At 39.8% G+C, this 72,089-nt stretch overlaps 1 protein-coding gene and 1 pseudogene across 6 annotated transcripts; one reads left to right on the forward strand and one right to left on the reverse strand.

Moving 5' to 3' along the window:
* Nucleotides 1-4,498: 4,498 nt before the first annotated feature.
* Nucleotides 4,499-38,384, reverse strand: LOC114323750 (sister chromatid cohesion protein PDS5 homolog C). Of its 6 annotated transcripts, none has more exons than XR_014348234.1 (17): nucleotides 37,879-38,337; nucleotides 37,228-37,311; nucleotides 35,336-35,539; nucleotides 35,071-35,252; nucleotides 34,241-34,367; nucleotides 33,929-34,147; nucleotides 25,658-25,705; nucleotides 25,451-25,498; nucleotides 24,335-25,282; nucleotides 24,127-24,237; nucleotides 22,646-22,719; nucleotides 11,220-11,592; nucleotides 10,254-10,305; nucleotides 10,023-10,109; nucleotides 9,897-9,940; nucleotides 5,375-5,443; nucleotides 4,499-5,280 (listed from the first exon to the last, which is right to left on the reverse strand). XR_014348234.1 is itself a non-coding variant. In XM_082901372.1 (17 exons), the coding sequence occupies exons 1-17, from the start codon at nucleotides 37,978-37,980 to the stop codon at nucleotides 4,746-4,748; spliced, it is 2,880 nt and encodes a 959-aa protein (XP_082757498.1). In that variant the 5' UTR covers nucleotides 37,981-38,337; the 3' UTR covers nucleotides 4,499-4,745. The 6 variants fall into 6 exon arrangements, 5 of the variants coding, with proteins under 5 accessions (XP_082757498.1, XP_082757496.1, XP_028127212.1 ...); XM_082901372.1 differs by lacking the exon at nucleotides 11,220-11,592 and having other exon boundaries at nucleotides 35,071-35,164; nucleotides 35,219-35,252; XM_082901370.1 differs by lacking the exon at nucleotides 11,220-11,592.
* On the forward strand, nucleotides 15,418-16,102 carry LOC145805929 (putative ribosome biogenesis protein RLP24 pseudogene; annotated as a pseudogene).
* Nucleotides 38,385-72,089: the final 33,705 nt, after the last annotated feature.

Consider the following 72,089-nt stretch of genomic DNA (forward strand, 5'->3'; position numbering starts at 1 on the left):
TTACACAACTCTTGATATTAAACAATACACAACATGATTGTTACACTGGGCTCTTTAAAGCCACTATGTCAACTACAATGGGCAGTTGATAAATAATAAAAAAAAAAATGAGTGATACTTTGCACCAATGGGATGGCTAAAGAAATTCAGAAATATGAGTGATAAGTTTATTGTGGAGAGGAGAAATTGGCAGAATACAGTTTTATATATATAAAAAATACATACTATTTACGTAATACAATTTTAACTATATTATTAGTGCATTCATTCACTCAAAATTAATAAATACTTGATATTCTAAATTAAATTTCATTTTCATCACTTTTTATCATCTAACCCGTTTTAACACAATTTTAACTATTTCATTGAATAACTAATGGGTCATCCTTCTACTTTTATAACCACAATAATAACAATTGTAAAATCTTATAAACTTTGTTATCCATGACCCAAAGTTTTTTTTTTTTTTTTTTTTTTTTTTTTGTGAATAGTGATTGCCTTTTTCCAAAAGGGCCAACTACCACCCCTCATCCCAAATGTTATTGAAGTCAAAATCTTTTGACCTTAATTGTAGACCATCTATGAATAAAGAATAATGTTACACTCGTATACACTAATAAGTTTTAATTAAAAAAAAAAACTTATCATAGCATTAAAATAAATCTTATTTCCATTTCAAAATTTTATTATTACATAATTATAAATTCAAAGTTTTTATAATATATATAACTTGAGCCATAGGCATACTTTCCAATAAAAAAATCTTCCATAATGTCATGCATATGCAAGCATTCCATTTCATTTAATAAAAAAGTGAAAAAGAAAATTAGAAAAATTATACTCCTAATCTTCATAATTTATTTTTTGTGTCAATTTAGTTTCACTTGTATCAATTTTTTCTTTAATTTTTATATATTTTTTTACTCCAAGAAAAAATATTCCATAATAATGTCATGCATATGCAAGCATTCCATTTCATTTAATAAAAAAGTGAAAAAGAAAATTACAAAAATTATACTCCTAATCTTCATAATTTATTTTTTGTGTCAATTTAGTTTCACTTGTATCAATTTTTTCTTTAATTTTTATATATTTTTTTACTCCAAGAAAAAATATTCCATAATAATGTCATGCATATGCAAGCATTCCATTTCATTTAATAAAAAAGTGAAAAAGGAAATTATAAAAATTATACTCCTAATCTTTATAATTTATTTTTGTGTCAATTTAGTTTCACTTGTATCAATTTTTTCTTAAAATTTTATATTTTTTTATTTCATTCATATTATTATTATAAAACTTAATGAATTATAATTATAATTATAATAATAAAGATAAAATACAATATATAATTTAAACATTCCAAAGTAGGAGAGAAAAGTCTGAATAAATATAATAGATGATGACTAAGAATTGAGACTCACACGTAGGTGGAAAAATTCAAACTATTAATTTCCTAGAGAGGTATATATATGTTCTGGCCAATTGGATTAGACTTTTAATATTTCGTATTGTGTAATTTATAAAATCCGTTAATAAACTAGATAGAGATCAAAGACAATAATTCATTTAAAAGGAAATGAATTTCTCTAATTAGACGTCAACCCTACAATTCTTTTCAAGAGAGTGAATGCACTAAGTTGTCATTTGCTTTCGGTCTACTTTTTAAATAGACGTTATCAATTGCATTAAATGACATGATATGAACAATTCAAGGATAGCATTAATGCAATTAAAATTTTAATAATTAAATTGACACAATACACAAACTAAACTACCGATAGAGTTTACCAAAAAATTCAATTAATTAATACTTCATTCAAAAAAAAAAAAAAAAATTCTCTCCTCTTTACTCATTACTCATTACTCATTACTCATTAAATCAAAAATCAAATACACCTTTATGGTAGTTGAGACTTTAAAAAAGTGAAAGATGAAAGTTCTAGTTATATGCTATATCTAAAACCCAAATGCTTTGATTAAAGAACAAAGTAGCAACGCACTAGTGCTGCAATTTTTGACCAAGCAAAGTACACTACAGGACACATTTTGAGATAAAATAGCAATCATCCAAAGGGAATTGGACTTTTCAGTTTCAACAACTATCAAAACCTAGGTCCTTTGTCCTCCCTTGAGTTCCTTCACACCTGCTGCATTACCCATTTTACCATGGGTTATGACCCAAATGATTTATCAAATTTTTTATTAAATCTTTCACATGGGTGTGAGACCCACATATATGTAGATTTATGTAGATTTCACACTCATGTGAGAGGTTTGATAGAAAATTTGATAAATTATTTGGAATCCATAGCATTTTCCTTTTACCATTTTAACCTTGCCCCTCTAGGGCTTTGTCTAGCGTGCTGCCCTGCTATAGGGGTATAAGTGATTGAATTGAGGTTGAGGAAAAAATTATGCAAGAGGCATGTAAATTTGCATAAATTCTTACAAAAATACGTAGGTTATTTTGTAAAATCGCATAATCTAAATACAAATTTGCGTAAATTAATTTATAAAAATTTGAGAAATCACAACTTGACATAAATTCTTACAAATATATATAAATTACCTCATAAAATCACGCAAGTTAAACACAAATTCACATAAGTTAATGCATAAAAACTTGAAAAATCACAATTTGACATGAATTCTCACTAACATACGCAAGTCACCTTACAAAATCACATAACTTCACAAAAATTCATATAAATTAATCCATAAAAATATGTCATAAGCTCTCACAAAAACATGCAACTTAAATCACAAAAATACATTAAGTAAATGACATCTCATATGCCTTGCACACTCAAGAATTATCCAAATGAAAATTGTGTTATTCTTTAAGAAAAATGCCTATGTCACCAATGATTTGGACATGATGGCATCACTTCAACACTCTTAAGAGTGCCTTCAATGGTTCATCAAATTTTTCATCAAATCTGAGTATTAAAAAAAAAAAACGATTTCCTCTATTTAATATCGCCTGCTCCAACGAAGAAATTTCACTTTTCATCAAACTATCGGTCGACCGGGCAGTCAACCAGTCAATGCAAAAAAAATGAAAAAATTGGTTTTCAAACAATTGGGAATGTTGTGTTGTGTTGGAATTGTTCTGAAACAATTCAAAAAATTTCACTCACTCTATTTCCCTCTTTATAATTCCTTTATAGACAAACCATTTTTATCATACTAGCATCAACCCCTTCCTCCTCTCTCTTCACTGCATCAAACTTGAGTGAAAATTTATAGAAGTATGAAGAAAGATTCAATTTTTGTTTATCGATTTCCGATTTAATGAAATTTCTGCTTCTGGGTTTTTGATTATATATCATTACGGAGACTTATATGTGTTTGTTTGGTTGATTTTTTATTTCTTCTTCAGCTTTGCTATTGAGGTATACTGTTGATCTTTCTCTCTTCTCCTATATTTTTTTTTATTGAGAAAACAAAGAGGTGCCCGACTGAGAGGTCGACCTCCCAGTGTAAAATTTTCACAAAATTTTACTTGAGATGGTCATCCGAGAGGACGTCCGACTGGTCATCCGGTGGATCTACACTCAACGGCTACGCAAAACAATAATTTGCTGAAAAATGCAACAGAACTTCAATTTGGTGAAAATTTGAGACTGATATCAATTTGATAAAATTATTGGAGCCAAAAAAGATATACTTTTTCACCAAATTCAAATTTAGTGATACATTTGCTTAATCGTTAGAGATGGTCTAATATGAATCTTAAAAATAAATAAAAAATAAAAAAACTCTTAATAGAGATTGGAGATTGGGTTGGCGGTTTAACTTCCCCTACCCTACTTTGTAATACCAAGATATTAATATAATAAAATTTTAATTTTAAAATTTTCAAGCAACAACAAACAAAGAGGAGACTAGCTTCATGGAAATTGGAAAAGGACCAAACTCGGAGCCAAATAATTATGTTGCCACAATCACTAAAATTACAAAATATTTGCTACTATGCCAGAGTCGATAAAAACACAAAACATGAACATAGAATCCACACTGAAGGTAGTAGCCTAAATAAATAAGGTTAAATGTAGCACACACATAACCCTAGGAGTCATCTATGGTGGGGATGAAACAGTTTCTACTGAAGTTTCAGGTTGTCGCAAGCTTCAACTTAATAGAAAGAAAGTACAACAGTAGACCTGACCAGACCTAGGGTTCATTATTCAGGTTCCAAACAGCCCCCCAAATGGTTTGGACTAGGGCTCAGACTCTACAGAGAGACAAACCAAACTCCATACTATGCTTTCAGCTGCCCCACAAGCACGGACACATGTAGAAATCTACAGCAACAAAATAAAGTCTGTTCAACCAAAAAATTAAAAAATGCATTTAGAAGGCAGGCTGCACAGTAAGAATAGGAGCCATTTTCAACCATTTTCCCCAAATCTGACTACGTAGGAATTATCCACACTTGACCCCTTTTTTTTATAAGCAGAAGCTAACCTCCTGAAAACACTTTCTGATGTAGTTTACCGAAAAAATAACAGGAATTTCATTTAAAATAAGTAAGAGCATGAGTATATAAACACTAGTTTAAACCCTACCACTACTACCATAAAACTAAACAACCAAACCAAGAGGAGACTATTTATAACAACTCCTAGCCATGATTTTCAAAATACCTCAAAGCAGACAAAATCTAACAAATGCATGGCTTACTCTACTGCAACCAGCAAACAAAACACCGCCGATGAAAGCAGCTAATGCGCAAACCATCAGCTTTTTGCTCCTCCTCTTCTCCGCTTCTTTCCACTCTTCGCACCAGTTTCTTGCCCCTTCAACGTATCCGGTGACTTCCCCTTTGCGCTTTTTGGTGTTTTCACTGTCTCAGTCGACTTTTCTTTTCCCTCGGTTTCTTTTACCTTTGCTGAACCAGCTTTTGCCTTGCCAGAACCATTAGCATTAGATTTGTTCCCACTTTTGGAGGCTTTACCCTTAGATTTTGTGGCAGTTTTCGGAGTGTCTTTGGTGGTTGTTTTTGGGGTGTCTTTGGTGGCAGCTCTTGGGCTATCCAGCTTGAACTTGATGCTGGACTTTGGTGTGCTAGCATTGACGTCTTTGGATTTGCCAGTTGTTTTGGAGGCATCAACAACAGATTTGCCACTGCTTTTCTGAGAATTATCCTTGGATTTAGCACCGGACTTGGAGGTGTTGTCCTTCAATTTTCCATCGACTTTAGTGTCATCCTTTGATTTACGACCAGATTTTGTAGCAGCTCCTTTCGATTTGCTGGAGGAAGCTTCTCCACCTCTGGCAACCAGTTGCAAATACAATGTCAACATTTTTTTTTTCAGGAATTAACACAAATAATACAGCAAGAAATGACTCTAGGAAAGTTACAAACCGTGAACCCTCCCTCTTTCCTTGCTTAGCTGATGGTTCAGGGTTTGTTTTCGCTTTCTTCTTTTTGTGCCTGGTAGAAGAAAACAAGTTAGTAAGCCAGTGAAATATAGGGCTATATACAGGGCTGACAACCTAATTTCATAAGTACCCACAAGAAAAGTTAAAACAGAGAAGCGAGAAAACAATAAGCAAGAAAGAAATCACTAGAACTACGAAAAAACTTCAAGACAAGTATTAAAATTTATCCAATAATAAGGATAAAAAATTTATATATGATGCAACGACAACAATGCATTCAGGAAAGTCAAAACTCTCACCAAACCACTTCAAGAAATGAAAGCAGGTAAAAATTCAAATGAAACATAAAAAGCATAAAAGAAAAGGACCAAACTATCTTCATTGCATTGCAAGTGTTCCAAACTCAACAAAGTCTGAAATGCAAATATGCCTCTCTTACACAATGTAAACAAATCAAATGCATATAATAAATAAAAGAAAATGAAATCATATGCCACAGTTATCACCACCAATAGAAATTTGTGGTATCACATATCTGGCCAATCTAAAAGCTTTTGTAGATACTGTCCTACACCAGAGTCAGCAGCAGCAGCACCAGTACCAGAAATTTGTGTTTCACAAAGCTACGTCATAAAGTAAAGTAACCAGAACAGGTTTCATCCAAACAATTATACTACCATCTCTACAAATATTCATCCCATGCTAACCACCAACACCATACCTAGAAAGGAATACTTAAAGATAAAATAAAAAAGCAGACTAACTAGATAGGTTTCCTTCAAAAAATTTCACCTTCCTTATTTCCAGTCCTGCGACATGAGAGGACACAGAGCTTCTAGAAGCAAAACAAAACTATGGACAACCAAATTACAACCACCTGATATTCAGGGACAAAAGTGAGTATTACATGCAACTTACCTATTTTATCCTGTTTTAAAACAACGTTACCATTACCAACTATTTTATAAAATTAATGAGCAATGTGAAAACTAGTCAACATTTCTAAAACTATGGCAACTGCACAGCAAACCCTTAACTAAGTAGTTTTTGTTCAGCTACATCAATCTATTCTCTGTCATTTTTCATATCTAGGGTCCATTTCAATTACATCTGAAGAGCTTACATCACATAAACTTGTTATATTCAGTAACCCAAGAGCACTGAAAACATAAATTTCATGAAAAAGGTGAAAAATATAAAGAGTGTTAAGCCTCAAGGTACAAAGAAGTAACAATATGCAAATGAAATCTTAATACTTTGGTCTTACAATGCAAAAGGAAAACCAAAATGAAAATGGCCATCTACTGGTTCCCTAACCCATAAACAGAAGGAAAACATACAAATTTATGGTTTAAGTAACGCACCAGATCACTACATAGGCAAAAAATTGTAAACCTCCAAAGCTCATACAGATTCTTCTCATAGAGACGAAAATTTCACGGAATGTAAATAGAAGAAAGAACAATAGCTTGAGACATAAATTCTTCCCCTGATCTAACTAGAAGAAGATTTCTCAACAATATATTACAGCATAAAACAAACTACACATAACATCAGCCAACCATTTTTGTGGGGAAAAATAAAATACAATATTATTAATCGAAAAGCATCAAGATGATGCTATCAAATGCAGAGGAAAAAAATCAACACAAAAAATCCACCCTAAACATGAAGAGTATCTATAAAGTCCACAAACGAAAACAAATCCCGAGACACTTTCCAAAACCCAACTATACAAAATCATCAAAAGCCTATTCTTCATATGAGCCACAGGTTCATCCACCCCCTAAAAAATCGATCGATTTCGATTATGCTCCAGCCAATAACATCAGCCAATTAATATCAAAAGGAAAAAAATACTTCCAATTAATGCCCACAGATTTATCATGCAAGATGTGACTTCACTATATTTAAGCGACACAGACACAGATTGAATATTTTTCCTTTTTTGCCAGCAGAAAATCAACTTCGAAATTTTGTTCCAAAAAAGTTGTCGGACTATAACATTAGCTAGGTTCTCCATAACACTGAGGGTAAATTACACTCACCTCCCTTGAAGTTTGGGAAAAATACAATTAGCCCCTTAAGGGAGGTCAATGTAATTATATCAAAAGTATGGGACTAATTGTATTTTACCTAAACCTCAGGGGAGGTGAGTTTAATTCACCTTAACATTTAACATAGTTTTTCCAGTGGTACAAAGTTGGTTGCATGTCTTCCTTAATACACTATTCCAACATTTAAGGGCATTTGGAGAAGTTGTCTCCACATCTGGATTTTACAAACTTGAAATTCGCAAGTCATACCCAAGGAAGCATTATAAAAGTTTAAACCATTTATGAGCACATGAATTTACACTCTACAAATCAATCGAACAAATGCAATCTGGCGCTTTTATATTAATTTCTTTGTATTTTATTTGTATACAGTACAATAGAATAAACCATACAACACAAATACCCAACTAAATTCTCAAAAAACACATGAAGCAAAATTACGGCAGACAATCCTAGAACCATCTCCCCTTCTAGAATAAGGCCTCGTTTGGCAACATCACTTTTTAGTCAAAAAGTCACTAAAAAAACCAAAAAACCAACAACCTATACCAAAAAGTCAAAGATTCCCTTTTCTCTCTACTTTTTGTACATCTTTTCGTAAAAAACTAAAAAGTCATCCTAAACATACTAGTTTTTTTTACATCATAGTTTCGCCAAAAAGCCAAAAAGTTACTAAAAAAACTTGTTCCTAAACGAGGCCTAACTGATCTCACAATCAAGCAACATTGCACCTACAAGCATGTTGATGATAAAATCATGGTTGTGTCACCACTTAGAACAAATATATTCCAATTTTATCCATGTTTGTCACTTATTTTAGAATTCACACTAAAATTATAATTCATCTGTTGCCAACTGTCTTTCTTGGAACTATACACTGACAGTGAGTCCCTGCTAAATGAGCATTTTTTTATATTTCCTATTTTTCTTTCAGTGAACCATGTAGTAAATGCAAAAACAATAACAATATATTTAAAATTCAATTTAGCCAAAAAAAATCCTTTCCAGGTTTATTTCATCTATTTATATTAAATTACTGTCACAGTCACACAATAAAGATAGGGTTTCACAAATTTTAAGAGCAATGAAGGAATGTTACCTACCTAACCCATTATGAAATTCATATTATTACTTAAGTTCTTGGGGGACGACATGGTGGCAAGCAATCATTGAAAAAAATTAGAACCCAAACTTTCCGTCTTTGGTTATTATCAACTAACAAGCAACATAATTTGAAAGACCCTCAATGAACTAATTGCATTTATGGTATTGATGAAGTACGAAAATAAAGCAAAATATAATAGCCAATTCGCGATCAAATACAAACTTAATACCCACTGTCAAGCTCCAAAATAACTCCCAATGCACAACTTAGCCCCAACCAATATCGATGTAAATTGTCATAATACATGATCAAAAAATAAATTAGTTGCGATTAAAAACATGCAATACACGTCCCACCCAAAGTAAAGATCCAATTCCCCCCCCCCCCTTATTTTTTCCTTCAATGCTTATCAACAACACCTCTCAGTAAACTAAAAAGTCGCTACCCATTGTGGCAGCAAACTGAAAAATTGCTGAATAACAAGGCAGCAACCGCCTGCCTGCAACGCTGATGATGACCATTGTGGGCAACTTACTCAAGCAAATGACATTATCAATCACTCAGCTTTCAAGTCCTTGGTGATGAAAACCACTGACTATCAACTGTAGGTCATTGATTGAAGACTTACAATCTCTTCTCGATCACATCCCTACCAAATGCTCCTCTCTCCTCATTTTTAGCGAAACTAGTCTCCACTAATGCTCTTGTCCCAAGCCTCCAATAAGGTTTCCATACGTCATTAAAGAACAAAAATGAGAATCTCAAATTATTGTTTCCCTATATCATTACCAAGCATTGCCGATGAATAGAAATAAATCTTCATCATTTTATTTTCCATCTTCATGCCATCTCTCTCCGCCCCTATCAACTTCAAATATATCTTGTATTACAAAAACTCAATTATATATAGTCTTCTCCTTTTTGAAACCAGTTCATATCAGAATTCGTTATGTTAAGAACTAGTTATAAGAATTGGTTGTGAACCGCACAAACCCAAAAAACAAAAGGTTACCCAACGGGCCCTAAAGGTACATGTCTGAACCTGATTAATATCTATACCTGAATTATCAGTTAGCTCAAACAACACACTAAAAAATATCTTAAAGTCAGATTAATCATTTGGCAATTGGCATTGACATGAAATACAAAGGCTATTTTTCATCAGAAAATAGCATATGCGAAAAAATAAGAAAATGGAAAAGTTGCATCCAGATTTCTGACTTCACTAACATCCATCCAGCTATTAAATTTCAGTTATTTGGCTTTGGAATATCTCAAGTTCAAAGAATAATGTGACATCTTCTGAACTAAAAAATTTACAATCAACAAAAAGCAACACATACATGTCAGAGGAAGGATCAGGGCTTTGGCATTCAGCTGCTTGTTCCTGCCAACAAAATATATCATCCTTAATAAAGAACATAGGGAAAAAGTATAAGAACCAAAATATGAATCAGCCAATTACCCACCCCATCTGACTCAGAGTTACCACTAACTAACTCCCATGTTTCATCTCTAAGATTTAATATCTCTTCATCACCATCTGTATATGAGACCTGTTCAAGAATGGAAAGAATAACTAACTAGGAACAATCAGCCGCACATGCATAACACTGACATGTAAAGCATAGCATATGCAAGTGAAACCTACATAGTAATCATGCACAAAATTGGAACCTAGTATATACAAGCAAACTAACCTTATGTTTCTTTTTTACAGGATCAAAACTATCAATAACACCTTCATAAAACCTGCAAGTAACAAAGGAGTTATAAACAATGCAAGTTCATATGGAATTGTTAGAGATAACTACACCGAAATATAGTGATGCAGCCATAGGTTTTCAAAACATGAATTACAATAATTCAAATAGAGAACCTCGTAAATTAAGCCCAAACTCCCAAACGCAGCGGGTGTAATATCTCAAACAGATAACAAACCAGCAGTACAAAATAATACAGCCAAGCTCAGATATTTTGAGAGCAACCAATTAACAAAACTAAATTCAACTATCATTAAGTAACAATCAACAATTACAAATAATGGAGTTTGACTTCAAACAAAGGGAGAATAAGTGACTGGAAAGGGAAGAAACCAGCAATTGTAGAGGGGAGGGATAGATGTCAGCAACAGAAACAGGAGAGAAGAAAAGGGAGGGTCAGTAGCAACAATAAAAAAGGTGAAGGAGAATAAAAACAGGAAAAAAGACAGACAGCAGCGGAGGAGGATAAAAGTGAGACGAGAAACACCAGTAGCAGAGGAGGACAGAAGATCAAAAGACAACCGGATTAGCAGCAGAAAGATGGCTTTGAGTTTATTGGCATGATTGGTTCAAACCATGTCCACGCAACAAACTATGCAATGACCTGCGCTTTGCTCAAAAAATACAAATAACAACATGGGGCTACCGCAACTCAACCAAAATGCAATGCAATCCCAATATAATATAAGAGAAATTCTTCAACAGTGTCTGATAATTTGCAAAGAAAAAAACTGTATCGAAAAATGGAACATTACAGGGTTTTCAATACAAAATAAACATAACATGAACAAAGGTAACAAATGATACAAACAGATTCACGAGGTAAATCAATCCAAATTCACAGGGTACACCAACAAAAGGATTACACAACTCACAACTTTCTCGAAATCAGAGATAACTTACAAAATGATTCCATGGAAGCAACACAAAATGCCTTATTATGAGTTGGAGCTATCTAGCCTTTTTCATTCAGCAGCCACAGGGCAAGCACTGGCTGGACAATTAACCAATTCATTGGGTAGGCTTTCCTCTCATTCCTAATCTTAACCAGAGGAATTATGAAATGGTGGTTAAAAATAAGCATTTGGCACATAAGAATCAACTAGGATCCATAGGTTCAATTTGTTGGCGTGTTCCAGTCTGGGTTTTCTGACCAAACAAGACAAGCTTTCTGAACCCTTTTGTAGCTTTTGGAGAATTTTCATCACTATTCCATTTCTTCCGGGAGTGGATTGGTTCTGGGGCCATTTTATCATTTGGGGTGTTGTAGACATTTCTACAATAGAAAATTCACAATCTATTGAAACTAAGAAAATTTTGCAATTTCAAGTTAATAAACAATTAATGAATCTAGCAAAGAAAAAATTGAATGAACCAACATAGCATGCTATGTTAATTGTAATTTATATATATTTATCTGTCAAATGATTTTGTAGTTCCTTTCTTCTTCATAGAAGAAACAAATCAAGAACAAACTCAGCCACATGATGATATGCAGAGATCAGATAATTATATATAGTACTCCATGTTCTGTTTCAACCAAGTTTCTGAACCAACCAACATAGAAAAAATCGAAATGAGCAAATATTGGAAAAGGATGTCTGAGTGCAGAAAAAGCTACAGTCAATGTCAAATATTTATTTTAATAAAACACTGTCGTGTTCATCAAGCACACTAATTATTCCCACATAAAGTGCTACTACTATGGGAGAAATACAATGCTCCCGGTACAACCCCTTTGTTTGGTAATTACTGGACAAGGAATCACTTGGGTTGCAAGGTAGTCGAGACAAGTGTAAATCTCAAACAATTGCAAATTCGTGTTGTTAAGAGCATAGCATGAAATGTAAATGCTATTTCCCACTCCAGTGAACTGAGTAAGAGCATTTTCGAAATCAAGCTTGTTATATGATACATCAGAGTGCGCTACTATGTTGGCATTGCTTAGGATGCTGAGCAAGTCAATCCTATTTCTTTCTTGGATTACACTCAAAAAGTAATCCATTTTCGTCATTCTGGACAAACAACAAATCCCATGTTTGTCCCACTGATTCTGCCATAGCTGTGAATCTCTTTTGCCAATAATAATGTTCGGCCATGCCCTGGCCTTAATAATAATCAATCAAATCAAATCAAATTTGCAACACTTGGAGAAATGAAGCACAACAACAATTTTAATTTAATTTAGAAAGGATTTTATTTCCTCGGCTCCAATATAATAATCCTAACGTATTTTGCCACAATTCAACACTGAGAGTTCACGATTCTTGTAGCTGGCCAAAGGCCATGAAGGGTGAAGTTTGGTGCCAAATTCGGAAAACAACCACTGTATTTCTTGCAAAAGGTCGGTATCCAAGCTTGGACAAGTAGGAACTGATTGTAAGTTCTTTGGCAAGTAACTGGGTCGGGCATCCAGAGCAAGCCCAAAAGAAACACTAGGTTGATCAACTTCACTTTTCCACACTACGTACCCAACACAAGATTTTTGAGATTTCTTTATATTAATCCATTTATATTTATAATGGTGGTGCATGGTGGTAGTGGGTACGGGAATTAATTCGAAGTGGTTGGAAGTGCTTCTTTCATGTATTAGTACAACTCGTATCATTGTCATGCCCTTAGTTGCACGAAGCGGGAGCGGGGGCGGAAGCGGGGGCGGGAGCGGGAGCGGGGAAGCGTGAGCCGATAGAAGTTTCTTAAGTTGGGAGCGCCTCGGGGAGCGGTACTATATATATATATATATATATATTTTTTTTAATACACGTTAGAAATTTTTTTATAAATATTTTTATTTTAATACACATTAATTATTTTTTTATTTATTATATTTTTAAATAATGTGTTATTGTTAATTTTTTTTTTATTTTATATATATTTGTTTGTGTTTTTTTATTAATATGTATAATATATACTCATATATATATGTATATATATGATATATATAAAATAATAATGTGTTAATATTTTTATTTTTATTTTTAAATATATATATTAATATATATAATCATATAATATATTATATATATTATTTATATATTACTTAGAATAATATATATGATATATATTATATATGTTTTATATATTATATATGTTTTATCTTATTTATATATTAGTATATTACTTAGAATCAGATAACGGTGGCCAGAGAGAGAGTGAAAGATGAACTGCGAGAAGGCAAAAGACGAAGGAGACGATGACGATCGACAAGAAGGAGCAGATCTGCGAGATCGAGAGAGAGAGGCGAACTGCGAGAGACGATCTGCCAGAGAGACGATCTGCCAGAGACGATCTGCGAGAGCGAGAGAGAGAGACGATCTGCCAGAGAGAGAAGAAAAACGAAGCGAAGAAGCAGGACATACCCAGACGACTTTCAGGTTCTTCACCTTCTTTCTCCTCTTTCTCTCAGTTAGGGTTTTTGTTTATAGCCACCAACGATCCTATCTAGGACAGGATCGCGTTTCTCTCTCTACAGAAACGCGATTCTTACACGTTTCTTTCTAAGAAACGCGGAATCGCGTTTCTCACGGAGATTCGTCACCTGATTGCGCGATTCCTGCAACTAAGGTCATGCCTCCAATATGAAAAATCGTCTATGATAAAAGTCATCCATAAAATGTGTGTGTGTGTGAAAGAGAGAGAGAGCGAGAGAATTGAAGTGTAGAAATTAGAAGGAATTATAGCACAGTGGCACGCCAATAAAAAAATTACAAAATCATGTGGGGTGCAAGTGATTCTGTAATGGGTGCAAGTTAAAAGCTATAGAGATGCAAGTGTGACTTGCACCCCTCCATGTTTGTGAAAAATGAATTTCTTGTCCCACGGGAATGTAATTCCCCCTAAAAATTATAGTCTTAGGCCCCGTTTGTTTTGGGGTGTAATAGATGGGAGGGGATTTGGATGGAGGTTGGATTATTTAGTGTTGTGTTTGTTTGTAGAGTTGGGGAAGGGATTAGGATGAAGAAAAGGGATTAAGATGGAAGTTGGAAAGAGGATTGGGATGTGGAGGAGGTAGAAGTGATATTAGAAAAATAATGAGGGGATTAGAAATTTTTTTATTTTTTACATATTGAGAATTTTTTTATAAACATTAATGTTTAATTTTTTATATTTTTTTAATTGTTTTATTATTTTATATAAAAATAATTTAACAATTCCTACACTAACAACTATCATCAAAACAAATACAATTTTACTTAATTCCCTCACTATTAATTCTCTCACTATGAATCCCCTCCATTCTACCTCTGAAAACAAACGAGGCCATAAGGCATTTCGATAGACTTTGATAGTGACTATTCATAAAATTAACAAATCGATGTTATAGTTTGTTTTATAAAAGAAACCTTTCCTAAGGAGAAGTGACAATTAGAATGTTTCAAAATTCCAATATTTCCAATATGTTCATGCAATTATATGCTAACAGTGAGGTGTGTAATTCTCATACTCATGGAGGTCACAACCTAGGCACTATTCATTTTAGGAAAAGAATTTATATCTATACTTTGTTAGAATATATCATCACCTACCACCTCCACTCAACTCACCTACCACACACACTCACCTACTCCCCAATCGTCTCCTATATAATTAGTACCTCACCATCTTGTAAAAAATATCAATACATCAATCTTGTATCTATCAATCAATAAATCAATAATACATAAATTCTTACATGGTATCAGAGCAAGGTTAAAGATCTTGGTGTTCTTCGCCTTCCGGCGGGCGGCAACCTTGCCTTGACCGCCCGCCGGATCTCACCCAATTCAAACCTCCTCCCTGCTCCGTTGGTATCAACGAGTTTCTCTTTAGGTAACAATATCACAGGGAACAGTTTGATCTTCCCATCGTCAGCAACAACGACTGGATCTGCACCTTGAGTAATCACAGTAATCCTCTTGTGTGTTCCAGATGCCTTTGGCCATTTGGAAATTTTCCAAGCTATCTCCTCGACATTCTCTGTCTCCCAGCCATGAACTTTTGAAAAGGTTCTTGCCTCTGTCTCATTTCCAAAAACATAGTCCATATACGGGCAAAGCCTTAACTTACGCATCCAAAAACATAGTCCACTCGTCGAACCGCCTCCGCCACCGCACCGCCGCCTTGTCTCCGATCAGATCCGGCTCTCTCTCCCTCGTTCGCTTCGTGCTCTTCGCTCTCGGGCGTCTAGCGACGCAGCAACAAGAACAGCGCTTCAAAGCGGGAACAGAGGATTTTGTAACCCAAAGCCGCCATGAGATTGGAAAAATGCTGGTTCTGTTCCTCTACTGTATATCCTGGGCATGGTATTCAGTTTGTTAGGAATGACGCGCAGATTTTCCGATTTTGTCGATCTAAATGTCACAAGAACTTTAAGATGAAGAGGAATCCTCGTAAAGTTAAGTGGACCAAGGCTTATAGGAGACTGCATGGAAAGGATATGACACAGGATTCAACCTTTGAGTTTGAGAGGAAGCGAAATAGGCCGGAGCGATATGACAGAAACCAGACATCATGAAAATAGGTTTAAGGGAAAGAGATCCAAGGAACCGAAGGAGGCAGCAAAGGAGCTTAAGCAGAGCATCGACATGATCAGGGCTCCTGCAGCCCTCCAACCGGAACCTTCTCTTATTTTACCGAAGACAGTCATGGTTTCTTCTCAGCAATCAGAGGAAAATCGCATGGAGGAGTGATCTTTGCTTCGTCTTTATGTGGAGGCAAAAGCTTTTTTATTCCTGGTTTCTTTACATTTAGAACCCGGTAATTAAATAGCTATTGATAATTTTCAGATTCCTACACACACACCCATTGGCGGAGGGGGGAGACGGTTTCTCTCTCTAAAGACTCACCCACTCATCTTTTTCGAATCTCTCCCTCACTTTCTTTTTCTTTTCTATTATTTTACTCCTTCTTTGAACAGCAAAGCTTCCCACGTGATTTCATCTCTTCTTTTCAAAAACATCCTCAAGTGCCCCATTTTCTTTTCTTTGTTTTTATATTCTTTTCAAAAACATCCTCAAGTGCCCCACTTTCTTTTCTTTGTTTTTATATTTATTTTCCTCCATTGTTTTTTTTTTTTTTTTTTTTGAACAGCAACCGCCCCCTTTATTTTTTTCATCAAATTTTATTTTTTATTCTAAACCTTCATTGATACTCTCAGACATCATATTGTTCCCCACTTTTTTTTTTATATATCTATATATATATTTTTTTATTAAACAAGCAAAAAAAAAAAAAAAAAACAAAAAAACAAAAAAACAAAAAAACAAAAAAACAAAAAAAAAAAAACAAATCAAACCATTTACAACTTTGCCAAACACCCGTATTTTATTCCTCTCCGGGATCCACTCCGATCATATTTTTACACACACAAAAAAAAAAAAAAAAAAAAAAAAAAACAACAACAACAACCAAAGCTTTGTTTTCTTTTCTGCAGCGGCCACACATCGACCTCACTTCTTCTCTACTCTGCCGCCAGTCTTTTCTTTTTGCCTCCGTCCTGGGCGGCCCTTACCGGCGTTGCCTCCGTGTTTCCCACTCCACTGGGCATGATCACTACTCCCTGCTCCTCCACTGCAGCATATGGCGGCCCTCCAAATCGGAACATTACGGTGGCCTTCCGCTTCAGCTCCTTGTTTTCTGCCCTTAGCACGCTAATCTCTGCTCGCGCATCCTTATACATGCGTTGGAGCAGAGCCAGCTGGGAGTTTAAATGCTGCACCTCATTTGACCTACTCTGCAGCCGGTTCGACAAATTTGTGACCGCCGTCATGGTTTCCACGCATGACTTCAGAGTATACTGATTAGCCTCAATATCAGTTTGCATCGCCATTTTTTGCTCCACCGACCGCATCGGAAAGTTCAATGGAGCAAAACCAGAGGTGTTTGGTTGCGGTTCACTGGCCACCGCACCAGTTATTTCTCTTGTGGGCTCGTTCAGTTCTGGAAAGAGCGTGAGCAGGTTCTGGGTAACTGGACGGGAAGAAGAGGCCATGTTTTTGAGTTGCTAAGTGTTTCAGAGAAGGGTTGGTTTCCGGGTGTTTCAAGATTTGCAGAGACAAGCTCTCCGAGCGTTCAGAGGTTTCAGACTCGTATGCACAGCCTTCGCCTCAACCTTGTTTTAAATAGCCAGGGCCAGCCACGCGCATCGCGCGCCTCTTGCCACTAGCCGACAAACGGGCACGCAAGCCAAGGCGCCCACGTGCCTCGCCATCATGTCCGGCACACCTTTTGATGAATTGGGCACGCCTTTTGATGGCACGCCTTTTTTACAAAATTGAGCGCACCTTTTGAGGATGCGATTTTTTAATGGGTCCGACAAGACTCTGTAAACTGTCCCGACATTGATTCCGGTTAGCTCCTTTATGGGTCCGACAAGACTCTGTAAACTGTCCCGACATTTAATTCCGGTTAGCTCCTTTATGGGTCCGACAAGACTCTGTAAACTGTCCCGACATAGATTCCGGTTAGTTTCTACAAGGGTCCGACAAGACTCTGTAAACTGTCCCGACATAGATTCCGGTTAGTTTCTACAAGGGTCCGACAAGACTCTGTAAACTGTCCCGACATAGATTCCGGTTAGTTTCTACATTGTCTTCACCAACGGTCCGACATGACCCCATAAACTGTCTTCTACAACGGTCCGACATGACCCCATAAACTGTCTTCTACATCGGTCTGACACCACCATACAGTGTTCTCTACAACGTTATGACACCACCATTCAGTGTCTTCACCAATGGTCTGACACGACCATACAGTGTCTCCTATCCTTTTTTATTTTTATGTATTTTCTTGTTTTTGTTCCTCTCTTCAAACTCAAGTTGGTTAGTTTCTATCCTCCTTGAGTTTGCGGGGGGCTGTTAGAATATATCATCACCTACCACCTCCACTCAACTCACCTACCACACACACTCACCTACTCCCCAATCGTCTCCTATATAATTAGTACCTCACCATCTTGTAAAAAATATCAATACATCAATCTTGTATCTATCAATCAATAAATCAATAATACATAAATTCTTACATACTTATCATCCACAAATTTAAACTTTCTATTTATTATTTTTTATTTCCTTTGCCTTCTCTTTCTTTTCCATTTTCCTCTTCAAACCACATAAAGAAAGAGTTATTAAATGCACTTCGAGATCAGTCCACACCAATCACCAATTGAAATCTCTCATATTGTCTTTCCAAATATTGCACAAACAAAAGTTATACATCAATCACATTCAAGACTTTAAAATAGCAAGCAATGACCACCACTTCTCCAGATGAAGAGGTAAGTTTGCAAACAGTGTGTTTTAAAGATCCTGACTGACACCATATTTCAAATGCAAAGAACATCTTCAACCGAAAGAGGGTAGCAGTAAGGCTTCATAAAGAATGTTGGAGATGACTTTATTCTCACAATTCAATGTGTTGGACCCCTCTACTCTACTGACCTCCTCCTAATTCTCTTTAAGGTGATGACTTCATTCTCACAATTCAATGTGTTGGACCCCTTTACTCTACTGACCTCCTTCTAATTCTGTAAAGATTAACCTTAAATTCTTTCATTTCAAATTTCTTACTTGTCTAAATGAAACCAAAGTTAATGAGAAGCAGTTGGGGTAGCTTACGATATTAAATGCTATATATCATCATAAAATTTGCCAATCCCATATCGATTGAAAATTAGGGTTTTTTTTTTTTTTTTTTGTGTGCGTGTGGAAATGCTCAAGTTATTCTCCTATATATATATATATATATATTTTGAATCCTCAAAAAAGTACAACAAACAGTGAGGGCTATGAAGCACGGACACGGACACGCGACACGACACGGACACGACACGGACACGCCGACACGCAAATTTTCAAAAAATGGGGGACACGACACGCTGGGGACACGTTCAATATATATAATTAATTTTATTTATTATATGTCATAAAATTATTAAAAAATAATTAAAATAACACTGAAATAACATAATTAATAAACACACATTATTATTAAAATTAAAAAAATTAATAAAATATATATATATATATATATTAACAAAACTAAGAAATATTAACAAAACTAATTAATAAATATATATATATATATATATTCTGAAATAAATACATATTATAAAAAAAGACTTATTAACAAAACTAATTAATAAATATATATATATATATTCTGAAATAATAGAAAAAAAAAAAAAGAAGAAGACCGAAGTTGTTAATAAATATATATATATATATATATATATTCTGAAATAATAGAAAAAAAAATAGAAGACCGAAGTCGAAGACGGAGGAGAAGACCAGAAGAAGACTCAGAGAGAGAGAGAGAGAGGAGACCTCGACAGACAGAGAGAGAGAGAAACATCGACTGGCGAAGACCAGAAGAAGAAGGAAGAAGACCGAAGCTGAGGAAGGAAGAAGAAGGTGTACCTTACGACGACGAGCGACGGCTGAGGAGCGACGACGAGCGACGACCGATGACGAGCGACGGACGAGCGACTGACGAGCGACCAGGTTGTCTTTCTCCTCTGTTATCTGTCTTCTCTCTTTCTCTTTTTGTTCTCTACTAACCTCTTAGATCGATTTAGGGCTTTTGATTTAGGGCAAACAGAATTTTTTTTGCTTTTTTACAGATTGACCCCAAAAATATTTTATAAATTCTGAAATTGACCCTAAAAATGTTTTGTAAATTCTGAAATTGGCCCCGTGCGTGTCCGAAAGTGTCCATAACGTGTCCTGGACGTGTCCGGCTTCAGAAAAAAAAAAAAAAAAAAAAAAAAAAAAAAAAAAAAAATTGGACACTCTCTAGTGCGTGTCGGACACGTGTCCGCCGCGTGTCCGACGCGTGTCCGTGTCCGACACGTGTCCGACACTGGTACGGAGCCCTCGGAGAGGTGTCCGTGCTTCATAGAGTGAGGGTTATTATACGGAGATGTGGACTAATGTCATTGATTTTTATTCTATGAATGAATTAAGTTGGAATAGAAGTAATATTTTGTATGTCCTTAATTAAAACTAGACTTTATTTCTTGGTTTTGAATTTTCACAGTGTAAAGTCAGATTACTTATGCAGTGTTTGAATTTTAAATTTGTGGACGATAAGTATAGATATAAATTCTTTTCCTAAAATGAAAAGTGCCTAGGTTGTGACCTACATGAATATGAGAATTACATGCCTCACTGTTAGCATATAATTACATGAACATATTGGAAATATGAGAATTTTGAAACTTTCTAATTGTTACTTCTCACGAAATATATCTTTTATAAACAAACTATAGCATTAATTTGTTAATTTTACGAATAGTCACTATCAAAGTCTATCGAAATGCCTTAGTACTCTATAATTTCTAGGGGGAATTACATTCTAGTGGGATAGAAAAAATTTTATCACACAAATATGGAGGGATGCAAGTCACACTTGCAAGAATTACTTGCACCCCCCACATGTTTTTGAAATTTTTTTCTCTGTGCCCCAATATACTATAATTCCTCTCTCTCTCTCTCTCACTCACATTTTATGGATAACTTTCATCATAGATGATTCTTCATATTGGAGGCATGACAGTGATATGAGTGGTACTAATACATGAAAGAAGCACTCCCAACCACTTCGAATTAATTCCCGTACCCACCACCTGCACCACCATTATAAATATGAATGGATTTATATAAAGAAATCTCAAAAATCTTGTGTTGGGTACGTAATGTGGAAAAATGAAGTTGATCAACCTATTGTTTCTTTTGGGCTTGCTCTGGATGCCCGACCTAGTTACTTGCCAAAGAACTTACAATCAGTTCCAACTTGTCCAAGCTTGGATACTGACCTTTTGCAAGAAATACAGTGGTTGTTTTCCAAATTTGGCGCCAAACTTCACCACCCTTCATGGCCTTTGGCCAGCTACAAGAACCAAGAACTCAATGTTGCATTGTGGCACAAGGCGTCAGGATAATAATATTGGAACATCCAAATCGGAAGAAGAAAAGAAAGAAGAGAAGCAGACACAAAGAAGAAGAAGCTAACAAAGAGGAGAAGAAAATATAGGAAAAGAAACTGCAGATATGCAAAAACCTCAAGGGGTTGGCCTAGTGGCACAACTTGGGACCTGGGGATGTGCTCCTTCCAGGTCTCAATTTCACTACTCACTAGTTACAATAAGCTCTTCGAGGCCAATCCATATAGGGCGCTCACTCTGGCTTTAAATGGAGCCCCCACAAGTGGGCGGTGGGATTGGTCCACCGGGATTAGTCGAGGTGCACTTAAGCTGGCCCGGATACACAGTTATAAAAAAAAAGGGGATAGAGATGCAGAGATGAGACGGGAAAATAGAGGGAAAGGAGAGAACCAGCCATCAGGGATTTTTTTCTCTTCAATCAACTGTCCCTGAAATAATAAAAGGGTTTTGTTCATATAGGGAGTATACACCCTAATTCCACTAGCTTAGGTGTTGTCACCAATCCAGAGAGTGATAGTCTAAAACATAATCCCATTAAATTTACTCCAACCCAAATATAATAAATAACTGAATAAAAGAAAATAAATCTTAAACTACCCCAAAACTTCATCAAGGTAGAATAAGAAATTACAATGATATTATCACATACTTTGTTTAGCGACTAATGCAACACTAGAAATTACACCAACAATATCCAAATATATGGTCTATAGCATACCACTTTGAACCATGGCGCAAACACTTTCTTCTTTGTGTTTTAATGTTAAAGCGGGAATAATGTATTCTGACCAATGACCATATTATTCTCATTAAGTCGTAAAGATATGCAATAATTACTCGGGAAAATATTCGACCCCCAGGAAGCCCAGTCAAGCATCGCAAGGATCACAGTAAAGGTGTATAAGGCGTAACACATACAACCTTTAATGATCCTGAAGGCCATACTCTCTCAGAAGGAAAACCATATAGCATGTGAAAAGTAAAATAAACAATGCTTAGGATCATATATGATTTTACAGATATATATACAAAACAACCAACTTTTCTTATACAATGAAGCTCAGATAATTATATGGATAGATATGTAAAACAAGCTTTTAGGTGATCGTGCAGTTATATATATATATATATGAAACAGATAACTCCACAATACCTACTAGATCAACATATCATTAAGCTGAACTGGGATTCAAATGTTGTTATGGGGGTTTACTGTAATTCCCCCTTAAAAAAATAAAAAATAAAAACGCAACCACTAAAAGGAAGGCAAAAATTACAACATAAAAGACAAGGTATCATGCGAGAGAAAAAATAAAGGAAGATTCATTAGTTAAAATGTAAGGACTTCAGCTAGTACTTATCAGTGACCAATATAACTATACAACCTAATGGAAGCACTTACATGTCATCATCTGGCCACCAAACCTTAACCTTTTTACCAATTAGGTTACTGTCATACTCTATAGCATCAGATGCCTGAAATGAAACAATAGACAACTTATCAGAATCGGTTCAAAAAGTACAAATGATAACAGAAATTGATTCAAGAAGTACACAAGAGTTAAACACCATAAAAACAACTAGAGCAAGTAATACTGATATCACACAAACCCAATTGTAGCATACGTCAGTCCACCAAAAATGAAACACAAACTCAAGCCCAAGCAAGTTCAGCAATAGCTCAATTTGACCTCTCTTTTTAAGCTTAGAATAAGATTCAGTTTTACAATGCAAGGCTGAGCTTTGTCCTGTTCAATCAGTTCAAGTGTGTTACGTGATCTTCCATCTCATGTCCATTGCCTCTTTCTCTCCCTCTATCCCCTTTATTGGTTCTCTCAAAGATTTTAAAGGGCTAAGCACTACATATCCCCAAAAATACTTTACTTTTCCTTCCCTAAATTAAAACTACGCATCAACTCCAACAAACAAAAACCTTACCTTTTCAAAGAAAGAAGAAAAATAAAGAACAGATAAAAATAGACGGGGCAAGAGCAAAGAGATGTTGATCTCATGCCCCAACATCATATCTTCACAGAGTCATTACCAATTATCATGATGACAATGTAGTTATGCAAAAACATTGCAACAAAAAATTAAAAAATAAATAAATGAAAGGTGATGGACTTCTGAAGAAGCTTTGTACAAGAATGGAGGACAGGTTAAAATACTTTTGATGAAAATAATGCCATGGTTATTTAAAAATTACAAGGCATTAACATAATTGTTGTTCTTTTTTTCCCCCATTGGGAGAGGGAGGTATAGGTGGTTTTACGAACAGCACGTTCCTACCCATTTAGAGTCATCAAGGCTAATCCCCATAGAGGCACATCACCCATGACCAAAAAACACAATCACTTTCTAAACTGCTAAATAGGATCCGGTCCAACTCCACCACACACAACAAACCACAGGCACCCACGCACCGACGAACTTACATGTGGGCAGCATATGAAAAGGAAAGGCCAAACACATCCCACATCAGGACCACACAGTGATTAATTGCACCATTGCACAAACAAAAAGAATTTTCATTGTTAAAGTGTAAAGGCAAACAGAGTCCAAGTAATCAGCCCTTCAGATTTTCTTACTACATTTTTTTTATTTTATTTTATTTTATTTTTTGAAGTTATGTCACTCTTTTACAGACGAAAGGAAGAAGAGACCAAAGTACCACAAAGAGAATAGTGAAAATCCTGATGATGTTGCATTCTTGCATATGAAATGACAAAACAGAATAAAATAAAATGCAATCTATGGGTGGGTGCACCACATGGTAGGCACTTTCCTAGAGCATGCATTAGATTTTATTATAATATAAACCAAAAATCAAAATATGCCGACTGATAGAAAATGAACCATGCCAATGGGGTTGAGAATACTTACTCTCTCTTTCCCAGGCGTACGCTTTCTCTTGGAATTCGTCTTGGGGGTTTCCTCTAAGTGGACTTCATCTTTATCTAATCTTGAGGCACGTTTTGGTGAAGAAACTGCTTCCTACAAAATGCATAAGAATATTTTTTTTAGATACTTGGTCAATGAAGACTCAAGGCATAAATAGAACAGCACAATGCCAAAGCACATCAAAAAGTACTTTGTCATCATCTTCCGTGGATGATTTTGTTAAATCCTTCACCAAAGTAGCTTTTCCACGTCCACGTCCTCGTACTCGTCCTCGCCCACGCCTTTTCCTATCTTCCTTCTTCTTTGATGAGGGCCCATCCACTATCTCATCTTTTGCATGTACCTTCCTAACACAATCTTTCAATGGTTTTGCCTCTGAATCACTTGTCCCACCTTCACTCTCGGAATTGTCCGTCAGAGCCAGAGTCTTCTCCTCAGTACTCCCAGCAGGAGCCTTTTTTCCAGAGTGTCTCTGGGTCTTCACTTCCAAATCACTTGTACCGGCAGATGCTTTCTTAGAAGCAACATTGGCAGATAGTGGACCTTCTTCAACCAAGTCTTTCTTCTTTGGTCGTCCAACCTTCTTTGGACTACCCTCATCAGGAACACTCCCACTCGGAGATGGGGAAGCCACATTCACTGGCTCACTCTCTATTGCTTTTGGTGAGGAAACCTGAACGTTCTCTTTGTCATTTTCTGACAGCACAGCCACCTCAACAGACAGCTCCTCAGAAGGTGAACTACGGACTTCCTTGCTACGACTTTTTCGACGGTCTGCCGTTCTTTCAGCCTCTTTATCGCTATCAACTCGAGAGGAGTCAGAAGGTTCTGTTGAATTGATTAAAGAGTTAGGTTTCTGTCCTCTTTCCTTGGATGTTTGTTCAGGCTTAGACTCTGATTTTACAATCTTCCCACTCTCTGAATCATCGGGTTCAGCACTGCTTGTTACATTAGTATCAACTGACTGATCAGCTTGGTGACCATGCTCTAGCTTCTTTAAAGGCTCTGGATCTGCCAATCTATCCTCATTCCCAGTTTCTGGAACACCATTACTCATAACTGACTTTGGAGATCCGTCCACAGCAGGATGATCACCTTCAGGACAAGTCTCTGTCACACTTTCTTTTGTCATTTGATCCTAGATTGATGACCTCCAAGCGATTAGTTGCAAGATTAGTTGCAAGATTAAGGTTTTTTTTAACAAAGTTGCAAGATAAGGTTGGTCCACAAAACTTTATAAATTAACTCACAACTAGATATACAAATCAAAAAATACATAAAAATAATATAGACTATCAGGACATGCCTGGGCTGCCCCATCAGGAGATGCCACAGCCAACTTGTTCTCATCAGCCTGATGCAATTAGTACAAGAAGTGGCAATATCACATGTGCAATTAGTACAAGAACTGGCAATATCACATGTAAAAGCAGAACAAATAACAACTAGAAGTTAAGATGGATAAAACCTACAAGTATAAATTACAGAAAACAGATATAACTTGATGACATACCTGAGCTGCCCCCTCTGAAGATGCCCTAGCCAACTTGCTTTCCTCAATCTGAAGAAAACATTACAGCACAATGAATACCAAATCATGATTACATCTATGCTCACATATAAAAAAATAAAACCTTTTTGGCTGAGGCAATGACAATTTCAGTAAACATTATTAGCATCAAATGAAGACATTCACTATAGGTAGACAATATTATTTTAAAACGAGCACTACTTAAAATGAAAGAGATCTGAAATTCGTAGTGGATCTCCCTGAGGTTGCTGGACAGTAACCAAACCAAACCAAGCCTTAAGTCCCATCAAATGGGGTTGTCTACATGAATCCTTCTTCTCCACGCGGCCCTATCAAAGGCCATTTCGTTAGTCAAATTAAGTAGATCCATATCTCTATTTACAACGTTAGCCAACGTTAATCTAGGCCTACCCCGCCCCCTAACACTCCTCTCTACCATTACAGTATCACATCTCTTCACTACTGCCTCTGTTGGTCTCCGTTGAATGTGACCAAACCATCTCAATCAATTATCTCTCAACTTATCTTCTATCGGTGCTACTCCTATCCATTCCCGAATACACTTATTCCTAATTATGTCCTGTCTTGTCTAATCTTGCCACACATCCACCTTAGCATCCTCATCTCAGCCACGCACATCTTATCTATATGTTGTTTCTTGGTTGCCCAACACTCTGTCACATACAACATCGCTAGTCTAATAGCCATTCTATAGAACTTACCTTTTAGTCTAGTAGTTATTCGTTTATCGCACAATACCCCAAACGCACTTCTCCACTTACACCATCCCGCCTTAATCCTATGAGCCACATCCGCATCAATCTCCTCCGTTGTTGTGATAATCGACCCTAAATAATGAAAATGTTCATTCTTAGGCAATTCTTGGTTCTCAATCTTCACTTCTCCTCTGCTTTCATTGTTACTGTTACTAAATTTACACTCCATGTACTATCTTATTTCTGCTTATCCGGAAACCTTTAAATTCAGGAGTTTTTTCTCCAAATCTCCAACTTTGTATTAACTCCTTCTCTAGTCTCATCCACTAGCACGATATCTTCTGCAAAAAGCATACACCATGGCACATCATCCTAAATATTTCTCGTCAACTCATCCATAACTAAAGCAAAAAGATAAGGGTTTAAGATAGATCCTTGGTGTAACCCAACAGTGATAGGAAATTCATTTGTCTCTCCAGTAGGCGATCTAATAGTGGTCACCACCCCTTCATACATGTCCCTAATCACATCAATGTAACCTTTTGTTACCCCTTTCTTCTCTAACACCCACCATATTATATCTCGGGACACTCTATCATATGCTTTCTCAAGGTCGATAAACACCATATGAATGTCTCTTTTCTTTTCTCTATACTTTTCTATTACTCTCCTCAAAAGATGAATCGCTTCCATTGTTGACCTGCCGGGCATAAACCCAAATTAATTCTCTGACACCTCTGTTATATCTCGCAATCCGCGTTCCATCACCCTCCCCACACTTTCATTACATGGCACATTAGCTTGATTCCTCTATAATTGTTGCAATTCTGGATATCTCTTTTATTCTTATATATTGGCACTAAAATACTCTTCCTCCACTCATCTGGCATGTTCCTAATCAACAAAATTTTGCTAAACATCCTAGTCAACCAAGCAACCCCTTTTTACCCAAGCACTTCCAAGCTTCAATAGGGATATCATCGAGTCCTAAAGCCTTATTTGATTTCATCTTCTTAAGTGCAATCTCCACTGCAAAGTTCATAATCCTGCGATAAAACCTATAGTATTGGTTTATCGTATTACTAGCCATTTCTTCCCCTATTGCCGTACCTCCATATTCCTCATTTAATAGTTTTTCAAAATAGTTCTTCCATCTTTCCTTAATCTCTTCATCTTTCACCAATACCTTAGAATCCTCACTCTTGATGCACTTAACTTGATTAAAATCTCTTGTTTTCCTCTCCCGTATCTTAGCAAGTTTGTATATCCGCTTCTCTCCTTCTTTACTATCTAGTCTAGTGTATAGGTCATCATAAACTTTCAACTTAGCCTCCCTCACTACTTTTTTGACTTCCTTATTAGCCAATGTTAGAAAAACTGATGTATTATTGATTGATGTTCATCTATTGAATGTTACAATGATTCCTATATATAGAAGAGTAGGTGGTAGTAGGTGGTAGGTGGAGTAGGTGAAGTGGAGGTGGTAGTGGTGTAGTGGGTTAGGTTTAGTGGAGTAGGTTTAAGTGGAGTAGGTTTAGTGGGTTAGGTTTAGTGGAGTAGGTTTAAGTGGGTGAAGTAGGTGATAGGTTTTAACAGCCCCCCGCAAACTCAAGGGGGATAGGAACTAGCCAACTTGAGTTTGGAGAGAGTAACAAAACAAGAAAATAGACGAATACATAAAAGAAAAGAGGATAGGAGACACTGTATGGTCGTGTCAGACCGATGGTGAAGACACTGTATGGTGGTGTCATAACGTTGTAGAGGACACTGGATGGTTGTGTCAGACCGATGTAGAAGACAGTTTATGGGGTCATGTCGGACCGTTGTAGCAGACAATGTTGTGACAGTTGTTGTGACAGTTTACGGAGTCTTGCTGGACCCTTGTAGAAACTAACCGAAATCAATGTCGGGACAGTTTACAGAGTCTTGTCGGACCCATGAAGGAGCTAACCGGAATCAATGTCGGGACAGTTTACAGAGTCTTGTCGGACCCATGAAGGAGCTAACCGGAATCAATGTCGGGACAGTTTACTGAGTCTTGTCGGACCTATGAAGGAGCTAACCGGAATCAATGTCGGGACAGTTTACAGAGTCTTGTCGGACCCTTAAAAAGTCGCACCCTCAAAAGGTGTACCCAATCTTTCAAAAGGCGTGCCATCAAAAGGCGTGCCAAATCCATAAAAAGGCGTGCCATCAAAAGGCGTGCCCATTCCATAAAAAGGTGTGCCGGACATGATGGCGAGACGCGTGACCATCTTGGCTTGCGCGCCCGTTTTGTCGTCTGTCGGCAAGTGGCGCATGATGCGCGTGTCTGCCTCTTCATCATGGTCTTTATAAACCGAAGCGGAGGCTGAGGCTTGGAAGCATAACAAACCAGTTGAAACCTCTTCGTTCTCTGAGAGCTTGTCGCTAAGAGCTGCAAATCTTGAAACACGCTGTAAACACTCTGTAACCAACCCTTCTCGAACACTCAGAAACCCATAACATGGCCTCGTCTTCCCGTTCAGCTACCCAGAATATGGCCTCTTCGTCCCGTGGTCTGCTCACTCTCTTTCCCGACCTCAACGAGTCAACAAGAGAGATAACTGGTGCGGTGGCCAGTGAACCTCAACCAAGCGCCTCTGGTTTTGCTAAGTTGAACTTTCCGATGCGATCGGTGGAGCAAAAAATGGCGGTGCAATCAGATATTGAGGCGAATCAGTATACATTGAAGTCATGTGTTGAAACCATGACTGCGGTCACAAACTTGTCGTACCGGCTGCAGAGTAGGACAAATGAGGTGTAGCAGTTAAACGCCCAACTGGCTCTGCTCCAACGCATGTATAAGGATGCGCGAGCAGAGATAAGTGTGCTGAAGGCGGAAAATAAGGAACTGAAGCGGAAGGCCACCGTTATGTTCCGATTTGGAGGTCCGCCATATGCTGCAGTGGAGGAGCAGGGAGTAGTGATCGTGCCCAGTGGAGTGGGTGCGGGAAACACAGAGGCAGCACCGGCAAGGGCCGCCCAGGACGGAGGCAAGAAAAAGCGACCCGCAGCAGAGTAGAGAAGCAAAATCCCGCCTGTGGATGTGGTTGTTTTGCGTTTTTTTTTTTTTTTGTGTAAAATGCTGATCGGGGTTGATCCCCGGCATGAAGAAATGACAAGTTTGTAAAATGTTTTTTTTTTTTTTTTTTTTTTTTTTTTTTTTTTTTTTGGAGTGTTGTGTTGAAAAAATAAAAATAAAATGAAAGAAAACAAGGGAGAAAGAAAATAGATAAAAAAATATTTATAGATGAATTATATGAAAAATATCAGTGTGATTGTTTCAAAAAATAAAGTGGGGGTATTTAAAAAGGAGGAAAAGTGATTTGGGAAAAAATAAATAAAAAATAAGTGATTTTAAAATCAAATGGAGGAGAGTTTGAGTAATAGAATATAATAAAAAGAGATATATATATATATATATAATAAAGAAGGTGGGGAACAACATGATAAGGGTGTATTTTAAAATGATAAATAAAAGAAAGTTGAAGACAACATGATACCGGTGTGTATGGATGTGATAATGAGAGTGAAACAAACTTGGTGAGTGTGATTAAATAAATAAAAGAAGGATGGGTGTGCTTTGTTGTATTGGAATATTTTTCTTTATCAATCTTCCCGCTATGCAAGACAAGTTGATTGAAAGTGGTGGGAAGAAAAAGTGAAAAGAAATGATGGGTGATAAAATAAAATATAAAATCAGTGGGTTGGTGGGTTGGTGGAAGAAAAGTTTAAAATAAATGGGTGGAAATATTAAAATAAAGGTGGGTGTTTGGTGTTTGGAGCTTTAACAGCCTGTGGAGCATGGTTTAGAGAAGAGAAACCCACCCAACTTCTCTCTCTCGGGTTGGTTATCCACACACAACACACAGCAGTTCATACACACATTCACACAGAGCCACAACACATACACAGCAGTTCATTTTCAGTCAAGTCGCTTGTGATCATCTTTAAATGCAAGAGATATTGCAGCAGAGGGCTTAGATTTGTTGCCAGATTTTGATGTGCAACAACAGCAGCTCCTAAATGAATTATCCCGTCTCTCTCAGCCGGGCTTAGATTTGTTGGTCTCGTGTAGCTATGACAACACCATCAAGGATTGAGCAGAAGAGTTCTCCGGTGACTGAGCGAGAGCAGCATGGCGGAGTTCTCCGGCGAGCTCGGTGGCGGCAGAAACAAAGGGGCAGGAACAAAATTGGACTGTCTGATCATGAATCAACGCAGATCGTCAAGTGAGTATGTGTAGAAAACTCCAGCGGGCAACGAAGGCAAGATTGCCGGCCTACTGCCCGCCGGCGAGAAAGAAATACAGGCCTAAATCTTATTGCTCTGATACCATGTTAGAAAAACTGATGTATTATTGATTGATGTTCATCTATTGAATGTTACAATGATTCCTATATATAGAAGAGTAGGTGGTAGTAGGTGGTAGGTGGAGTAGGTGAAGTGGAGGTGGTAGTGGTGTAGTGGGTTAGGTTTAGTGGAGTAGGTTTAAGTGGAGTAGGTTTAGTGGGTTAGGTTTAGTGGAGTAGGTTTAAGTGGGTGAAGTAGGTGATAGGTTTTAACAGCCAATCTATAGCTCTTAAGGTTTTCCTCAGTTCTATCCTTCTGCCACTTTTTAAAGCACTCTCTCTTTGCCTTAACTACCGCTTGAACCTCTTCCCTCCACCAACAAGTTCCCTAGCGCTAGATCCCGTCCCTTTCGACTCTCCAAGCACTTCTCTTGAGATTCTCCTCATACAATTGGCCATCGAGTTCCAAATAATGTTAGCATCATCTTCCAAGTCCCAAGTACCTTCCTTATCTACTCTATTCTTAAATATTTCTAGTTTATCCCCTTTTAGGTCTCACCATCTCGTCCTACGATACCCACCATCCTTCCTAGCTTGGTATTGCCCTCTAAAACATAAATCTAGTACCAAAATCCTATGTTGAGAGGTCAGGCTCTCTCCAGAAATCACCTTACAATCATTGCATTTTAGGCGGTCCACTTTTCTCACTAACAAGTAATCTATTTAGCTCTTAACTGACCCACTCTTAAAAGTTATCAAATGCTCCTCCCTCTTCTTATACATAGTATTGGCCACCACTAGGTCAAAAGCCAACGCAAAATCTAAGATACTCTCTCCAGCCTCATTTCTGTCACCAAAACCCTATCCACCATGCACCCTTTCATAGCCTAATTTATCTATGTCTACATGGCCATTAAAATCTCCACCTATAACCAAGTTCTCTCCAACGGGCATCTCTTGTAAGATCTCATCCATTTGCTCCCAAAAATCCCTCTTAGTCTGATCATCTAATCCTACTTAAGGGATGTATGCACTAATAGCATTCACTACATTCCCTTCAATAACTAGTTTAACTAACATAATCCTATCCCCTTTTCTAATGACCGCCACTAAATTCTCCACCAGACCCTTGGCAATTATGATTCCTACCCCATTCCTGCGTCTGTCCTTACCACTATAATACAATTTAAAACCAGTATCCACAATTTTCCTAGCTTTCTCACCCGTCCACTTAGTTTCTTGTACGCAAGCTATACTAACTCTCCTCCTAATCATAACATCTACCAATTCTATCGTCTTACCAGTTAAGGTTCCTATATTCCAAGTGGCTGCCTTAAACCTGTAGTCTTCGACTAGCTTCTTTACCCGCGCTCGTCCAAAAAAAAGGCAAAAACCTTTGCCCATTTTTCACCGCACCTAGGCGTCGATGCGACACCCCTTGCTCACTTTTCGAAACACCCGAAGGCAAGCGCCACGCGTTACTTGAGGGTAACGACCTAGCATTTAAACGATGCAAAGTAGGATTCATTTTCATAAAGGATCCGAACGGTTTTTTTACATGTTGGCTGTCGGCTACCTAACACACAACCCTCCTCCTTGATCCGGGCTTGGGACCAGCGGAGTTGTTAACAACCTCGGCGGAGTTGGTTGCTGAACAGTGAAGAACAATATTAGCAATCACAGCATAACATATATTCCCCATGGTCGATGATAAAGCTTTATACAAGCAAGCCATTTGGAGGCTCTCCTCACCTCAAACCAAGCAAACAAGGCAACTAGAAAGCAATGCAACAATTGCGCAGGAAAGTTGTGATGTTATGGGCAATGTTACACGAACTCTTCTAAATTTGTGAAGTAACCGTATCTGACGCTCAACACTTAAAAGGTATCACATATGTGCACGAGATGCTAAGTCGGACATGCACCCACCAAGCATGCCTAAGTAATCGAGTTTTGCAATACAACTATGCAAAAGACACCCATTTTATGCAAAAAATGCTCTATTATTAGTTTGCAAACTCCGTTTTACCTTTAAAAAATAAAAGTACGTTTTAAAAAAATACAAGATCTAGCCGTGTCGCAAACTCCTAGCGTTTATGAAGCACGGGTACTCCAAAAATGGTGCCGTACAAGTACCGAGTACTTAGCGGATGCGAGTACACATACCGATACGGTGGTACACGTACCGGGTACGGCAAATACATTTAGATACGACACCAGTACGGCAAAATGAATTTTTTTTTTTTTTTGGCTATAATTTATTGCAACCATTACTATTCTTCTTTCAATTTTGAAAATATCAAGTAATTTATTTCCAACACCCTTTACCCATGAGTCATGGTTTTGCTCTCTTTTGCATCCTGTTTTAGACAATCAAAAAAAAAAATAAAGAATTATATAACATTTTAGACAAGTTGTTCTTTTTTTAGTTTCAATATTGAAACTTATGATTTATATATTTGATGTTTAGCTATAAATTTAAAATTAGAAGAAAATAATAATAATAATAATAATAATAATAATAATAATAATAATAAATGAAAATTTTGGCGTACCCCAACCGTATCCGTACCCTACATTTTTTAGAATTTGCCGTATCGGCGTACCCGCACCCATGCTTCATAGCCTAGCGTCCTTTGTCATGAGAATCAAACAAATCCAACACTCCCACACATACCAGCACCCAACATTCCACCTAAGTCCATGGAACATAGGTTACAGATAGAGGGTACCAGCGAGATTATAAACGAGAGATGGTCATGTAGGTGCAGGTAATATAATCGCACAGGAGTTGCTACAACACTTTGGTTAAGCAGGATTGCTGTTGCTAGAGACAGGGACAGGAATGCAGACAGGGCAGTAGTGGTAACAGCCGCCTAGTAGTAATACATCATTAACCATGTAATATCAGAATCACATACAAAAATACAATCATAGAAATTGAGCTACCCATGTGCCAACGGTCTATTACTTTTGGGTATTAGAACAAGGATATTATTGGATAAGAAAGCATCGGCAAGCAGCATTAACAAGTTATTATCAGACTTACTTTAAAAAAATGGTGCAACTTAAGCTCTGCCATTATGCCCGTCAAAAGTTTACACTCGTATATAAGGAGAAAGGCAGCTTATTTCAAACAATATTTACCTCCACCCTCTATATCTCTCACAATTCTTAAATTTATGCATAAAAGAATACTACGTTGAAAATGTAAGTGAGCATACCAACTGTTCTCCACAAGCATCGTCATCATTATGTCTAACAGTACCGTCATTGTTATGTCCAACATCAGTTGTTCCATCACATATAGATGCAATTACTTTGCTGTAATCATCAAAAGAATGGCCCAAGGATTCCTTAGCTTGTATCAGGTAAGGTTTGACCTTTGTTGCACAGTTTTCAAATACTCTCTCCCCCAATTTCCGAGCAATTGGCAGAACCTCCTGAAAATAGAAAAACCTCAGACAAATTCATAAAAACAAAAACAAAACAAGGGAGATAAAAACACAATAATCCATTGGTCAATAATAATTGACCTGATTGTCCTTTTTCAAACTAGCTAGGATGGGAGAGATTAGCTCAAACGAAATATCTTCACTTTCTTCCAGTACAAGAGACATAATTGTGACCATGGAAGAAAACACATTCTCTGGGTGATAATCCCTGAAAGTTGAACAAAAGCAATATCAGATGCTGAAAAGAGAAACATGAACAAATCATCATAGCAGGATTTTTTGTAGTTGATTTAAGTTAGGGAAGTAACCTTGTTAGCTAATCAATTAAGTTGCTTATTGGATATTTATATCTAAAGAAAAATATATGAATGAAAAACAACATTCAATTAAAATCAAATCAATAAAGAATAAACCTATCAAAAAGTATGGAACCTGCAATAGTGAATAGGAGGCAGTTACTTCAAAAATGGGGAATCAAAATTTTACAACTTTGCAACACTTTTGGTACCAACTCATGCAGAATAAACTCACACTACAGCCTAAATTTTTTTTATACAACACGTCCAAACAAAAGTCACCCCTAGCTGGGTAGACCTCCACCATCTGCTGATATACATAAATATACACATCCTACAGCTTATAAAGTATGACCTATAACCAAAAACCATGAGTGCAAAATTAAATGTGAGCCAAGGACCAGGGAGAAGCAAAAGAAAACACAACAATTTGATTTGGCTTTACTGTTTTAGATTTTGTAGCAGAATAATATATTATATTAGAATTAATACGAAAATTCAATTTCACAAAATAAAGTGGATATTACAAGACAGAAAAGTGTTAATATAGCCTGGTTTTTCCGGGCATGGCACAAGAAAAAGAACATGTTCATCATCTTAAATATTAGCTCATACCTTATAGCTTTCAGAAAGTGGTGGAACATCTCAACAATCAAACCATCACATTCTAGATCCAACATGACCACACATGACCTGACCTTGGCTACAGTTTCAAGAATCAAGGTCCTCTTATTATATGATCTACTGGACTTGTCAGATAAATTTTCAAAGGATGATACAATCAACTGAAAAACATCCTGTGTATACAAACAGTGAAAACTTATGAGGATAAAACAAATGATGATAAAATTTCTCTACAAAAATAACAGAAACCCAGTACCTTCATCTGATCATCATCATATGGAGCATCTGGTGCAGTAATTCTTGTAATCTCACTGATGCAGGAGGCAACTGCAACTTTCACATCTACATCAGGATGCCTTAGAAGTTTATCTGCAACCAATGCCTTCATAGATGGAGAAAGTGCAGTTTGCATTGATTTCAATGGTGACTGCTCCACTCTTGAGAGAAAATTCTCAACTTGCTGAAAATCACAACAAAAGAAGATTATACAAAAGAATTTACAAGCAAATCAAAGAAGTGAAAAAAAAAATTAAAATAAATAAATAAAAAATCTCTTATTTTCTTTTCTCACAATTTAGCAAGTTTGTAAGGTATTCTTTTCTTTTACCCAAAAAAAAAAATTTATTGTTTTCTACATTTTTACATCTAATTTAGTATAAAAAATCATAGCAGGCTTTCAACCTCCTTCTTAACCAATTTATTTTTCTTAAAAGTTATCTCAATTTTATCTTTTTGCCATTTTTAAAACATTCCTTTTTTTTCAAAAAAAATAATAATTTATTTTTACTACAAATTGTATCACATAATTCCACCACCACCAAATATCTTTACATGTAGGGTCTTTTCTCTTCTATTCTCTTAGGACTTCTTTTAATATGGTTTTAATGTATCCCATCATTGTATTCCACATGTTATTAAATTAATATCACCATCCAAACTCCAAATATTTCTACTTTCTCACCTTTTAGATTCCAATATCTTTACATGGACTTATAATAATTTTTATGGTTTAATGTTGCATTTTAATGTATATATCTAGTACTGCCAGCCTATGTTGCAACATTAAAGTCTACAAGAATCTTTACATATTGCTCATTTTACAAAAAATAATATGTTTGACTCTTTTTGACCCATTTTTAAAAGCTATTTAAGTATTCCTCTCTCTTTTTAAAGAAGGTGTTAGTTAAATAAGATCAAATGCGACTACAAAAGATACGATGCCCACTTAGATTACATTACACTACAAATTCAAAACATGGCAAATGTTGCAAGGTTTAAATCAAGAAGCACGCATTGCAGTTACAAAATGCAAGTGTAACCTGTATTGCAAAATATCCTAAACCTACAATAGTTATGATGTTAGGATAACACCAAAGTCATAGTGTTAGGATAATACCAAAAGTTCTAAAACATATCGAGAGTACAAATTCAAAATTCCAGCTAAGGAAACAAAAAGTGTTGCAAAGTTTAAATCAAGAAGAGTGTTATTGCATTTACAGAATGCGAATGTCACCTCTACCCTGTACTCATGTTCATTATCATGTTAGAAAGGATTTACAACACAACCTCTTTGATAGATGGTTTGCCAGGACGCTTCTACTTGTCGAAGTTTTGTTTCCCCCACAACAATAGACTTGCAAGTTGCAACTATAGTATAGGAAAAAGCTTCTATTTGACAGCAGTAATAAGAAGGAAAGGATATGATTGTAAATAGAGACTTACATAAATGTTTCCTCTCTATATAGTAGTACATCATGGTATTATCCTAGTACAAGATGGCCACTTAATATTGCCCACTCATACAGATTCACATTGTTACCTAGGAAAGTGCCCAGGTAAGCACCAACGCAACAAGAAGGTACCCCTCCGATAGCATTCAAAGCCCGGGTTGAAAGCCAACATCTAAGCTACCTCATTGAGAGTTACGTAACGTAGCCATTTTACACTTCGATCACCTAGGATCACAAGTGCCCAGACAGCAGCAGCCCATTGTTACACACAACAAACTAATTGCAAATTCAAGTTCCACAAAAATTTTACTATTTGTCCTAGGGCTATCAAAAAACCGACTAACCCGATGTACCAGACCAAACCGACTCGAAAAAACATCTCTTGGTCATGGACTGTTTCAAGGGACAAAATGGTCACCTGCAGGAATGAAAGTCTGATTTTCTTCACTTTTCGGTCTAGTCTCGGTTTGATAGAATATTTCGCTAGTACACCCCGAACCGACTGAAATAATTAAATGTATAAAATTATATACATGTCATAAGTTCAATTCATTTGCAATACCAATTTGTCTTATGCCAACAGGAACTCAGTTTTATTGCAGACTTCCAATTATGACCTCATAAAATGATGGAACCATGCATTTATAGAATACACTGATTTCACAAGATTCAGGGCAAGGAGTGAAACATGCAACAAATAAACACACTGCGTAAGTACAAAAGATTAATAGAAAAACTAGTCAATCTACAAAATTTCCACATTGCATCCTATACACAGAGATAAAATTTTGATCTATGGTAGGCCATCCTCCTGAAACCGGTTCGATGAACTAATTGGAAAAGAACAAGTGGTACAAACAAATAAAATAAAGAGCCCTAACTACGGAATAAATTTTCCAAACAAGACCCAAATGCCATAAAAAACATGCGGTACAGCAAGGGAAAAAAAAAAAAATCAAAACCCAGATAGACGAATGAAGTACTGAAAAATTATAGAAAACTAAAAACCCTAGAAATCAAGGGCAGAAAGCAGTTCAACGAATCAAAACCCAGATAAATTAGGGCTTACGTCAAGCAGAGGAAGGAGTTCATCGACCGAAGACGGAGGTTGAAGGAGCCTATTCCCAGCTTCCTCCAGCTGCTCCTCGAACTCTCTCTCTCCGGACGCCATGCTCTTCTCTTCTCTTTCTCTCTCTAGATTCCCCCAAAATCCCTCGATTTGAACTCAAATTTCACACCATTAAAACCCTAGAAAACCAGAAAAATAAAGCCATATCCAAATCCCAACAATTATACAAAATAGAACACGAACGAAGAGAAATGATCTCAGAGAAAGTGTTGTTGCGAGAGAGAATGAACGGAAAAAAAAAGAAAAAAAAACGGAAGTTTATATAAAAGGGAGAAATCTACAAAATAGAACACGAACGAAGAGAAATGATCTCAGAGAAAGTGTTGTTGCGAGAGAGAATGAACGGAAAAAAAAAGAAAAAAAAACGGAAGTTTATATAAAAGGGAGAAATCTAGGACATTTCCCAAAATAAGCCGAAATACCAATTCAATTTTTAAACTAAGCCTACTTTTGAAAGAATTCTTAAAATAAGTTAAAATGTGGTTCATAACCATGCTTTCAACGTGTGCGTGCCTATCTTGTGTGAAAATTGAAAAGTCTTAACAACGTAGTTATAAAACGCGATTTTAATTAAGAAAGCGCGGTTACAAAAGGCGCTTTTAATTAATTTTTTTTTTTTGAAATTGCTGTTCTGAACCACGCTTTTATCCAAAAAAAAATTTCTTCTCAAATCGCTTTTCTGAACCACGCTTTTATCCAACAAAATTTTTCTTCTGAAAACGTTGTTCTGAACCACGCTTTTATCAAAAAAAAAATTTCTTCTGAAATCGTGGTTATGAACCACATTTTTAGCTTAAAATTTTTTTCTTCTGAAAGCGCGATTCTGAACCATGCTTTTTGGCAAACAATTTTTTTAGTTTCAGTTTAACTGAACTCTGAAGAATAAAAAAAAAAAATTGATTTTTTTTTTTTTGCTTCTGTTGTCATTGTTTTGGTAATAATGTATTTCAGAATAATTTTTTGGGTTAAAATTATTTTACTAAAACCGTTCTCATGTTAATTTTTTTTTCTTTTCTTTTAGAATGTGTAATTCAGCATTTTTTGGCTTGACTAAAGTAAATTTATTTTGTTTTTTCTTGTGTTTGTTTTGGGTTAGAAGGTAATAATGTAATTCATAAATTTTGTGAGCTTTAGTAAAGCCATTTTGATGTAAATTTTTTTTTTATTTTCTCTTTGTTTTGGGTTAGAAGGTGTTATTCAGTAATTTGTTTGGGCTTTAATAAAGCCGTTTTCATTTAAATATATATATTTTTTCTTTTGTCTTTGTTTTTGGTTAGAAGGTGATAATGTAATTCATAAATTTCTTTTCGCTTTACTAAAGCCGTTTTCATGTAAAGTTTTTTGTTTTTTATTTTTTCTCTTGTCTTTGTTTTGGGTTAGAATGTGTTATTTATAAATTTTTTTTGACTTTACTAAAGCCGTTTTCATTTAAATAATTTTTTTTTTCATGTTGTCTTTGTTTTGGGTTAGAAGGTGATAATGTAATTCATAAAACCTTGAGGAAAAAACACATAAGTCTCCCACAAAAATACATAGGTAGTACAGACATAAGTCTCCGACAACAATACATTATGGACACCATGAACTGAACACACAATACATACATAAACATAACAGTTAGACAGACAAATATTAGCCAGACAATCTGACAAACTCATTACGGAAACACTTACTCTAACACAGACATTACATATTAATGCATGACCTAATATTGCCGAAGTGTAGACATTAACACCTAATTCGTACTTAAATCGGTAGGTGGCTCAGAGTCTGAACAATCCGAAAGCTCAGCGTCAGAGACAAGCTCAGGATCCTCCATGATACCCTTGATAGCCGCATCATTTGGTTATGTTCTGTTCTTCTGGGCATCCTTCTTAACTATGTATAGCTGCATATCGCGGGCTAACTTACGGCGCATTTGAGAAATCTCACGTTGTAGTCTTTCACATAGTCGATTAACATTATCAGGATCTTCCTTTTGGATCTCAACAGAACGTGCTTTTGGCACCTTCAATCGATTTTCCCGACATAATCTTTCCATTTGCACTCGCTCTATAAATAGTGTGGGCCACTTCAGAAGTCCAGCGTTTGCCAAACCATATCCTGTTTGATTTTCTGATGGTTCCTCCACCAAACCACATGGATCTCGATAGTACTTGGGCATGACAAAATGTCGCTTCTCAAACCTATCATGATAAGCACAAGAGGCATCTAACAAAGTAAATGGTGTTTCATCTTCAGCATCGCCACTTCCCCTTCCCCCTCTTCGTCGTGAACTGTCACCCATTTGCAAGTTCCTACCACCTCTACGATTCCCACTCCCTCTCATGAACCATGTAGCCATGCTAATTTTTTAAAACAAACGAATGATAATTTCGTAGGGCGAAATGAGTTGTAAGGTTGTGTCTTCACCTTTAGTCGTTTATATAGTTGGTCATAAACAGCTTTAGAAAGATGCCCCTACATAACAATCCCACATATACGAACAAGGTATGAGTTATCAGTAGAATGAAAAAACAGAGAAAAGGAAATACTGTGTACCAAGTCACATGACTTGACCATCCATCTGCATATACCGACAAAGTAAAGGCATGCTCACTGTAAGGTAAATAAGTTAATTCACTGTTGGCATGTGACTTTCTGAATTGAAAATCACTGTAATAAAACAATCGAGCAAAAAATCGATAAAACCAAAGCTTGTGCACCAAGTCACATGACTTGACAGTCCATCTACATATACCGACAAAATAAGGACATGCTCACTGTAAGGTAAATCTGTGAATTCACTGTTGCCATGTGACTTTATGAATTGAGAATCCTACATATATCAATAAGAGATGAGTTGTCACTGTAATAAAAAAATCAAGCAAAAAATTGAGAAAACCAAAGCCTGTGCACTAAGTCACATGACTTGACAATCCATCTGCATATACCGAGAAAATAAGGGCATGCTCACTGTAAGGTAAATCAGTGAATTCACTGTTGCCATGTGACTTTATGAATTGAGAATTCCACATATATCAAATTGGTGTTGAGTTGTCACTGTAATAAAAAAATTGAGCAAAAAATCGAGAAAACCAAAGCCTATGCACCAAGTTACACAACTTGACAATCCATCTGCATATACCGAGAAAATAAGGGCATGCTCACTGTAAGGTAAGTCAGTGAATTCACTGTTGTCATGTGACTTTCTGAATTGAGAATCGCACATATACTAATAAGAAAAGAGTTGTCACTGTAATAAAAAAATCGAGCAAAAAATCGAAAAAACCAAAGCATGTGCACCAAGTCACATGACTTGACAATCCATCTGCATATACGAACAAAATAATGGCATGCTCACTGTAAGGTAAATCAGTGAATTCACTGTTGCCATGTGACTTTCTGAATTGAGACTGTAATAAAAAAATGAAGCTTATGTAGGCAATGTTATATTTCACTTAGCTATGCATCATTCGTTGTTACGACCAAACGTTCATGTATTTCATTGAAAAGTATGACTATTTGAATTATTTGTTGTCATTTGGGTACAAGTTAAGTTTCTTACGTTTTTTGGCCTTGCGTTGATTGCTATTCTATTATAAGAGAATCATCAATTTCTTGGAAAAGGCGTAGAAAACAATCTGTTTGTGTATAATTAATTGTAAATAGTGATTTTCACAAGCAAATCAAGTAAAACCAATTGGGTTTTAAATTTAGTTCCCCAACTGGATCAACCACTTGGCTTTGAGCTTGTTTGTCTAGCCCCCCCAAGTTTAGTTATCTGTCAACCCCCCATTCCTTACCAGAGTCATCATTTTGACTGGACTTCCAGGAATTGGAAGGCGACTCTTTTTTTTTTTCCTGATGGAGATTGAAATTCTTTACGTATAGGATCCCTATTTCACGAGCCCCAGTTAAGGGAAGCTTTTCACCAAGCTACATGTTCTGTTTTATGTGTTGTTCAAGGCGGTAGTTCGTTTGTATGAACTTTATTAGTCCCCCAACTGGACCAACCACTTGGCTTTGAGCTTGTTTGTCCAGGCCCCCAAGTTTAGTTATCTGTCAGCCCCCCATTCCTTAACAGGGTCATCATTTTGATTGGACTTCCAGGAATTGGAAGGCGACTCTTTCTTCTTTCCTGATGGAGATTGAAATTCTTTACGTAAAGGATCCCTATTTCACGAGCCCCAGTTAAGGGAAGCTTTTCACCGAGCTACCTGTTCTGTTTTATGTGTTGTTAAAGGGGGTAGTTCGTTTGTATGAACTTTATTTAGTCCTCCAACTGGACCAACCACTTAGCTTTGAGCTTGTTTGTCCAGTCCCCCAAGTTTAGTTATCTGTCAACCCCCCATTCCTTAACAGAGTCATCATTTTGACTGGACTTCCAGGAATTGGAAGGCGACTCTTTCTTCTTTCCTGATGGGGATTGAAATTCTTTACGTACAGGATCCCTATTTCACGAGCCCCAGTTAAGGGAAGCTTTTCATCGAGCTACCTGTTCTGTTTTATGTGTTTTAAGTATTCACATAATTCAACATACATTAATTCATTCATTAATCCAGAACATTCATTAACTCATTACAATTCAATAAAGAAAGTCATGAACTAATAAATGTGCAGTTATAAATATAGTTATTTCATAAACTTCAGGTTCATAAAACCAATACTTGAAATACATTCGTACGTTAGATGAACAACAACATTGTCTTACACTCCAGTAACGAAGATATGAGACAACATACAAACATATATGAAAGATAAAGGTGTTTGATTTCTCATTCCTCATCTGACATGTAGTAGTCAGAGAGATATTTTTCATTGTTTAAGACATTATTTCGCTCAATCACTGTCAAATTTCTGTTGCTTTCTTCTGTCATTTCAGTGGCTAGCTGAAGCATGAAATGTCGACATCTCCGCATTAACATTCTGTTATTCTCCTTCTTAATTCTGCTAACTACTTTTTCATAGTCACTCACATTTCGTCTAGCCATGGTCAATGAACGACGATGAGGTACCGGTGCCCCAAAGTTACGTAAATCATTAAACAATCCTTCTTGCTCTGTTACCCTGAACACCCATTCTGCTCGGATACCAGCATAATAATCCTTCGGACTCAAGTACTTTTCGCTCTTGTAGTCATAAGTAAATAGAGGTAGCAGCCACACTTTCGGATTTTCTTTGCTGGCGTGAACTTCCTGCACCTCTTGAAGACATTGTTCATAAAATAAACAAACAAATAATAATAGTAATTGTAGATATATTACTATTGTTATGACTTGAACAAACATCATACTGGGGGTGTCGCTATTTATAGACATCATACTGAGAGTTAACTAGAGATGATCTAGTGACGATAATGCATGCTGGGGCACTATAGAAGAAGTGATACCCGTGATATTATTTTTTAGCTTTTCATTTCATGCAATCCTAAGTACCCATGACTTTGTGTACCTGTGATGTAGTCACGGACGTGGTTGTCAGATAAAATCATAATTGTAGGCCAGAGGATGACAATGCAATCCCTTCATATTGGAGCAGTGAGTTGTCAAATAAAACAACATGCAATGAGTTGTCACATCGCCACATGAAACTATTTTTTCATGCTTACTTTTTTAATACAGTAAGTAGTCACTTGGAATTGACGATTTCAGTACAAATTGATGTTTTCAAAAAATTATAAATGAAATTAAATGCTTAAATTTTCTTTGTTTTAAAGTAATATTCTTCATAAACAACTATAAAACAGAGTGCAAGTAAATACACAACCGTCCAACTTACTTCGACCTGCAAAACTATCATTTTTTTTTCACCGAAATAATAAAATGGTCACCTGATATGTAAACACGATTGGAACTTTGCAGCCTATATTTTATCTTATTTTCACGTAATGAACTTCGCAGTCATCCCATTTTCTCCTCTTTTTATTTTTTGCTTCTTTTTATATTCAGTAAATTACACTTTACTCCTTCAGTCCATCACATAATTGTTTATCAACACTACTGCCATGTGGTCGTATTGATGTGACTTAGATGAGTTCTGAAATATAAGAAAAAAATAAAGTATTTATTTGTGCTGCAGAAAGTCACATGCATCACGTAATGTGAGAAAAAAAAGTGACAAACTATATAAGCATGGCAAAGTCAGAAAATCACATGCATTACTGCATCACTGCATAAAGTGACATGCATCACTGCACAAAGTCACATGCATCACTGCATCGCTGCACAAAGTCACATAGCATCTGAGGAAAAAACAAAGCATCCAAATTATTACGTATGTTCAAGTCACTGGCGAGCATCACTGACAAATGTTGGACGTATCACTGCGCCGAGCTACAATTTATTATCATACCATACCTATTGTGCCATTGTGAATTATGTAATTCATTAAAATTTTGAGGGGGTGTCATAACAAAATAACAATAAATTAATAAATATATCAATACACTTAAAAAGTACTTTCACATTTGTTTTTTAAATTGTAATTTCACATTTATTTTTTAAAAAAAATTTCAGGCAGAGAAATTTGACTAATTCAGACGTTTAGTCGGTTGATCAGCTTGGTTCTTTTCATTTTTCATAAAATATTTTTCTGAAAATTCTAGTTTCTTAATTTTCGTGTTTTTTTTCCAAAGTTTTTACTGATTTTTTAAATATTTTAAGCAATTTGACTAATTCAGATGTTTTTATTTTATTATTATTATTTTTTTATGTTTTTACCTTTTGTTTTGGAATAACAATAAATTATGCAATTCATAAAAGTCGAAGTGACAACTCCTATCAAGTTGATGCATAGTTGTTCAGGTCATAAAAGTTGACGTGACAACTCTGATGCATAATTGGTTACAATAATTTCATACATACAGCTACCATGTGTATATATGGTATAAATATCGCATCATACCACAACAAAAGTTTTACAGCTATTTCGAGCGATATCATCATGAGATATACGGTGGTTGATCTATATTCAGCAATGGGTCGTTATTAGGTTGCAGATGGAGATGAATTTAAATACCCATTAAATCCAAATTTGCGTTACTCACGTGCCACCGTCAATACCATGAGAGCTGAGTGGGAATTTCGCAAAACTCGAGCAAACGTTCTCGTTGAGCTATGTCGTGAAGTTAATCTTAAATTTCCTCGCCGGTTAGCAATGTGTATGCCAACTGACACTCCACAGTTATTGCAAAGGACATTGCATCGTACCCGCAACGAGGTTAATCGCATGACCCAACATTTGCAAAGGTCCGGACTAATGAAGACCGCAAATGAGCGTGCCAAAGATGGGTTAATGGATGATGCACACCAGTACTTCGCCTGGAACATGGATGTTATGTATGAATCTGATATTAAGATGTCAGATGATGATGATAATGAATGAAATTGTTTGGATGAACGCCAAAACCATTTATGTAATGCATGCAATTTGTAATGCTTATCCACGACTTATCAATGAAAGGAGATATTTCAATTGTTTTCGAATAGTTCTTGTAATTCTACCTTTACTTTCTCTCCGTTATTGTTATTTTGAAGAACGCTACTTGTAACACTACTTGAACGCTACTTGTAATTCTACCTTTACTTTCTTTCCTTTTTATTCATATTTCTCCCCACAACTATCCATTATGCAATGTTTACATTTTTTTCCCAGATTTTTTTTGTATAAAATTTTTACTAACCTGTAGCAACACAAGTGGTCCTCAATCTCGCTCAATAATAAAATCCTATCAATTCTTATCCTTGTTTTCCTGTTTTCATTTTCATTTTTATGGAAATCATCAAAACAAGTAAGAATAAAAAATTGTAAAATTATATTTTTCGAATAAATAAGTATGACACATTTACATCATCTGTACAAGTTTTATTTACAAAAACTATAACAAAAACTATAAATAAAATAAACTATACACTCCATATCACACCTGCTAATGCCCTAACCTGCTGTAGACACTCCATTTTTGACCGACCTTGAGACTCAGATGTCACCAGTTGAGCGCTTGGTGATATTGCATATTGTGCTCGTTCAGAAGTTTCAGAGTCTCGGCTACGAGCCTTGCCTCCGGACTTCCGGACTCTTTTATGCTTTGCCTCGGTTTGCGAATTAGGCTCTGTTTTCTCTGTTTTCTCTTCGCGAAGGGAGGGAGAGGGCTCGTAGATCATCTCTCAGTGGCCGTAGGCTACATTTCGTAGTCGTAGGCCATTTCAGCCCGTTTGGAGTCCGGTTCCCGGTTTTTCGGAATCGTTGGCCGTGTGCCTCGGTTCGGGACCGCTTAACCATCTCCGTTTGCTTTGGTTTTTGGCATACTTCTTATTTGCTCCCTTTTGAGGGACACTGTGGTCCGAGAGACCGACTTCGTGGTCGAACACCACTCCCGGTGCTTAACAGCCCGTTTTCGGGGCCCCGAACTGCGTGTTTCGGGCCCCGAACCTTCATTCTGCATTGGTTTTGGTTCATTTTTGGCGGGGACCTCTGTTTCATTGGTAGGAAGGCCGTAGAAGGGTGGGAGGCCAGTAATTGTTTTGTCAGCCAACCTTATCCCTTCATCGCCCTCCGTCGCCCGTTTTTCCTCACTTCAGAGCCAATGTTGAACACCCTTGGACCATTTTCTTGCACCCAAAACCACATATTTGTGATGTACACATCTGGGAGGCCACCAATATTTGGTGGCCGGCCAGTAATTGTTGTTGACCCTTTTGAACCCCTTTGAAAAGTGGATTGTTCTCTCTCCTGGTTCACTTTTTTCAGTATTCAATCACAGGGTTGTGTTGTGCACACATCAGAGGCTCTCTATTTGTGGTGGCCGGCCATTAATCACACTTGACCCTTTTGACCCTTGGCCGGCCGACCATATGAAGTAGCCAGCCGGCCACCTGCAACCTAGATAAGCAGCCGGCCATGATCCTTACATCATCTACAGTGCAAATATGCATTCATTTTCCCCCCAGATTCTGTATCCGGGAGGCTGCATTTTGGAGGGAAACATCACATGTTTTCCCTCCATTTTTCCCCCCCCTTTTCCCCCTCTTTTTGCCTATATATCAGAGGCTCCAGCTCTAATATTAGGGTTACAAAATTTCCCCCTAAGGCCCTTGCATTATATCTCTCTCCCTCTATATTTTCCAAGCTAAAACACCCTTAGCCCTACACCATTTCTTCACCAACCCATAGCCCTACCCTTCCATCCTCCATTCCAGCAGTTTAAGGATGTTCTCCAGAGCTTAGGAGTGCTGTATTTTGGTCCAAGAAGCCACCAAAGTTTGGTCTTCAAGGGTGAGTGCCATTCCCACTCTTTTGAGCTTATTCTTGTATCATTTCTTAGTCATAAATGCTTACTGTTTTGAGCTCCGGCCCTAACTGAAAGTGGCATTTTTTTGAGCTCCTTTTCACTTTTGTTTAAGGGCCTCTCACTGTTTGAGGCCTCCTTGTTGCACTTGCTTCATTATCCCTCTTGTATGCCATTATCTTGTGTAGTATTTTTGGCTTATGTATAATTTGTTTTGAGGCATGTCATAAACTGAAGAGTTGCTTATTTTGAGCCCTTATTCAACATTGTTAAAGGGCTCATTGCTGTTTGTGGCCTCCATTTACTACTTGCCATTATATCTCTCTTTTGGCCATATTTTTGCATGATTTGTTAGCCTCGGATGCTTCTGTTTTTGGGCTCTTTTCAGAACTGAAAAAAGTCTTATTTTGACCCCCTCTTCATGTTTCATTGAGGGTCTTTACTGTTTGAGGCATCCTTTATATACTTTGTGTTATATCTCTCTTTTTGGCCCTATTTTGCATAGCATTTTGAGCATTCTTGTATACTGTTTTGGGTCCGGCCATCAACTGTAAAATGCAATATTTTTGGCTCCTCTTCAACATTGTTGAAGGGCCCCTTTGTATTTAAGGTCAGAAACCACTACTTGCTTCTTTGTCCATCTTTTGGCCCTTTTCTTGCATGAGAGCTTAGCCATACCTGTGTTGGTTTTTATGGTTTTCCATAAACTGTAAAACATCATATTTTGGGCCCCTCTTCAACTTTGTTGAAGGGCCCTAATCTGTTTGGGGTCAGCAGCTGTGAGTTGCTTCATTATCTCACATTTAGGGCCATTTTTGCATGCTAGTTTTGCCCTATTTGTGTTTGCTGTTTGGTCTTGCTTAGAACTAAAAAAATTCTTGTTTTGGGGCTTCCTTGAATCTGTATTTACATTTAATGAGCAAATAATGCATGCTTGATGTAGCTACAAGTCATTTCGTGTGCTTAATCTTGCATTTCGGGACCACTTCATGCATCGGGTGCCATATTCCTATGATTCGGGGCTGTTTTGGGTCATGTTTTGCTGCTGAAATTTGTATGTTTGCATATCATATTCCATGCCTTGCCATGTCTTGTTAAAGTGGCATTCCGTGCCTTAGGTTCGGTCCTCGGTTTGCGTGCATGTATGCACGCATTCCGAGTTGTCTCATTTTCATCTATTGGCCTCTTATGTGAGTGTGGCTGAGGTCCACTTGTGTTAGTGTAAGTCCATTTGTGCATTGTGTATGCCATTTCATTTCATAGCATTGTGTATGCTAGGTTGCATGTTAGCGCATTGTGTATGCCATGTTACCTCGTGCATTGTGTATACTAGGTTGTATCTTAGTTGAATTTCATGCATATCATGCATATTGCATCGTGCTTGGGATAGGGGTTAGCCCGAGCACGGGAAACGAGGTACGTTTCGTACTCCGAGTGACGGAACGTGTCTCAGTTCCCTGTCACCGACACTCCGGATTATCCATGATGGAGTTAGGTTTTTGTTGTGTTTATATGTGCATTCATTCTATATTGAGTTGCACAATTCAACTCCTCGGCCATCATGCATCGAGATGCGTGATTGGTGGCACGAGGATCGAGACATGCATACATTTGTGAAAATACATTGCTATGCCCCTTTCCTGCTCTCTGTTGCAGCAAATCAAGAATCAGCAACCTCTTGGAGCTTGGCGCGCTTTCCAAGAGTAACTGTAAAACAGAGGCTAATTGGGGCATCCTAGTGGATTTCCGCGCAAGGCAGCTTAGATATGCATCATCCATCATCTGAAGAAGAGTCAAGGCAGTCCCTGGCTTGCATGCCAGTTTATTATTTTTCTTAGTTAATTTGTAAATTAATTAGGAATTTGTATATATTTGGACTGTAATTATTTGGGACTGTACTTATTCATTCAAACCCTTTGTGCGAGGGCATAATTGTAATAAGTGTGGGTGAGTGCGATGTATGTCTTTCAACCCCACGTCTTTCTTCCCTTTTATTTACCTGCTTATGATGGTTAGATTAGGGCATGTTTCAATTAGCATACAGTATGATAGCATGTTTGCATTCATTCATCTGTTTTGCATGCACCGGGCTCGGCGCATCATACTAACTGCATGGTATTTTCAATTCCAAATTGAATACATGTTAGTTGTAACATTTCATATGCCATGTTTAGAATAACCGAGCCTGCTATAGTTGCATTTTTGCATGTGTTGCATTAGGCATTTCTGTATAATTAGGATCATGTATGGATTTCTAATGAGCTTCTGTTTTGGCTTGGAGTACTCGGTGAGTTTTATGCTTTAGCATCCTTGCATGCGTGTGAGTGACTGCCATGAATAGCATGCTTACTATGAGGCTATATGCTTATGTGATATAACTGCCTGAATGCCTGTGGGCAATGTTTTAAAAACCGGACCGGTGAGCGAACCGGAAAAGAGACCGGGTGGACGGGTCACCGGTTCAACCGTCGGGTCAAACCGGTCGAACCGTGACGTCATAATTAATATTATATAATTAAAAAATATAATTAAAAATTATAAATAAATAAAAATATATATAAATACTCAAATAAAAATAAAAATTGTTGTATAATATTTATTAATAATATTTAATAAAGTCATAATTGATAAAAAGAAAGTCACTTGTTTTAAAGAAATTAAAATTTTTAAGCATTCCCTCCAAACAAATTGATTCAATGTTAGGTTTAATTTTGGAGGGAAATGAAATTTTCAACTCTCCCTCCCATCAATATGTTTCAAATAATTTGATTGAATCCCACATAGAATTTTGTAGGTTCTTTTTGAAATTTTTTTTCCTATAAATAGGAATAGACTTTCATAATCTTCTCCAACTTCTAATGAGACTCTTCCTTATGAGAGGAGACTCTTGAAGTAAGAATTTTTAGTCAAAATTTTAAAATATATATATAATATATATATATATATATATATAAATATATAAGAAAGAAAGAAAGAAAAGAAAGAAAGAAAATATAAAAAAAAATAAAAATTGCCGGTCTGACCCGCCGAAACCCGGTCCGGTTCACCGGTTGTCCCGGTTCAACCGCCGGATCCGGCGGTTTTCAATTTCCAGGCCGGTTTTGCTCATAGTCCGGTTCTGGAGGGTTGACCGGACCGGAGCCAGGCCCGGTTCCCGGTCCAACCGGTTCGACCGGCCGGTCCGGTCCGGGTTTCACAACATTGCCTGTGGGTGAAGGTTGGGTTATTTGGATTGGAACAAATCATCAACTGTGAGTTTTAAGCCCACTAGATAGTGGCAAAACCATCTTTTCTTAAGCCCACCTGAGGGTGGCAAAATCTGCATCTTTAAGCCTACTTGCGAGTAGCAAACCATCTTTCAAAAACAAACATGAAATGTTTTGTTCCAATTCAGGTGACCCAGTCTATACTTGTATGCTGTGCACATCACATAGTAAATCTAGGCTAAATAACCGGGATAAGAACACACAATGTTTTCAAAACTAGATATCATGGTTAGTAGAGGCCGATCTTTGATCGGGCGAGCGGGGGTGCTCACGAAGTGACCTTCCCCAATCGTACCCAAGTTCCCGAGCCGAGGTAACTTTGGTGATGACGGACACGTGGCCTTAGACAAACGAGTCAGGGTTTCCTAAATTTCCCCAAAAATAAAATATTTAGGTGGCGACTCTGTATCTGGCAAAGCAGTCTATGTTTGGCACTTCTTTCAAAAAAAATCTGTTTTCTCAAAACGATTTGCCGGATTTGGACTCTTTGGTTCAGACTTAGAACCGTGACAATTTGAGAGTCCTGAGCTGTAGTGACCCCAAATGAACAGAACGGGACTCACCCTCCCGGGGCGTTCGGGGACGTCTACAGTTTCTGGCGACTCTGTTGGGGATTTAGAGAACTTGACTCGAACTCATGATATCTGTTTTTGACTACATTTGTGTGTTTCTTTGCATTGCATTTGCATTGGTGCGCCTAGGACACCGTGTTTGCCATCTGCTATTCTTGAACGGTTTGCCGGAGGCTTGTCTTGTCAAGGCATGACCATAAGGTTGACCGGTTGTGGGCTCTGCCAGTATGGGAACACAAACCCCGGTTTTACCAAGGCACCCTCTTTGACCATTCGACCTAGTGCATATTCGGATCCGTAGTGACCATTCCAAACTAGGACAGGTTGCTTACCCGTTCATAGGTTTTTTGAAACCGCTGCGTGCGTAGTGAAACCCTAGCTTCTGGCAAAATAGGACAGGGAAACCCTACCCCAACATAGAGGTGTTTTGGCTCTCACTAACTTGTTATGTGCTTTGGGGTGCGTCTCCATACGAATGCATGTATCAGTTTACAGGGTTTGGGCATCAGGCCTGCGGGCGTCAGTTCAGCATTGTGGGTATCAGGCCTGCGGGCATCAGTCAGTATTTGAGAATCAGTTATCTGCGGGAATCAGATTCAGTTTTGGGGACAGTGATTCAGGGATAATAATCAGTGTTGGAGGACAGTGTGTATTCAGTTTGTCAACTGTGTGTTGTTATGCCAGGCTGTATGTCATGCATTTATTTTAAGCTGTTATGCTGTCCGTTTATTTGTTTATTTATTTCCTTTTTGCTTTATTTATCTTTTGCTAAGGCAGTTCTAACACAATTGCTTCCAACCCAGCAGATACCCCCCAAGCACTTTGGACAAGAGGTCGTCGGCTCAATCGATCTGAGGATCTGGTCGACGGACAGCCAGTGTTCCATTCTCTACCCCCGGTTATCAGGAAGAGACCGAGGAAGCGCAGTGTATTCGAGTAGAGGACTACCCCGTCAGTGGACAGTCAGATTGGGATCCCAATTACTGCTATAGAAATAGACTTGCCAATAGTTCGGACGAACCAGGGCAGTATGGCAACACCGACAGGAGTCGAAGAAATGATGCGTCAGATGCAAGAAACCATGAGAGCCATGCAACAGGACACCATTCGCCGAGATAAGTTTGCCAAACAACAGGCCGAGATCATGGCCCAACAGGTAGAATTAATTACTAGACTGCAACAGCAGAATGCGGCATCTGCTTCACACCAAGTTCCTCCTCCGCCAGGGGCTCCCTTACCCGAGCAGGCACCCACTGTTCAGAACGCTCTGCCAAACACCCAGAACACCCTGCCAAATACCCAGAACATACAAGAGGACACGAACCTTCCAACGGGGCCAGCTCCGCCCCCGTTTCCGCCTCAACTGTCCGAGACCCATACACCCAACCACCCGGACTCTCCCTTCGAGTTCGAAATCGATCACACAGCTCTGAAACTGAGCAAGCTTGAGAAGTTCTTCAAGAAATCGCAAGGGGTAAAGGCTATTTCGGATATCGAGGACGGATATATCGATGTGGCCGTGACATTACCCGATAGGTTCAAGATGCTGCAAATTGACCGTTTCGACGGGTCCGGCGACCCCATGGTCCATCTTCGGCTATTCTCAGACATCCTGCGGCCGATGGGCCTAACCCGACCACAGAAGCTCTCGCTGTTCGGCCGAACCCTGTCGGGGGTGGCCGCCATCTGGTACGCAAAGTTAGAGGATGAAGTAAAAAGAAGCTGGGATGAAATGGCTGAGGCCTTTGTCGCGCAATACTCGTACAACACTCAGATTGAGATTACAACTCGTGATCTCGAAACGACGAGGCAGGAGCCCAATGAAACTTTCTCAGACTTTGTAACCCGGTGGAGGGCAAAGGCGTCAATGATGACTTTGAGGTCCACGGATAAGGACCAAATCCGGATGATTGTGCGCAATCTCCAACCAAAGTTGATGCAGAGAATGATTGTACTCCCCTTTCCCACCTTCTCAGATTTACACGAGATGGGGGTACAAATCGAAGACGTAATGAAACAAGGTCTGATTGACCAGGATAGGGAGCAACCGAGGAGGACTTTCAACCGTAACAACAATGCAGGCCCGAGTGGCGCTGCAAACGCAAGAGCTTCGGAGGTCAGCATGGTCACCACCATTCCCCCTCCTCTTCCAAGGCCCATGGCAGCCACACCCTTCTCCGGTGCATCCGGAAGCAATACTCAAACTTCTAAATACCCGCCCAGAGGCCAAAGAAACTTCACCCCACTATACATGCCTTTGTCTAAGGCTCTGGGGGTCTTGATCAGAAAGGGGCATCTAAAACCCCTAGAGCTGAGGCCGTTGCCGAATCCACTCCTTCTCTCTCATAACCCAGCCAAGTACTGTGCATATCACCAGCAGCACGGCCATGATACTGACCAATGTTTTAGGCTGCGTCACGAGATTCAAGACCTCGTTGACAAAAATGTGATTTTGCCACCAGAAAAACCCAACATCACAACCAACCCCCTCCCTACACAGAACCAAACTCCACCTCCCAAAAGAGTCAATCTTATCCATACTGGGGTCGTGTCTTACGATCTAGCATCTATATTACTCCTACCCATCTACCCAAGCCGGAGGTGTTCCTTCCCGACTGCACTGACTTCTTGTGCATGTTGGACATCTCCATAACCCAACCAGAGCCGACAGTGGTGGCCATCAAAGATGGGGCAGGGCAGACTTCAGAAAAGGATGGGATTGTTGAGGCTGAGATTGAACAGAGTTTTGCTGGGGGAGCCTATGATCCAAGTGAATACATCTTATCAACAAGCCAGATTGGGCTGGGTATAGAATTGCCAGAGATAGGAGAGTTGTGTGTGATTCGGGGGGATGGATTTGGGCAAGGGGCAGATGATCTGATAGCTGTAGAGGGGGACTTTGCCAACCTGTAATTTTTCGATGATCAAGAATTAGGAGACGCGGCAATCAACTGGTTCGATTATGAGGAATCGGCAGAGGCCACTGGATGGCTCGATGATCAACCAGATGTGGTGGGAGAATCCCAACTAGAACAGGGCCCGGCAGGGGCGAGAGTATCAGCTGTGGCCGGAAGGGCCGGAAGTCAGACTACATTACCGGAGAGCGCCGGTACGAAGAATTTCGCTCAGGATGGAAGCATTGTGAAAATTGAACAACAAGCTGCACTGACGCAGATAAAACAACAGGGTTCTGAGAGAACCGGGAAAGCCAAAATCCATGAAGGGATCGAAAGTGCTACGGGCACAAGAACAGAGAATGCTGTGGGCATGCAGACTGAAAGTGCTGTGAGTACGAACATGCCCGAACCAGACAGGTGCCTTTTGAACGCCAGTGGAATGTGGTGGGAAGACAATGACTTATGTCTTGCCCACACAGACGAAGACTGGGGAAACGATCAACCGGATGACACTTGGTACCTCGATAAGGTTGATCACATGACGAGAAGCGGGCGGTACTTCAAGCCCCCGCACCTAGACCAACCCGAGGCATCCGGGAAGGATAGAGAAACTGAGAAACAGAAGGAGAAGCAGATTGAAGAGGAAGCTGTACTGAAACAGCTAAAGAAGATACAAGCAGACATCTCCATCTGGGGACTGCTTATGGCATCGCGAGTACATAGGCAAGCTGTCCTATCTGCTATGGACAAGTCCAAACTCTCCATAGATACTACACCAGAACAGCTAGTTGGGTTGGTTTTTCCGGGAGGAGGTTCCCCGGCATTAACCTTTTCAGATAAGGAACTACCGCCTGAGGGCACAAATCACAACAAATCCCTCTACATTTCCGTGGAATATAGAGATAAGTGGATACCGGTGGTACTTGTTGATACCGGGTCCGCCATTAATGTCTGCCCAACTAGGACAGCGTATGCAATCGGGTTGAAGCCCGCGGACTTCGTGCCGACTACTCAAGTGATCAGAGCATACGATAATACCAGCAGGGAAGTGATGGGGACTGTCAAAATTCAAACCAAGGTTGGTCCAGGACAACACAACATTGAATTCCATGTCTTGGACGTTCCCGCAACCTTTAACCTACTTTTGGGGCGACCGTGGTTGCACCAGGTCAAGGCAGTCTCTTCCACTCTACATCAGATGCTGAAGTACCCTCACGGGAAGGGGGTAGCAATTGTTTTTGGGAATTCATCAATCCATCCGCCGCCGGAAGTGTCCACACCTGTCTTAGAAATCGAGCATGGCACTGAGGATGTGTTCTTATCAGGGTTCACTTTGGCTGAGGTTCGAGTGGTACAAAATGTTATGGCTGTGAATGAGGGGGTGTACGTCAATGCTCAATCCGTCTACCTCATGAACAAGTTACAACATATCCCCGGAATGGGATTGGGAAGAAGCGGCAGGAAGGGCGTCGCAGCATTGGCCGAAGTGCCACACAACCCTCACACCTTTGGATTGGGTTATCTGCCCACCAAAGAGGACTGGGTGAGGAAGGGTAAAGAAATGGCCGGAAGAGCCAGAGCAAAGAAGGCTGGGAAGCCTTTTGAATTAATGCATCGGCCCATTCAGGGTACCCTAAACGGACGCTTCGTCCGGGAGGGGGAAGACTTTCCGTTTTGCGGCTTCCCAGAACCATGGCTGAACGCGGAGAGGAAGCGCGTGCCTGGTTTCGAGATCTTCTTCGACTTGCAATTACCCGGGGATGACGTTGTTGAAGAGCAGACAGACCCATCAGCTGAGGTTGAGCAATGTAAGACAGTGGATTCTGAGAGCACCGAACTTGAGATGGAGGTAGCGCTAGCGTGTCTACTTTCAGATCCTTCGATCGACCAAAAGTGCTTGGGGGATAACTCCTCGGTTTCCATGATTGGAGATGAAACAGCTGCGGGCCTTCCAGCGACTATCTTGGATGCATCTATCGCACCCTCTCTCACTTGGCAGTACGAGGAGGGATTTTTGTCCAGCAACACCGGGTCAGGTAGTGAGCCGGAATCTGATTCCACCGAGTCCTGTGAGTCGGAATCAGGTTCCAGCTCGACTGAGTCTGAGTCTGGTAATCCTGGGGATGATAACCCGGATACCACAGTTATGTCCAGATCGTCTTTTTCTTTCTCCTTTGAGTCTGTTGTCACCGAGAATTCGGACGATTTGGATGAACTTAATGAGAATCAAGTAACTGTGGTTTCTGAGTACTTTTCTATGCCTTTAATTTATTGCATAAACTCAGACTTTCAAAATTTTGATAAAAACGACCAGGACGAAATTCCTCCGGTTTTGCAACGTTTAATTGAGTAGGAGCAGGAGAGATTTGTTAAGCCCTTAACGGATGAAATCATTACCGTGAACATTGGTACTGAGGAGGACCCGCGGCTGCTCCAGATCGGGTCCACGCTGTCTTCGGAGGAACGCGAGCGCTTAGTCGCTTTATTAAAAGATTTCAAAGATGTTTTCGCGTGGTCCTACGAAGACATGCCTGGGATCGATCCTGAGATTGTACAGCACCGGATCCCCTTTGACCCCGAGGCCCGACCTGTTAAGCAAAAACTCAGAAGGATCCGCCCCGACTGGGCTCTCAAGATTAAGGAAGAGGTCACCAAGCAGATCGACGCAGGCTTCCTGCTCGTATCCGAATACCCGACTTGGTTGGCCAACATCGTTCCAGTGCCGAAGAAGGATGGCAGGATCCGGGTATGCGTGGACTTTAGGGATTTGAACAGAGCTAGTCCGAAGGACGACTTTCCCTTACCACATATTGATGAGTTGGTAGACATCACAGCAGGGCATGCTTTGCTCTCATTCATGGATGGCTTCTCAGGGTACAATCAGATAGTGATGGCACCAGAAGACAGAGAAAAGACTGCATTCACCACCCTGTAGGGAACATACTGCTACAGGGTAATGCCGTTTGGGTTGAAGAATGCTGGAGCTACTTATCAACGGGCCGCGACCACAATATTGCACGACATGATCCACAAAGAGGTTGAAGTGTACGTGGACGACATGATTGTCAAGTCCAAGGAAAGAGAGGGCCACTGCACCGCCTTGCAAAAGTTCTTTCAAAGGATCAGGGAATTCCGGTTGCGGCTAAATCCTTAGAAATGTACTTTTGGTGTTACAGCGGAAAAAATGCTGAGGTTTCTGATTACACAAAGGGGCATCGAGGTCGACCGTTCAAAGATCAAGGCCATCTTAGAAATGCCACCACCAAGGATTGAAAAGGAGGTGCGAGGCTTTCTGGGTAAAGTGTAATTCATAAGACGGTTTATCTCAAAATTAACCTTGACTTGTGAACCACTTTTTGGTCTCCTGAAGAAAGGCAAGAAATTCCAATGGGACGGCCGATGTCTAGCTGCGTTTGAACAGATCAAAGAATACTTGCAGAACTCGCCTGTGTTGTCACCACCAGAGCCGGGGAAACCGTTGATATTGTACCTTTCAGTGACTGAGACTACGATGGGCTGCATGCTCGCACAAGAATCGAAGGATAAGGTGGAGAGGGCCATCTACTATCTGAGCAAGAAGATGTTGGACTACGAGACCCGTTACACTCCGCTCGAGAAGGCTTGCTTAGCTTTGGTATGGGCTACCAGGAAGCTGCGGCACTACTTGTTAGCTCACTCTGTAATGTTGGTCTCACGACTGGATCCCATCAAATACCTTTTCGAGAAACCGGCACTTACTAGTAGGCTAGCTCGTTGGCTGCTGTTGCTCTCCGAATTCGATCTGAAATATGTGACACGCAAGTCAGTCAAAGGAAGAGTAGTGGCAGAGTTCTTGGCCGATCATCCAGTCGAAGAAGGTGAAGCGGTTGAGTACTTATTCCCAGATGAAGCCATTTTACACATCGACGATGAATATTGGACGATGTACTTTGACGGAGCATCAAATTAGTAGGGGTATGGGATAGGGGTGTTGCTGATAGCGCTAGACAATTCTCATATCCCTCTAGCCTTCAAACTCCGGTTCAAAGTCTCAAATAACGAAGCAGAATATGAGGCATGCATTGCCGGCCTAGAAACGGCCCTGGAACTAGGGGCAAGACGTTTGGACGTCATCGGGGATTCAAACCTTGTTGTATCTCAAGTAAACGGAGACTGGAAAGTTAAAGAAGGAAAGATGATGATGTACCACCAGACCTTGGACTTGTTAATTCCTCGGTTTGAAAAGCTAAACTTTGCTCATCTTCCAAGAGAGAACAACAGGTTCGTAGATTCTTTAGCAACTCTATCTTCCATGATAGACATCCCATTTGGAATCCGGATGCGTCCAGTCGTCATTGACCAGAAATTTGCGCCAGCCTATGAGTCGATCGCTGCTATAGATGAGGTTCAGGACGAAAACCCCTGGTATTATGACATTTGGAATTTCTTGGAAAATGAAGCATGCCCGCCAGGGGTAAATGCTAAGGATAAGAGGGCAATCAGAAGAATGGCCGTCCAGTTCATCATCTGTGGGGGTAAGCTGTATAAGAGAGGTCATCTGGGAATGCACAAGCTGTGTGTTGAAGCCGAGGAATCAAAACGCCTGATGGAGGCCATCCATGGAGGAGAATGTGGTGCGCATATGAACGGAGTAATGCTAGCACGGAAAATCCTCAGACAGGGTTACTACTGGTCCACCATGGAGGAAGATTGTATTGGTTTTGTTCGGCGATGCCACAAGTGTCAGATTCATGCAAACCGCATGAACATCCCCCCGTCGAAGCTGTACAACATGACTTCGCCATGGCCTTTTTCAGTTTGGGGAATCGATGTGACCGGGGCTGTCACTCCGAAAGGGTCGAATGGGCATGAGTTCATCCTGGTTGCGATAGATTATTTCACAAAGTGGGTCGAGGCCCAATCATATGCAGTGTTGAAGGCGTCACACGTTGCAAAGTTTATCAGAAACAACATCATCTGTCGCTATGGAGTCCCAAACGAGATAATTTCGGATAATGGTTCCCACTTCAAGAAGGAAGTGATTGACTTGTTGGAGAAATACAACGTGGCTTTTCATAAGTCATCTACATATCGGCTGCAAACCAACGGAGCGGTCGAGGCCGCCAACAAGAATATCTAACACATACTGCAGAAGATGGTGGAAACCTACCGGGATTGGCCAGATAAGCTGTCATTTGCCCTGTGGGGCTACAGGGCTTCAATCAGAACTTCTACCGGAGCGACTCCGTATTCATTGGTTTATGGAATGGCGGCCGTTCTACCTATCGAGATCGAGGTTCCGTCATTACGAGTATTGGCGGAGTGTCAAATAGCCGAAGCAGATTAGCAGCACAGCAGATTTGAGGAACTCATGCTTTTTGACGAGAGAAGACTGAAAGCACTGTACCATATTCAAGGCTATCAATGCAGAATTGCCCGGGCTTTCAACAAGAAAGTTAAGTTCAGGAATCTAAAGGAAGGAGATTTGGTGCTCAAGGACAACCGAGCTCCCATCCATGACCCAAGGGGCAAGTTCAAACCCAATTGGACCGGTCCCTACATCATCAAAGCTATCTGGTCAGGTGGAGCTGTGGTTCTGATGGATCTAGATGGCCTAGAGTTCTCCCAACCGATCAATATGGACAAGTTGAAGAAATACTACCCCTGAGAGGCTCGCTAGGCCGAAAACCTGAAAGGGCGACCTAGGCAAAAGTTAGAGCACAAAAAAATTGGAAAATATAAAAACTGAGCTCGCAAGGTTGAAAACCCGCAAAGGGCGACCTTAGCAAAAGTTAGAGCATAAAAGGAGAGTGAAAATACCCGAGTGAACCTAAGCCTGAACTACGTAAGGCTTGATTCCCATCTTTGGGATACGTAGGCAACTTCACCCTGAAGTTCAGCCATAAAACTTTTCCCCGATCAACTTTGTCCATTTTGACCATCTCGGTTATCTTTATCCATCAACATTTATCGCGATCTCCGGTGCAGTGCTATTCAGACTAGGGGCAACTTTCCGTTGCCACGACGGTGCAGCACGATTCAGACTAGGGGCAACTTTCCGTTGCCATGCAATGCCGCGGTACTCTCCAAACTAGGGGCAACTTTCCAGTTGCAGGGATCTGGGGTTGTACATCTCAGTGACAGATCTTAGGCGTGTCCAGTTCTGATCCATATCGAAAATGTTTTTGAAAAGTTTTAATAAAAGTTGACTTTGTTCAAATTAATCTCTTTACAACTAAGACTATTTGGACCAAAGCGGAAAATTTTCAGTACCACAACCTTCAATTTCATTGATTTCAAAACAGAATTCTCCTGCTCTTGCATACAATCGAAGTTGCTTTTATTACATTCATAAAGAAAACTTGAAAGTACTAGTAAAACAATAAATTCAGGGCATAGTCAAGTCAAGTATCCCTGCGCCCCCTCCCAGAGCTGGTCGAAGCCTCCGACGCCAAGCTAGGCCCAACCTATGCCTCCTCGTTGAGCCAGTCCAAACACTCGTCAGACAAAGTGCAACTGAAAGTGAGAGTAGGAGCCAGGAGCTCTCTAGTCCTCCATGCTGTGGCATATCGGGCAAGCTGTGCCCCTCGGACTGGGAAAGCAGCCGGGTACTCAATCCCCTCTGGTGGGCAAATCTGATCATGACCGAACTGGCACAGGAACCGGAACAGAAAGTAGAACACACAGTGGGTTAGACCAATCAACTGGATCCCGATCAGCCGGGACATGCTATAGCTCATTGCCGGGAGATTGAGCCAAGGACAACGCCAAGCAATGCGATCTGCGGACAAATTGCACATCCAGTCAAACCACCACCTTTCATCAGGGGCATCGACTAGGCGCTGCCGAAAGAAATAGCCTCGAGCTAAGTAGGCCGGACAAGAGTCCACAACCTGCAATTTGTCCATTAACCATACCTGGGGAGGGATGAAAAATGAGAGAATAAAAGAATAGAGAGATGTACGTTGAGAGAAAAGCGGGAAAAGGGTTTTTGTGAGAAAAACCGAGCCTGAGGGCCGAGTGATGTGAACAAATACATATGTAAGATTGGGTGGGAAACATTACCTGCAGCAGCAGTGGACTCCCAGCAAATCTAGTCGTCTCCCGGCGATAGACAGAATCCAAGCCCATCAGCATCTCGGCCAAGGTTATGGCGATGTAGCTCTTTCCTTCTCTCAGGCCTTGAGCAACTTCAATCAGACGAATGCTAGCTCCGCCGAAGCCCGGGAAAAGCAGAAACCGAGACAGCAAGCACAAGCAAAGGGCGTGTTGCCGGAAACCTTGCCAATAATGGTTGCTGCGGTCACCGGCGTCAGAAAAGCGATGGATCAAACCAAGGATATCCAGTTCCCCATTACAGATCAGAGATCGAGCATCATGCGCGGTGAGCCCACACATCCGCCCTAAAGCTTGGGCGTGGCCAAAGCGGAACTGGGGCAAGATCTCTTCATGACTTTCAGATTCCATCAAAATTTAAAAATCTTCAAAAGTTGGACATACCTCTTGACCGCCAAAGCTAAAGACATGCGTCACCGGGTTCCAAAACCTCGCCGCGGCATGGAGGAAAGGGAGATGTAGCGGAGTGCGGCTCAGCGTGAATAGTGCATTCAAGCCGAAACCCCGGAAGTTCAACTTTTCCGAGCCATCTAGAGAAGCGATCCAAGCTGTGAGATTTTCAACGAGAAACGCCTCCATCTTTGTGCAAAACTAAGATGAATTGAATCAAAGCACGAAGCTAAGGCTTTTAAAGAGGGAAAAACACTATTCAGGAGGACAAGTGTCAAAAATTGGGCGGCTGCAGGGTTAAGTGGCCGGCCGGCCACTTTTTCTGGCAGGCCGGCCACTTCTTGTTACAAAATTGGCCGGTGGCCCCCTCTCTGTAATAAACCTGGCCGGCCGGCTCCCAAAAGTGGTCGGCCATGCTCCAATGTAGGCCTTTGGCCCTGTTTTACCCTCCGAGGGAAGGTTTCAAGCATTTCCATGCAACAGATGTGTCAAAGGCCTCTATTTCCCTCTGTTTCGAATGCGTTCCGTTGCCCAAATCGTCCGAAGTACACTTCGTTTTGTTAAGTTTTAATTATCGAGTTGTTGTTTTGTTTATCGAGTTGTCGTTTTTGCTTATCGAGTTGTTTGTCGAGCTGTCGTGTTTCGTGTTTTGAGTTGTTACTCTTTGTTTAAACCTTTTGTTTGAGTCTTGTTTATCAAGTTGTCAACATTATTGTATTTTGTTTATCGAGTTGTAAACTTGCTAAGGTTTTGTTATATCTTAGAAAGTTAAGTTGTTACGTCGGTTCACTACTTGACTGGGCAAAATGCACAAACACACATTTCCATTCAATCTCATTATGATGCAGAATGATGCGATATGATGGTAAGTGTTTAAAATACAATAATTTTTTCAAAAGCTGTTTTATCCCATCATGCCTTGCTTGTTATAACATTTTACAGACTAAGGCACAAGTTTTACAGAAACAAAGCTGCCCGATAATGTACAATGTGCTACAACTACTAGCAAAAAAGATAAATAAAACAGGAAACAGCTGCATCTGTGCTCTCAAGAGCAGTGATAAGAGGCCTTCTTCGTCCTCTTCTGCAGAATAAACTCTCCGCCACCATCGCCAGCGTCTGAGTCGGAGTCGTCATCCTCGGGATCCCCCTCAGCCTCGCCTCCACTCCCAGAACCAAGGCCGGAGCCGTCATCTCCATCAGCAGATGTCTCCGACTGACAGTCTGCAACCTCCTCCTCCTCATCCTCATCAGGTTCCTCCTCCACAACATGTGCTCTGCGTCTGCGAGACGACCCCTCCCCTCGAGAAGGCTTGGATGGCCCAGCTTCTCGGAAAGGCCTGGATGGCCCAGCTTGGCGAAAGGGCCCAGATGGCCCAGCTCCCCGAGAAGGCCCAGGTGGCCCGGCCTGTGGCTGAGCATATACCGGAGGCATCTGAGAACAAAGAGTTCAAATTAAATACATCAGTCCAAATATGTACATCAGATGCAGATGCAAGCAAAAACTACATGAAGTGGGTGCATGAAAACACAGTGTACGAGCGGAGTGTGTGTCAGATGTGCTCTACACAAGTAGTCTATCAATATAGTAGAAATCAGTATGTCATCAGAAGTATGATAAATGCCAGAAAACTAAAGGGTACCTGGAAGTCCATGATAGACAACTGTGCCTCCCTCCGCAAGACCATGCCTTCGAGTGAGGCCACCAATCCGATCACCTCTTCCATGTACTCTCTGGGTGGCTGCAGATACAAGCTCAAATCATCAGCAAATAAAGGAGTGTCTAAGTATTTAAATGATAGATGAAAAGCAGTAGAGCATACCGGCGGTGAGTCGGGATCAATGACATATCGATGACCGGGCATCGGAGGCTCTATCGGGATCGAAATCGGAGAGGTAGTCCCAAATTGCCACCCCATCAGCTCAGTCGGCATGTCCGGCCACCCAGGATAAGGAAGAGTCGAAGGAATCGGGGGAACCGACCCACCCCCACCTCTAGATGTATCAGCCCTGCTAGTGGAAGGGGCGTCTACAGCCCGAGCCCGGGCCTGGCTCGAAGATGGCATACCAGCAGACCTCATCATCGGAGTGCGAACTCTCGTCAATGGAGGCATTTGGTATGTGTGACGGAAAATGGCGTAGTCCCCCTCCTCAATATATAGCAAAGCGTCAGTGCCCAGCATAGTATTAACGACATCTTGGGAAATGAGTATATCAGCAATTTGCATGTCGACTGGAGGCGCTGAGGGAGGGTCCTGAGAAGTGTATCCCCAAACCTGGCGCAAGAAACGCTCCCCTAGAAAAAAGGCCCTACCAACCGGCCCTTTGAACAGGAGTCTGTACCGGGAGGCACCCCACCCTCCAGCAAACTGGAAACGGAGACCCTCACCTAAGGGCGCCCACGGCTACCAGGTAATCTGCAAATAACAGGTGCATAAACCAAGCAGAAATCGAAGATGTACATGATAAAACAAAGATGAAAACAGAAAGAACTGAGAGTTCTGAAGTACCTCTGATGTGCGCACCGTGTCAAAATACTGTCGCAGGTAAATGAGAGACTCCCGAGGTCTTGGCCGGTGCCGGCCTTCAAACACAAGTGAGTACGGGGTCATGAGAGGCCCCGCTACCATCATCTTCGGGGCTAATGTAGGGAAATATGCATAGACCCATAACTGTAGAAAACAAAGCAGAATGTGAAATGCTGAGGGCAAAATGCATGATACAGAGTATAAAGTGCGCCGTGTGTGCAATGTGCAAGTAATGAGGAACAGAAATGTAAATCAAGAGGGCAGAAAGTACCTCCCAGGCTCTCCAGTAGCCGCCAAGTAAGTCCCCCCGTCCACGTGAGGTCGTGCTCATATAGCAGTAAAGGGTAGCTAAGCCGGCGCCACCCTAGTCGTATCGCCTGACCTGTGATAGGTCCACCAAAGCACTCAGCAGATAGAGCCCTACAGTGTTCCCTCTATCAGCGAACAGAGTGGTCCCGAAGAGGAACATCAGGAAGCCGCGGGCATACTGTGCCGCCTCATCAGGAGTCCCGGGCTCCATCTCCACCCGCCGAAAATGGGAAGAGAACCAGGTATATCGGACTCTCCCCGAAGCTCTGTCAACAGGCGGGCGAGTCCCTAGCAGATATATCCAAGCGGCCTCTCATTCGCCCATGTCATCATCATATGGGATCGCCCAGCCTCCCACATCAAGGCCGGTCAATACAGCGAAGTCGAAAGGGGTCATAGTCATGTCCCTAGTGGCAGAGAAATGGAAAGAGTTGGTGGTGTCCCACCATCTCTCCACCAGGGCGGCCATCAGCGTCCTCCTGGCAGGACAACGAGATAGCCCAGCACAGAAGGGCCCGAACCTCGCTAAGTCAACCAAATCCCGAACGGCCTCCGGGAGCTCGGCATACCAGTCTCTAGCCGCGGTGGAGCCATACCCTCGCACGTTGCGAGAAGTCACCTGCATTCAGAATGAACACATGTTACAGCATGAAATGAATAAAGCTGCATGCGATTAAAATGAATAGGCTACGTGCAAAGTAAAGTAAATGGCTGCGTGTTCACTATCAATTTGGACTGTGTGTTCAGAATATCAGTGTTTGGGCTGTGTGTTCACTATCAATTTGGACTGTGTGTTCAGAATATTAGTGTTTGGGCTGTGTGTTCAGAAAATCAATCTGGGCTGTGTGTTCAGAAAATCAACTGGGCTATGTGTTCAGAAAATCAAACTGGGCTGTGTGTTCAGAAAATCAATTTGGGCTGTGTGTTCAGAAAATCAACTGGGTTGTGTGTTCAGAAAATCAATCTGGGCTGTGTGTTCAGAAAATCAACGGGGCTGTGTGTTCAGAAAATCAACTGGGTTATGTGTTCAGAAAATCAATCTGGGCTGTGTGTTCAGAAAATCAATCTGGGCTGTGTGTTTAGAAAATCAATTTGGGCTGTGTGTTCAGAAAATCAATTGGGCTGTGTGTTCAGAAAATCAATCTAGGCTGTGTGTTCAGAAAATCAACTGGGCTGTGTGTTCAGAAAATCAATCTGGGCTGTGTGTTCATAAAATCAACTGGGCTGTGTGTTCAGAAAATTAATCTGGGCTGTGTGTTCAGAAAATCAATCTGGGCTGTGTGTTCAGAAAATCAACTGGGCTGTGTGTTCAGAAAATCAATCTGGACTGTGTGTTCAGAAAATCAATCTGAGCTGTGTGTTCAGAAAATCAGTCTGGGTTGTGTGTTCAGAAAATCAATTTGAGCTGTGTGTTCAGAAAATCAACTGGGCTGTGTGTTCAGAAAATCAATCTGGGCTGTGTGTTCAGAAAATCAACTGGGCTGTGTGTTCAGAAAATCAACTAGGCTGTGTGTTCAGAAAATCAATCTGGGCTGTGTGTTCAGAAAATCAATACAAAATCAATCTGGGCTGTGTGTTCAGAAAATCAACTGGGCTGTGTGTTCAGAAAATCAATCTGGGCTGTGTGTTCAGAAAATCAATCTGAGCTGTGTGTTCAGAAAATCAACTGGGCTGTGTGTTCAAAAAATCAGTCTGGGCTGTGTGTTCAGAAAATCAATTTGAGCTGTGAGTTCAGAAAATCAGTCTGGGCTGTGTGTTCAGAAAATCAGTCTGAGCTGTGTGTTCAAAAAAAAAAAATCAACTTGAGCTGTGTGTTCAGAAAATTAGTATTCTGGGCTGTGTGTTCAGAGAATCAATTTGGGCTGTGTGTTCAGAAAAATCAACTTGGGCTGTGTGCCCTAAAAAAATCAGTGTTTGGGCTGCGTGTTCAACTCTCAACCGATGTGTGTCGTGTGTTCACAATCAATTTATGGGCTGAGTGCTCAGGAATTCTAGTGATAAGACCGTATGTTCAAAACGCAAGTAGAATGCAAAAAAAATTCATAATACGTTACAGAAAAGGGAGGAATGAAGTAAATACCTCTCGTGCCTCATGGGAGAGATGATACTCAGGCTCCCGCAGGAGGAGATCCCCGGGTGCTCGCTCGTCGAACTCGGTGAAATGATGAAAAACAGCCCGCAGAAGGACGTGTACTGGTGGATCATACCTCTCGGGGATAAAGGGGCGAACCCTCAGAGGCAGAGACATGATGTCAGGATCGCCTCCGGCGCCTGGAGAACCTCGACCGTGGGGAAATTGACCCGTCATTTCAAAAAATCTACAAAAGGGGCAAAAATGAGCCAAAATTGGAAAAAGTCAACAAAAGTCAACTCTCGGGAAATGAAAAAGTCAACAAAAGTCAACTCCCGAGAAAATCTTCCAAATATTGAGATAAACTCACCTCAAGTGGCGAAAATGAGAAAAGAAGCCCCGAAACCAAAATTTAATCGGTTCAAAGTGCTTGAAACTGAAAGATTTCGCGAAAACAACTTGCGTGGGACGTTGGAAAACGCGTATGGAGCCTAGATCTGAGGGAGAAAATGGTTTGGGAAGGTAGAGAGGAGGATTTCGGAGCTGCAAAAGTGAGCTCAAAGTGTTTGGGTGGATGTATTTAAAGAAAAGAGGCTAAAAGGACAAAACTGCCCTCGGATTAGGCAAAGTGGCCGGCCGGCCACTTTTTCTAGCTGGCCGGCCATTTACTTTTCAATAACTAGCCGGCCACATCCCTCTCCCAATAAAACTGGCCGGCCATGTTCCCCACATGCCCTCCAAGGTCTCTGCAAATTTTGAGGAAGATTGGAGTCCCCGAGACCTGGAAAAGTACAAGAGAAGTGCACTTTCTGGCGCGAAATCGCCCCGCCGGAACTTCAGCTTCAAACTTCCAATGCATGTCTCATTGTTTACTCATCGAAAGTAAGGTATATCCTTCTGAAGATGTTGTAACCTCTCCGGGAGGTGGACCGAAGGCTGCGATCAAGTCACCCTCGCCGAAACGCGCGTTTCTTCTCGCATTGCGATGCACCTTTTTATCAACACCGTGATTATTTGCATTTGATATCACATTGAACAGTATGCTGTTAGATATGTTGTGCTTGTTGAGTTTCTTTATTTTGCAGGCACGATATTGTATGTACGGTTCATTTGAGGCTGGTGCGACCAGACGAATCGTACAGGTATCGTATCTTCTCCGTGTGAGATGCGACGAGAATCGAATAATTCTCTGCATTCTTAACTGCATGAAATATAGTTGTTGCTTTGCATTCTTGCTTAAAACTGTTGCATCTATTTGCGAATACTTGCTTCATTATAGCTTGCTGCATTTACACGATCATTGAGTTACTTTCGGCTTCTTGCATTGTCAGTTGCATTTTGCCCCTGCCTGCGGGCATGCCTGCGGGCACATTTGTGTTATTTTGTATGTTTGTCTAAGTCTTCGGCCTTGTGAAAAATGGGTCGTCTCTGGGCTTTGACATTCACTCCCGTCACTTATGACTTTCGAGTTCTGTCAAAGAGGGGCAACTGTAGACACCCCATTTTTGACCGACCTTGAGACTCAGACGTCACCAGTTGAGCGCTTGGTGATATTGCATATTGTGCTCGTTCAGAAGTTTCAGAGTCTCGGCTGCGAGCCTTGCCTCCGGACTTCCGGACTCTTTCATGCTTTGCCTCGGTTTGCGAACCAGGCTCTGTTTTCTCTGTTTTCTCTTCGCGAAGGGAGGGAGAGGGCTCGTAGATCATCTCTCAATGGCTGTAGGCTACATTTCGTGGTCGTAGGCCATTTTTGCCCGTTTGGAGTCCGGTTCCCGATTTTTCAGAATTGTTGGTCGTGTGCCTCGGTTCGGGACCGCTTAACCATCTCCGTTTGCTTCAGTTTTTGGCATACTTCTTATTTGCTCCCTTTTGAGGGACACTGTGGTCCGAGAGACCGACTTTGTGGTCGAACACCACTCCCGGTGCTTAACAGCCTATTTTCGGGGCCCCGAACTGCGTGTTTCGGCCCCCGAACCTTCATTCTGCATTGGTTTTGGTTCATTTTTGGCGGGGACCTCTGTTTCATTGGTAAGAAGGCCGTAGAAGGGTGGGAGGCCAGTAATTGTTCTGTCAGCCAACCTTATCCCTTCATCGCCCTCCGTCGCTCGTTTTTCCTCACTTCAGAGCCAATGTTGAACACCCTTGGACCATTTTCTTGCACCCAAAACCACATATTTGTGATGTACACATCTGGTAGGCCACCAATATTTGGTGGCCGGCCAGTAATTGTTGTTGACCCTTTTGAACCCCTTTGAAAAGTGGGTTGTTCTCTCTCCTGGTTCACTTTTTCCAGTGTTCAACCACAGGGTTGTGTTGTGCACACATCAGAGGCTCTCTATTTGTGGTGGCCGGCCATTAATCACACTTGACCCTTTTGACCCTTGGCCGGCCGGCCATATGAAGTAGCCGGCCGGCCACCTGCAACCTAGATAAGCAGCCGGCCATGATCCTTACATCATCTACAGTGCAAATATGCATTCATTTTCCCCCCAGATTCTATATCCGGGGGGCTGCATTTTGGAGGGAAACTTGACATGTTTTCCCTCCATTTTTTCCCCCATTTCCCCCCATCTTTTTGCCTATATATCAGAGGCTCCAGCTCTGATATTAGGGTTACAAAATTTCCCCCTAAGGCCCTTGCATTATATCTCTCTCCCTCTATATTTTCCAAGCTAAAACACCCTTAGCCCTACACCATTTCTTCACCAACCCATAGCCCTACCCTTCCATCCTCCATTCTAGCAGTTTGAGGGTGTTCTCCAGAGCTTAGGAGTGCTGCATTTTGGTCCAAGAAGCCACCAAAGTTTGGTCTTCAAGGGTGAGTACCATTCCCACTCTTTTGAGCTTATTCTTGTATCATTTCTTAGCCATAAATGCTTACTGTTTTGAGCTCCGGCCCTAACTGAAAGTGGAATTTTTTTGAGCTCCTTTTCACTTTTGTTTAAGGGCCTCTCACTGTTTGAGGCCTCCTTGTTGCACTTGCTTCATTATCCCTCTTGTATGCCATTATCTTGTGTAGTATTTTTGTCTTATGTATAATCTGTTTTGAGGCATGTCATAAACTGAAGAATTGCTTATTTTGAGCCCTTATTCAACATTGTTGAAGGGCTCATTGCTGTTTGTGGTCTCCATTTACTACTTGCCATTATATCTCTCTTTTGGTCATATTTTTGCATGATTTGTTAGCCTCGGATGCTTCTGTTTTTGGGCTCTTTTCAAAACTGAAAAAAGTCTTATTTTGACCCCCTCTTCATGTTTCATTGAGGGTCTTTTACTGTTTGAGACATCCTTTATATACTTTGTGTTATATCTCTCTTTTTGGCCCTATTTTGCATAGCATTTTGAGCATTCTTGTATACTATTTTGGGTCCGGCCATCAACTGTAAAGTGCAATATTTTTGGCTCCTCTTCAACATTGTTGAAGGCCCCTTTATGTTTAAGGCCAGCAACCACTACTTGCTTCTTTGTCCATCTTTTGGCTCTTTTCTTGCATGAGAGCTTAGCCATACCTGTGTTGGTTTTTATGGTTTTCCATAAACTGTAAAACATCATATTTTGGGCCCCTCTTCAACTTTGTTGAAGGGCCCTAATCTGTTTGGGGTCAGCAGCTGTGAGTTGCTTCATTATCTCACATTTAGGGCCATTTTTGCATGCTAGTTTTGCCCTATTTGTGTTTGCTGTTTAGTCTTGCTTAGAAATGAAAAAATTCTTGTTTTGGGGCTTCCTTGAATCTGTATTTACATTTAATGAGCAAATAATGCATGCTTAATGTAGCTACAAGTCATTTCGTGTGCTTAATCTTGCATTTCGGGACCACTTCATGCATCGGGTGCCATATTCCTATGATTCGGGGCTGTTTTGGGTCATGTTTTGCTGCTGAAATTTGCATGTTTGCATATCATATTCCATTCCTTGCCATGTCTTGTTAGAGTGGCATTCCGTGCCTTAGGTTCGGTCCTCGATTTGCGTGTATGTATGCACGCATTCCGAGTTGTCTCATTTTCATCTATTGGCCTCTTATGTGAGTGTGGCTGAGGTCCACTTGTGTTAGTGTAAGTCCATTTGTGCATTGTGTATGCCATTTCATTTCATAGCATTGTGTATGCCATGTTACCTCGTGCATTGTGTATGCCATTTCATAGCATTGTGTATGCTAGGTTGTATCTTAGTTGCATTTCATGCATATCATGCATATTGCATCGTGCTTGGGATAGGGGTTAGCCCGAGCACGGGAAACGAGGTACGTTTCGTACTCCGAGTGACGGAACGTGTCTCAGTTCCCTGTCACCGACACTCCGGATTATCCATGATGGAGTTAGGTTTTTGTTGTGTTTATATGTGCATTCATTCTATATTGAGTTGCACAATTCGACTCCTCGGCCATCATGCATCGAGATGCGTGATTGGTGGTACGAGGATCGAGGCATGCATACATTTGTGAAAATACATTGCTATGCCCCTTTCCTGCTCTCTGTTGCAGCAAATCAAGAATCAGCAACCTCCCGGAGCTTGGCGCGCTTTCCAAGAGTAACTGTAAAACAGAGGCTAATTGGCGTATCCCAGTGGATTTCCGCGCAAGGCAGCTTAGATATGCATCATCCATCATCTGAAGAAGAGTCAAGGCAGTCCCTGGCTTGCATGCTAGTTTATTATTTTTCTTAGTTAATTTGTAAATTAATTAGGAATTTGTATATATTTGGACTGTATTATTTGGACTGTAATTATTTGGAACTGTACTTATTCATTCGAACCCTCTATGCGAGGGCATAATTGTAATAAGTGTGGGTGAGTGCGATGTATGTCTTCCAACCCCACGTCTTTCTTCCCTTTTATTTACCTGCTTATGATGGTTAGATTAGGGCATGTTTCAATTAGCATACAGTATGATAGCATGTTTGCATTCATTCATCTGTTTTGCATGGACCGGGCTCGGCGCATCATACTAACTGCATGGTATTTTCAATTCCAAATTGAATACATGTTAGTTGTAACATTTCATATGCCATGTTTAGAATAACCGAGCCTGCTATAGTTGCATTTTTGCATGTGTTGCATTAGGCATTTCTGTATAATTAGGATCATGCATGTATTTCTAATGAGCTTCTGTTTTGGCTTGGAGTACTCGGTGAGTTTTATGCTTTAGCATCCTTGCATGCGTGTGAGTGACTGCCATGAATAGCATGCTTACCATGAGGCTATATGATTATGTGATATAACTGCCTGAATGCCTGTGGGTGAAGGTTGGGTTATTTGGATTGGAACAAATCATCAACTGTGAGTTTTAAGCCCACTAGATAGTGGCAAAACCATCTTTTCTTAAGCCCACCTGAGGGTGGCAAAATCTGCATCTTTAAGCCTACTTGCGAGTAGCAAACCATCTTTCAAAAACAAACATGAAATGTTTTGTTCCAATTCAGGTGACCCAGTCTATACTTGTATGCTGTGCGCATCACATAGTAAATCTAGGCTAAATAACCGGGATAAGAACACACAATGTTTTCAAAACTAGATATCATGGTTAGTAGAGGCCGATCTTTGATCGGGCGAGCGGGGGTGCTCACGAAGTGACCTTCCCCAATCGTACCCAAGTTCCCGAGCCGAGGTAACTTTGGTGATGACGGACACGTGGCCTTAGGCAAACGAGTCAGGGTTTCCTAAATTTCCCCCAAAATAAAATATTTAGGTGGCGACTCTGTATCTGGCAAAGCAGTCCATGTTTGGCACTTCTTTAAAAAAAAATCTGTTTTCTCAAAAC

The sequence above is a fragment of the Camellia sinensis genome, chromosome 13, assembly GCF_055761805.1.
Source record: "Camellia sinensis isolate YWXY chromosome 13, ASM5576180v1, whole genome shotgun sequence".
Lineage (NCBI taxonomy): Eukaryota > Viridiplantae > Streptophyta > Magnoliopsida > Ericales > Theaceae > Camellia > Camellia sinensis.

Coding starts and splice junctions, on each gene's coding strand:
- LOC114323750 (XM_082901370.1), bottom strand. CDS start 37,980: ATGGCGTCCGGAGAGAGAGAGTTCGAGGAGCAGCTGGAGGAAGCTGGG. Junction 25,499..25,657: donor CTTCAGAGGGGGCAGCTCAG/GTATGTCATCAA, acceptor TAATTGCATCAG/GCTGATGAGAACAAGTTGGC. Junction 5,444..9,896: donor CCTGATCCTTCCTCTGACAT/GTATGTGTTGCT, acceptor TTCTTCTACCAG/GCACAAAAAGAAGAAAGCGA.